The following is a 70284-nucleotide window of genomic DNA, read 5'->3' as shown; positions in this document are numbered from 1 at the left end:
TCCAGGAAGGCCAAAACTGACACCCAGCACACGCCCCAGCACTCCTGCACTGATTTATCATGGAGATGAGCAGATCAGCTTCTCCTTTTCTTCCCTGTTGCACAACTCTACTCTAGGAGCCTACCAGCCCACAGCGGTGGTGCAATGTGAGTGACGACCCAGACAAGAGGCTTTAGCAAGTGTCACCTCGAGGCCTGTGTCCTGCCTTGGGGCCCCCCACCACATGGAACCAAGCCATGCCCCATGGCACAGTGGGACAGTGGGGAGAGGCTCATGAGGGATTGGCACTGCAGAGCCTGCAGGTTGGCTGGGATCACTGCCACACGGAGCCATGCCCCATGACACAGTGGGACAATGGGGACAGGCTCATGAGGGATTGGCTCTGCAGAGCCTGCAGGTTGGCTGCTGCTCTCACTCAAGCCAGGTGGGCACCAAGAACCCTCTTTACTCCTCCTTGCCAAGCCTGGGACCATTGTTATGAAGCAGGGTGGGGGTGAGGCAGGGAGTTAATACAACATATATAATTCACTATCTCAAGGCACGCCCCCACATAACTGCACACCAAAGCATTGCACTGAGAGCAGCTGGTGGAGTCAGCTGGGAAAAGGTCTGTCCCCAGAGAGAGAGCATCGCTGCCGGGTGAGGCAGGCTTGCCCCAGGCACGTTAGGAAGCATACAAGCTCTCCTCACCAGGGACACGGGAACCGTGACAACTCCTCCTCTCGGGAAGCCTTCTGCAACTGCCGTGAGGATGCTCAAGCCATGCCAAAGCCAGCCGAGAGACAAACGGCGCCCTGCAGCGCGGAGGAGCCTTGCCGCCAGGGCAGAGCACACTCTGCTCGGCTCAGGCCCTGTCAAGGAGTCACTACTGGCAGAATGCCACCAAAAGGAGCAGGAAACTCAGCCTGGAGCATCCTGGGCTTGCCAAAGCCTGGGGTCCTGACACTTGGTGTGGGGAAGGGTCCATGCGCACCGACCCTGGCCCGAGGCAGGAAAGTTGCCTTCTTCTGCCTCTTTCCTGCGCTGTTCTCTTTCCTCATCCCGACTCTGCAAGGTGGGGGGGAAGAAGGGGTTGTAACAGCCAAACAACTCAATATGAGCCAGCAGTGTGCCCAGGGAGCAAAGAAAGCCAATGGCATCCTGGCTTGTATTAGAAATGCTGTGTCCAGCAGGGATAGGGAGCTGATTTCCCCCTTCTACTCGGTTCTGGTGAGGTCAAACCTCAAGTAGTGTTCAGTTTGGGGCATCTCATTACAAGAAGGGTGTGGAGGTGCAGAGCAGGGCAAGGATGCTGAGGAAGAGCCTGGAGAATAAATCTTATGAGGAGCAACTGAAGGAGCTGGGGATGGTTAGCTTGAAAAAGAGAAGGCTGAGGGGAGACCTCACCACTGTCCACAGCTACCTGAAAGGATGCTATGGAGAGGCTGCTGCTGAACTCTTCTCACAGGTAAATGGTGATAGAACAAGAAGGGATGGCCTCAAGCTGTGACTGGGTAAGTTTAGACTGGACATTAGGACACATTTTTTCCCAGCAAGAGTGGTTAGGCATTGGAATGGGCTGCCCAGGGAGGTGGTTGAGTCACCAATCCTGGATGTGTTTCAAAGCGGTTTGGATGTGGTACTTGAGGATACAGTTTAAGGGTGAACTTTGTAGAGTAGGGATAACGTTTGGGCTCGATGATCCTGGGGGTCTGCTCCAACTGGAATGTTTCTGTGATTCTGTTTGGAGCACACCATCACAACCATGCTGCCCAGAGAGAAGAACCAGGCATCTGCCTTCCCATCTTCTCACAATCAGGCCACCACCAAAGCTGGGCAACAAGAGTCATGGAGGGGCCAAGCACTGTCAGCAGTGACCCAACCTAGGACATTTTCCTGTTCAACCCTGCAGAAATTATGTCCAGATCATGGCCGCATCCTGTGAGGAAGGGGATCTTGTGTCATCATCAAGAGAGAAAGCACCAAGGTTCAAAATGGGATGTGGGTTTGAGCAGTAACTTTCATCTCCTGAAGTATCCACACTGCAGTGATTCTAAGGTATGAATACAAACACTATCTTCAAACACTCACCAAGACGTCTCAATGCTTTTGGCTAAGCAATGTTGTACATCTCAAGCACAGGCACATTGACAATGCCACTGGGTGGCCTAGCCCTAGGGCTTCAGGGTGACCTGGATCCCCATATGGTCATTTCCTGAAAGGAAATTACCTTGGCATTTCCTTGCAGGAAATTGCAATTTAGGCTGTGTGCAGCATCCACACCTGACAGAAATGCTGGTACAGAGAGATCTCAGAAGACCCTGAGGGGCCACATCCCAGAGGCCTCATGAGGAGGGGACGAGCCAGGAGCTGAGGACACCCTAGCATGGGCCATACCTTCCCCAACAGGACACAATCTCATGGAGTCTCATGGCATTAGAGCCAAGGGTGGGACAGGATTCATCAGCAGTCCCAGACACAGCGAGGCAATGAACCACAACCAAGGTTCTTCTAGGAAATCCAATCTGGAGCAGGAGGAGGGAATGGAGACAAAGCTACAAGACAGGTCCAAGGCCCATGAAGCAGGCAGGTCAGGAGATGTGACATATGTAATCACAGAATGGTAGGGGTTGGAAGGGACCTCTTGAGGTTCGCCTCTGTCAGGTTGCACAGGATTGTGCCCAGGCAGGTTTTGAAAGTCTCCAGAGAAGGAGGCTCCACAGAGTCTCCCTGGGCAGCCTGCACCAGTGCTCCATCACCCTCACAGGGAAGAAGCCATTCCTTATGTTTAAGTGAAACCTCCTGTGTTACACTTTGTGTCCATTGCCCCTGATCCTGTCGCTGGCACTACCTAGGACAGCCAGATCCTCTTAGCTACTGATAATCATTGGGAAGATCCTCTCTCAGTCTCCTCCAGGCTAAGCAGCCCCAGCTCTTTCAGCCTTCCCTTGTCAGAGTGATGCTCTAATCCCCTCAGCATCCTTGTGGCTCTCTGCAGGACTCTATTAGTTCCCTGTCTCTTTTGAACTGAAGAGTCCAGATCTGGACATGATATTCCAAATGAAGCTTCACCAGGGTGGAATAAGAGGAGGAGGAGAACCTCCCTTCCACCTACTGGCCACACTTCTTAATGCAGCCCAGGATGCCATTGGCCTTCTTGGCCACAAGGACACATTGCTGGCTCATGGCGAACTTGTCCACCAGCGTTCTCAGGTCCTTCTCCACAGAGCTGCTTTCCAGCAGGCCAACCACTAACCTGGTGCAGGCTCAGACAGGAACAGGGGCCCCAAGATGAAGGTTCTGGGCCACAGGCAGAGCTGATGTGTAGGTCCCAGACCAAGTCAAAAAGCCAAAGGAAACTTGCGCTGCATTTCACAGCACTGTCTGGGCTCTTTGGTCCTTGTGGCAAAGCCTCTTTTTCTCACAAACCCTCAGACATGTAAGATGCCCTTCAAACAATGTCACAGGCTCCAAGAACATCCTGACTCACAGCTCTGTATCTCAGCTGTCCTCTGCAGCTGCTGGCACTGCTAAAGGAGTGCTACACTGAGCTGGCTGGCCCCAAATCTCTCCTTGAGCCCCAGAGACAGCAAGAAGTGTTGAGTTCATGAGTTGCAGCAGCAGCAAAGCTCTGACCTCACTACATTTGAGGAAGTGTGAGCCCAGAGTTGATCTATCCAATGCAAGCAACAAGAAACAAGAGACAAAGAAGAAACAAGCTCTTCCCTGGTCACTTGTTCATATCTGCCACCACAAGCTGAAGATGTCAGTCAGTGAATACAGCTAAAAATACAGCTGAGAGTTCAGCTGCCTGAGCCACCACCAGCTAGCCAAGCAGAAAGATCTGCCAAGAAAACTGCTCTTGGCAGGGGAACTTCCGACTAATGCACTTAGCCTGTCGCAAATGCAAAGTAAGGCAGCTCGCAGCGGGAGGCACTGAAATTAGGTCAAGGTCTTGTGGCGTTTGCTACACGTTGAGAGCAGGGACAGGGACAATCACCAAGGCTGACACTCAACAGCTTGTGAGGATGGGGCAGCTTGTGCTGTTCCCTTGTTCCTTTAGTCACAGAGTCATAGAATTGCTGTAGTTGAAGAAGACCTCTAAGATCATCAAGTCCAGATGTCAGTCTAATACCACCATGGCCACTAAACCATGTCCCAAAGTGCCATATCCACACATTTCTCCTTAGAGGCCTTTTCCAACTAAAACAATTCTATGATGTTATGATTCTATGAAATAAATGCAGCTGAAAAGGTAGAAATGCATGTTCAGGCCCATCTACATCCTGATTTCTTGCCTGGTCTCCATAGTAAGGGAAACCAGCACAGTTACCCAGTTCTCAGGACTCAAGGAAAGATGCTAAAAGTGAAACATAGGCAAACACATCAAAAGTATGATGTAGCCTCTTAACTACTGCTTGTACAATAGACCAGAAAACAGGGAATAAGCAGGAACAGGACTCCTGAGCTCAAGGATTAACATAGAGCGTGGCAGAACACTGGGTTCACTTTCTCCCTGAGGGATATTTACACCACAAGGAAGATGTTTACTTCAAAACATGGACCATCAAAGACACAAGGGCAAGTAAGAAATGCACTGTTAATGACTATACACAACAAGAAGCATCTCTATTGCTCACCTCAACACCTTCATCCACTTCTAAGACCTCCTTCTCTTGATCTCACATCTTCCTCTATCACTTGAAGAAAAGTTCTTTCAGGGGGATCCTGTTCCTTCCTTCCAGTTCTCCCCCAGGAGTAAAAACCAAAATACTCCAACTATGCCTGATCCCAAGCTCCAGTGTCACTTGCCTTTGGTCCAGGGAAGCTTCCTTGTTTCTGTTGCTTCAGCAATGTGCCATCACACTATAAGACATTATGGAGCAAAACTAGAAGTGGATAGATTCAGATTGGATGTTAGGAAGAAGTTCTTCACCATGAGGGTGGTGAGACACTGGAACATTTTGCTCAGGGAGGTGGTGGAAGCCAGGCTGGATGGAGCTCTGAGCAACCTGATCTCATGCGAGGTGCCCCTGCCCATGTCAGGGGGGTTGGAGCTAGATGATCCTTAGGGTCCCTTCCAGCCCTGAAAATTCTATCATTCAATTACAAAAACTATGGTGGTTTTGCCTAGCCCTGGAGCTGTCTTTCCCTGTGATGCTCACACCAACCACAGACATGATGCTGCACTTACTGAGGCCAGCAGCCGCATGCTGGACTGAAGTAAACACCTTGCCAGCCTCACCCATCAACTTGTGTCCAGCGTTGCTTCTGGGAACATTCACTCATGCACAACAAAGCCAGGCTTTCAGAATCACAGAATGGTAGGGGCTGGAAGGCACCTCTGGAGGTCACTGAGTCCAACTCCTCCGCCAAAGTAGGATCACCTGGGAAAGGTTGCAGAAGATTGTGCCCAGGCAGGTTTTGAAAGTCTCCAGAGGAGACTCCACAACCTCTCTGGGCAGCCTGCTCCAGTGTTCTGCCACTCTTACAGGAAAGCTTGTCATTATGTTTAAGTGAAACCCCCAACTGTGTTCCAGTTGGAGCCCTGATCCTGTGCCACTGGGCACCACTGAAAAGAGCCCAGCCACATCCTTTTCATCTCACAGTTGGACTCAATGGTCTTTTCCAACTTTAATGATTTTATGACCTCCACCCTTTAGCTATCAATAAGCATTGATCATCGCAGCCTTCTCTTCTCCAGGCTAAACAGCCTCTCCTCCAGTCCCCTGACCATCTTTGTGACCCTCCACTGGACTGTCTCCAGTAGTTCCCTGTCTTGTTTGAACTGGGGAGTCCAGATCTGGACACGATACTCCAGACCAAGCTTCACCAAGGCAGAGAGAACCTCCCTCAACCTGCTGGCCACACTCTTCTTAATGCAGCCCAGGATCCTGTTGGTTCTTGCCTATGAGGGCACAGTGCTGGTTTGTGTCTTGTGGCCAGCACCAGAACAAGAGGACGCAACCTCAGGCTGCGCCAGGGGAAATTTAGGCTTGAGGTGAGGAGAAAGTTCTTCACTGAGAGAGTCACTGGACACTGGAATGGGCTGCCCAGGGAGGTGGTGGAGTCGCCGTCCCTGGAGCTGTTCAAGGCAGGACTGGACGTGGCACTTGGTGCCATGGTCTAGCCTTGAGCTCTGTGGTAAAGGGTTGGACTTGATGATCTGTGAGGTCTCTTCCAACCTTGGTGATACTGATACAATATCCATCTGCTGTAAAACTACACTGCCTGATAATGCCTTTTTTTTTAACATTAGCCCACTTAACTCCAGTCACTAAATGTTGCATTGTTTTAGCACCAGGCAGTCCCCAGGCTATGGCCACCGGCACCAGCTGTTTTCCACACAGGCCCAGTGGTCCCGACTTCTCTGCAACACAAATTCATTAGTTGGATAGGAAACACCTCAGACAGTTTTCTGAAGAGGTCTTGGGTGCTGGTCTCCTCTGCCTGTAGATTTAAAGGTGTTTGCCCTTTCCAGACATGATTCCAGTTCCCCACAGGCGATGCACAGACAGAGAATACTTCAGTTGTTCTCTCTGCTCCAAGACAGGCATGCCACTGACTCACTCCAGGTATCAGGAATAGTGTGGCCAACAGGGCCAGGGCAATGATTTTCCTCCTGTACTCACAACAGGTCTGGTGAGGGGTGGCTGAGGCAACTAGAGATGGTTAGTCTGCAGAAGAGGAGGCTGAAGGGAGAATTGCTGGCTCTCTACAATTCCCTGAAAGGTTGGAGCCAAGTGGGTGTTAGTCTCTTCTCCCTAGACACAAGTGACAGGAAAAGAAGAAATGGTCTCAAGTTTCACCAGGGGAGGTTTAAGCTGGATATCTGAAAAGCTCCTTCCCTGAAACGGTTCTCAAACACTGGAAAAGGTTGGTGGCTGAAGCTGGTCGCTGGAGGTGTTGAAAAGACATAGAGATGTGGTACTGAGGGACATGGTTTAACATTAGACTTGGTACAGTTAGACTGGACTCAACGACCTTAAAGCTCCAACCAAAACAATCCTATGACTCTACTTCTGCACCTATCTCTGCTTGAAAGGAGAAGCTGCCATGATTCAGGCATGTGTTGTACAATGCATGCCAAAGTTGTTACTCAAGCTCTACATAGCTTAAAAATTAAGCAAGCCACACTCCTGCTTGGACTGAAAGGAGACAGTGACACAAGCTGCAAAGACTTGTGTCAGAGAGGAAGCAAGGGCTCCTAAAGCACCTTGAAGGAAGCACAGGAAGACACTGGTAATTCTTACAGCACATGAAAGCTTCATAGAATAGTTTGGAAGGAGCCTTAAATATCTTGTAGCTGCAACCCCCTTCCCACTATGGGCAGTGACGCTTCACCACAGATCAGTGTGGCAGCCAGGACCAGAAGCCATTGGTCTCGGTACAAGCTTGGACTGATCTTCTCAGGGACAAGTGTTGCATACTGCACTACTCTCAAAAGTAGAGTGCTTCTGCAGTGAAGAACACCTAAGGACTTGCTCAAGACCTGTACTGAAGCTGAAAGACAAGGAGGCACTATTCATCTGCTTTAACACAGAAGGGTTTGGGCTGGAAGCAATTTTAAGATCATATAGCTCCAACCCTCTGCCCTGGGCAGGAACATCTTCCACTAGATCAGACTTTTCAAGGGTCTGTCCAAGCCAGCCTTGACCACTTCCAGGGAGAAGGCATCCACAGCTTCCCTGGACAACCTGTTCCAGCATCTCACCACTCCACTGCAAAGAATTTCATCCTAATACCCAGCCTCAATCTTCCCTCTTCCAGTTTAAAGCCATTTCCTCTGACCCTATCACTACAATCCCTTGTCATGACCCCCATTCCTCAGGCATAAAAATTCACAAATCTAAGCAAGAAGAGCATAAGCTCAGAGAAAACTGTTACAGAGACTAAAATTTTACATTTGCAGTACTCCCTGAACAGGGATCCCAAGGGTTAGTTTGTTAGGTTTGGTTTTAAAGAACCAGATTCCTGCTGTTTGAGTTTCTTTATTGGGAATGCTGTAGGAAGACCAAACAAAACAGCTGCTCCAAAATGTAATCACCAAGACAGAGCTGAGATCTTACTGTGCTTAAAAAGTTACATAGTTTGCCTTGCATAGCACAAGCACACACAGGTAGTTAACAGGCATAGAAAGTGTTATTGCTTTTTTTTCAACCCTCTTAAAATCTGGGCAGCTGGTGGCTGGTCTTTGCCGGCACCAAGGCAGGCTCACTTGCACTCCCTCTGCAGCAGTTCAGTTTTGCCCAGCCAAGGAACAACATACACCACAAACTTACAGACGGTGTGCTGAGGAGAGAAACAAAAAGGCAGTTATCAAATTAAGAGCATAAAACTGTCATCAACCATTGTTCTACCTGGACCTACTACCCCACCCAATCCAGCCACTTCCCACAGCTCCCTAGATTTGCACTCCCCTGAGAAGTATTTTTGGAACACCACTCCTGATAGTACCTGCTAAGGATGAGTAAACACTGGCAGAGAAACTGAGCAGTCAGCACTTCTGAAGATCAGGTTACTGCCTTGACCCATTCAGAAGAAAGCTTCCTCCAAGGTAAGCTGTAAGGCACAGCTGGCCTGTATGTCTACATGTCAAACAATTGCTGCTGACAATGGTACACACAAGCTTCCAGCTGAGTGCTTTGTGGATCAGTCGTGTGCAGTTGCCCTTCTTGCACATGCAGACAGAAAGGGCATGTACACAGAGAAGCCAAGTCCCTTGCCGTGATTAGCAGAAGTAATTAAGTACATGGGGAAAACCCGAATCAAGTCAGATCAAGGCAGGCCTATTTGGTGCTCTCATCTGAAAAGCTGAAGTACCTATTGAAGATCATTGCTATTAGACAAAATGTCCATATAATAGCTTGGCGGGCACAAAGAGCAGGGGCAATCTGCCTCTTGTGAGCAGTGCTAAACCCAAAGCACTGTTCACCACAACGGAAGGGTCCCAGGAAAGTGTGTGTCAAGTAAAGCAAGCTTACAGTGCCATGGGATAAAAGACTCCAGACACTGAACTGGGTCAGGAGACCTACAGGCTTGGCAGAGTTGCCTCCGTATAGCCTTACGATCCAGAGCACAAGCACTTTATGAGGATTGAGTCCTCCATGCACTACAGCCTCAGATCACCAGTTACAAACCAGGTTAGAAAGCCCTGCCTTCTCTGCTGTCATCACCTGGGAAGACCAGTTCTGCAACCTTAATTCAAAGTATGAGGTCTCTGATCTCGACTGGGGCAGACAGGTGACAGTGCCCATACCTCCTACCAAGTCAGCCAGAGGAAAGGTGGTGGAAGCTTAACCCCAGGGGCCACTATGCCATGCTTTGGAGCCTACCTGAGACAGCTGGGGTGAATCAGGGAAAGCACAGTTCTGGGGATCAGCTGCTGGCTTTTCACAGGTTGTCCGGGCAATCTCAACTTCCATTATGTACTTGACTCCAGCCACAATCTGCAACAAGACAAGGAGGCAGAAGCACCTTTATTTGCAGCAGACAAGAAGGACCCTCTGAGGAGCAGAGCCTGACACAGAGGCAGGCAGTCTCCCGGTTACACCACGAACACCAGACTCCAGAAGTAGAGGGGAGTCTGTGTGGCAGCTGCTACAAAAAGGGAGTTGGCAGCCTGTCAAGAACAGGACACAAAATGCAAGTAAACAAGTCCCAGGGCAGCCTCCTCAGTCCCCAGAGAGCTAAGCCAGCAGCAGCACAGGGACATCAGCAGCTGCTTCAGACTCACGCAGCACACACACGCGTTTAGATCGCAGAACCACAGCGCTAGGCATCCAGGCAGCCCAGACAGACAGCAGCAGGATCCAGCAGAGGAACAACACCGAGGCAGCAGCAAAACAGGTTTTAGTCACTTGGGGGAGGAGGGGGGACCAAAACAGCTTCCTCTGGCTTGAGGCCTGTTCTCTTCCCAAGGAAATCCACAGGCCTAATGCTCAGCGGCTCCCTGCAGGCTGCCAGGCTCGGCCGCTCCCCACCCCCAGGCGGCCGCTACCCTCTCCAAGCCGGTGCCAGGCCAACGGGCCCCGGTACCCACCTGCTTCTTGGCGCTGATGACCCGCACCACCCGGCTGGAGTACAGGTCGTTGCTGGCCTCGTTGTACTTCTCCATGGCGAACCGCAGGGCCTGCTGCAGGCCCTCGTCGTTTTCGGCGTTGTCGATGGTCACCGGGGCCCCCACCATCCGCGGGGGGGACGCGGGGCGCTGCGCGGTGGCGCCGCACACCAAGGCCACAGCCAGCAGCGACAGACCAAGCCTAAGCCCTGCCATGGTGCGACCGTGCCCAGCGCTCGCCGCCGCCGCCCTTTTAAGGCCTCAGCGCGCACCGCCCCGGCCCGCCCCCGGCCCCGCACGGAGCCTGCCGGCAGCGCCAGCCTGCGCCGGCCCCGGCCAGCCTGGGCGGAGGGGGCTGCGGCGATGGGCGGCGCCAGGCGCTGGGACAGGCTAGGCGCTGGGACAGGCTGTGCGCCGAAGGAGAGCGGCAGGGGATCGGATCGACACGCCCGGGCGGGCTGCAGAGGTGAGCGGAGGAGAACCCCATGAGGTTCCGTGTGCCAAAGTGCAAGGTCCTGCACCTAGGCGGGGGCAATCCGCGGTGTGCATAGAGGTGACAGAATGGGGACAGCCCTGCGGAAAGGGACCTGGGGGCACTGCAGATGAGAAGCTGGACACGAGCCAGCAGCGAGCACTTGCAGCGCAGAAGGCCGATGGCATCCTGGGCTGCATCACAGGAGTGTGGCCAGCAGGCCGGGAAAGGGCATTCTGCCCCTCTGCTCTGCTCTGCTCCCCGCTGCTCTTCTCTGCTCCCCGCTGCTCTGCTCTGCTCCCCGCTGCTCTGCTCTGCGCTGCTCTGCTCTCCTCCTGCTCTGCTCTGCTCTGCTCTGCTCTGCTCTGCCCTCCTCTGCTCTGCTCTGCGCTGCGCTGCTCTGCTCTGCGCTGCGCTGCTCTGCGCGTCTCTGCTCTTCTCTGCTCTGCTCTGCGCTGCTCTGCTCTGCTCTGCGCTGCGCTGCTCTGCTCTTCTCTGCTCTGCTCCCCGCTGCTCTGCCCCTCTGCTCTGCCCCTCTGCTCTGCTCTGCGCTGCTCTGCTCTGCGCTGCTCTGCTCTGCACTGCTCTGCTCTGCTCCGGGGAGACCTCGGCTGCAGTGCTGTGCCCAGCTCTGAGCCCTCCACACAAGAGAGACATGGAGCTGCTGGAGCAGGTCTAGAGGAGGGCCACAAAGACGATCAGAGGCCTGGAGAACCTCTCCTGTGAAGACAGGCTGAAAGAATTGGGATTGTTCAGCCTGGAGAAGGCTCCAGGGAGGCCTTATAGATACATTGCAATATCAGAAGGGGACCTACAGGAAGGCTGGGGAGGGACTGTCTAGAAGGAGCTTCAGTGACAGGATGAGGGGTGATGGTTTGAAACTGGAGCAGGGGGACCTTGGACATAAGGAAGTAGTTCTTCGCAAAGAGTGACAAAAGTACTGGAAGAGGTTGTCCAGGGCTGTATGTGGTTGAGGAAACATTGAAGATCAGGCTTGACGTGGCTCTGGGTAGCCTGTTCTAGTCGGAGATGTCCTTGCTCACTGCAGGGCGGTTGGACAAGACTGCCTTTGAGGGGCCCTACCCGATGCAGTCTGTGAATATCTAATGGGTGAGTGCCAGGAGGCTGGAGCCAGACTCTTCCCAGTGGTGTCCAGGGACAGGACAAGGGCCAGTGGACACAAACTGGAGCACAGGACCTTCCACAGAAACAGAAGAAAAAAACTTTGTTCCTTTAGGTGTTTCAGAGACCTGGAGGAGGTTGCACAGAGAAGCTGTGGAGTCTCTCTCTCTGGAGGCATTCCAAGCCCAACTGGACACATTCCTGTGTTATTCACTCTAGGTGATTCTGCTCTAGCAGACAGCTTGGCCTGGATGATCTTCAGAGGTCCCTTCCTTTGTGTGATTGTGTGGGAGCACTCAGGGTGCCCTGGGGCAGGTGAGGTGCCTGACCAGAAGCTCCCCTCCAAAGTCCCTCCTGGTGCTGCTCTCTTTTCTCTTCAGAAAGGTCAGTGCTAGGAGGAGGAGGAGGTTTTCAAGTAGCCTCTGAAATGTCTCTGCACTGAGGAAGGGCCTGTGTCCTATAGCTGTCTTGCTGTGGAAATGCACCTGTGTGCCCTGTTCCTCGGGGGGGGACGTGGGGTAGGTGAGAAGATGGCACTGGCCTTTTGCTGCCCGTGCCCTTTTCTGGGCAGAGGGAGGATGTTTTCCTGCATGGGTCCGGGAAGTCGGAGACTTTTTCCCCGGGTCTGCCTCCTCACGGGTTATTCTAGCACCTATTTCCCTCTGCTGTAAAGGGAAAACAAAAACCACAGAACATTTTAAGCTACAAATGTGGTTCCTAGAACAAAAACACCATGTGCCATCTTGCCTCCACAGCACTACTGTTACCTCATCTACACTAATTGCTCTGCTGAAGGTCAGAAAAGCATCTGTGGCTGGGGTGGCTTCCCAGACAGATCACTTAACTTTCAGTCTCCTCTCATAACCACAAGTCTATCTTCCCTATTCCTTTGGGAATCTTAAGTTTGGAAAGACAGGACCTAATATAGCATCAGGGAGGTAGCTCCAGTAAGATTTAAGGCATGATGGAGCTGTCAGGCTAAAAGAGGGAGATGTTTTGCACCTGGGTATCCCTAGCACCTTACAGTGAAAAGGAAGGGGGGTGTGTACTGACTGGAAAGGCTGCCTGCCTGCCAGCAATATCCAGCATGAGAGTTGGCACTGGAAAAATCCCCCTGGTTGACAACAAGCTGTGCAACTAATTCAACAAGAGGGTGTTTGGGTAGCTTTTACAGCTAGGGAAAGGCACGAGCACCATCGAAAGAACCAGAGAGGGGACTGGGAGGTAGGTATTGGGGCACAAGCCACAGATGCCAGGGGTCTGTCTCCGTTTATCTTTCCCTAATTGGCCTTGGATCCAAAGCACATCAGCTTAAAATTCAAGGTATCTTTAAAGTTCTCTTTTGCACTGTCAGTGACTGCTGTCAGTGGAACCAGATGGCTCTGACCTAAAGTAGTCTGTGCACCTCCAATGTACCTGCCAGGTCTCTTCTCACGTTCTCAGGCTTCCATCAAGCAGCAATCCAGCTTCCAGCTTCAGGAGATGCTCACGCAGCGGGATCTCTGCCTCTCACTACAGCACAAAGGAAGCACTGCAAGAGGGGAAAACAGTACTTTTGGGATTCAGAGGTCTGACTTTGCAGGCAAACAAGCAAGCAATGGTTTAGCTCTGCTTGGGACATCTCACTGGACTTTGAGGTACCCAGTGTGGCTTAAAGTCCCAGTGGCAGCCAGGGAGTCAGCTCTGAGTATAGTCCTGGTGATCTGACAGTCACTCCTGCCAGTAGGCACTGTGTGCAAGGTGCAGGCTGACACAGCTGCATCCCCTCACACGCCTGCTCTGGCACCACAGCATGGCTCCCCCTGTTTGGCCTCAGAAGTCCAGGTGTTCAGTTTCTTCTCACACACCAGTCTGCTGCTGGCCCAGTAGATGACTGATGCCACAAAGCTCCTCTAGCAGACAAGACAGAGGAGGAAAAGAAGACTTGCTTCAGTGTACTGTTTAAACCACAACATTCAGTGATGTGAGGGGTGGTGACACCCTTGGGGATGACAAGTTGATCCCCTTCTCATGCAGGTAGTCATTCATATGATACAGAAGGGGGTCCACACATAGAAGAACCAGCCTCTCTGAGACAGGGACCATCTTGCCCCCAAAGAGGTGTCATCCTGGGCACATATGTGGAAGAGTTTTTGTCTTGAGTTTTATGAAGCTAAGCTTTCAGCCTGGGTTTCTCCTCTCCCTGAAAAGTGCCCTAGGTACTGGCTGCTCACAGGTGGGCAAGTACCTTTGCAGAGTTTCAATCCAAAGTTTCCTTCTCGACAAACCACTGCCTATAGCTTTCCCAAGCTGCAAGCTGAGGCAAGGGCACATTTTTCCATGCTTAACTCCCAACCCCTTCCCACACGCTGCAAACAGCCATGCCAGAAATGCTCTTTGCCCTCCTGCTCACACTTTGGGTGCTTTTAACCTAGAAATAAACTTTACACTCAGTTTGAGAGAGGGGGAGAGAGGTTTCAAAGATTGCAGCTCACTGGCCACAAGGACTGCACAACAGGGGAGAACCATTCCTGAAATGGCCTTAAATTGTGTCAGGGGAGGTTTAGGTTGATATGAGGAAAATTTTAACTCCTGAAAAAGTGGTCAGGCATTGGGACAGGCTGTCCAGGGAGGTGGTGGAGTCATCATCCTGGGAGGTGTTCAAGAATTGGGTGGACATGGCACTTTAGAACATGGTTTAAAGGCCATGGTGGTGTTGGTCTGACTGTTGGACTCAATGACCTTAGAAGTCTTTTCCAGCTGAAACAGTTCTATGGTTCTATGACATCCCATTACCAGTTGCAGCAGCAGTGCCAAATGTGCCACACTCTGCTTTTTTACCACCACCACCCCCCAAAAAAAATCGCACTGGGCACTTTGGCATTCCAGCACTGTGATCCTTAAAATCACTTAGATGTCCTCCTCAGGTACAAACCAACCCAAGCAAAGGAGTCTGCTGGATTTGTAACTCAGAAGAAGTCAGCTTGGCCTCTTTCTGCCAAGTGACTTAGGCAGGTGCCAGAGGTTCTGAGCATCAGTGTCAAAATTACCTGCCTCCACCCCTGGTCTTTCTGTGTTCCTGCTCCCATCCACAAGAGAAAAAAAAACACAACAAAACCTGGAGACCTGGTGGATGCCTGTCAGCTTTTTGAAATGTCTGGAAGGAGATGCACATGAGTCGGATGTCACAGTGTTCTCTTCCTCAGTCAGCATCACTTCTTCACTCAGTTGAACACAGCCAATGCTCACCAATGTCAGTCCCTGAAGGTGTTTCTGGTGCCAGGATTTCTCTTTATCTTCCCAACAGATACACCAACATCTGCTCTGAAAAAGAGTAGCTGACAGAGTCTATCATAGAAGTTCATAGAACCATAGAATTGTTGCAGTTGGAAAAGATCACTAAGATCATGAAGTCCAACCATCAGCCCAACATCACAACACCCATTAAACCATTTCTCAAAGTGCCACATCAATTTAATGCTATGCAGCCAGAGTGGCAGCCACCTTCTGCTTGTCCCATAGACATTCTACCTCTGGAAGAATGAATGCTGAGGCTCAAAGGAGAATAAAGTGAATAAATTCTGCTGATCTTTCAATGAAGCTGCTTCATATTCCTGAACTACTCATAAATTTGATGTCAGCTGAAGTGCTGTGTTGCTCCCACAAGGTCTGTGTAGAAGGAGATCAGACAGCTGGATGGGGAAGAAATAACATCTGGGGTGCTAAACAGGGGACAAGGCAACCCTTAATCATGGCCCTGAAGTCAGTGAATGACCAAGGCTGGAGGCCAAGAATGACCTTTGATGATGGCAAGGATCTCTTCCAACCTCAACAGTTCTGTACTTCTATGATCTCGCTCTTATCATAGAACCATAGAATGGTTTGGGTTGGAAGGGATCTTCAAGATCATCCAGTTCCAAGCCCCCCACCATGGAGAGGGTCACTTTCCTCTAAAGCAGGCTGCTCAAGGCCTTGTCCAACCTGGCCTTGAACACCTCCAGGGAGAAGGCATCCACAGCCTCCCTGGGCAACCCATTTCAGTGTCTCACAATTCAAAGGAGCAATAACAGCTAACTGAAAAGCTCTGGAATCTTCTGTTGTACCTTTCAAAGCATAATGAAACAAGGATGTTTGAAGAAGCTGCAGCTAATCCTTCTATAAAGTTTCTCCACAAAGCTGGACTCTGAGTGACCCTCAAGAAAAATATTTACTGCAGCAGAGACAGGAACAAAGAGAGAAGCATGACTGAACAGTAAGTGCCAGGTTTCATTTGCTCTTCACTGAGGGACAGCAGACTAAAGCTATGCCTTTGCATCCTGCTGAGTGAACCTAGAGCTGAAAAGTGTGAAGGGCTGATGTGGCTCCCCCTTGTCACAGAATCACAATGTTAGGGGCCAGAAGGGACCTCAAAAGCTCACCAGAGCAGGATCAGCTATACCAGATCACACAGGAACACATCTGGGTGGGTTTGACTAGCTGCAGAGAGGGAGACTCCACAGTGCCTCTGGGCAGCCTGTGCCAGTGCTCTGTCACCCTCGCAGTCAAAAATGTTTTCCTCATGTTTCCATGGAACTTTCTATGCCTCAAATTCCACCCACTGCCTCTTGTGCTGTCACTGGGCATCACCCAGCAGAGCCTGGCTCCAGCCTCCTGGCGCTCACCCTTTCCATTTTTATAACCACTGATGAGGTCCCCCCTCAGTCTCCTCTCCAAGCTAAAAAGCCTCAGCTGCCTCAGTCTCTCCTCATAAGATGTTCCACTCCATCATTTTTGTGTCTCTGCACCAGGCTCTCTCAGGCAGTTTCCCGAGGTCCTTCTTGATCTGAGGAGTGGAGAACTGGACACAATATTCCAGATGCAGCCTCACCAGGGCAGAGTAGAGGGGGAGGAGAACCTCTCTGGACCTACTAACCACAGCCCAGAATGGCATTGGCCTTCTTGGCCACAAGAGCACATTGCTGGCTTATGGTCAGCCTCCCATCCACTAGGACCCCCAGGTCCTTTTCCCCTTCACTTCTCTCCAGCAGGTCAGGCCCCAACCTATCCTGCAAGCCTCTTGAGCAAGGCAGTCTGCAGCTGATGAGGCTGAGTAATTCTACATCAAAGGCAAAGCTGTTTCACTGCTGGTGAAGAGTGCCCTCTGCTTATGGAAATGAACCCGTTCCAAACCAGCTTACTTTCAGCGGTGGTGGGAGAAACAGGGAGCCTTCCTTCCAGACTCGTGGCCACCTCTGTCCACTCTCCATGCTGGCATGCAGAGGCATGTTTTGTTCAGGAGCAGAATGGAGGCAATGCCATGATTTCCACGCAAGGAAAATCACAGAATCACAGACTGCCAGGTTGCAAGGGACCTGAAGGATCATCTGGTCCAACCTTTCTAGGTGATAGTGTAGTTGAAAGGAGATGGCCCAGCACCCTGTCAAGCTGAGTCTTAAAACTGACCCATGTAGGGGAATGCAGTGCTTCCCTTGGGAAATTATCCCAATGTCTAACTGTTCTCTTGGTGAAACATTTTCTTCTGGAGCCCAACTGGGACCTCTCCAGGAGCAACTTGTACCCATGACCCCTTGTCTTTTCCATAGGACTGCTTGTAAAAAGAGAGTCTCCATCCTCTTGGTATCTGCCCTTTAGGTACTGGTATGTGGTAGTAAGATCTCCCTTAACCCCTCTCTCCTCAAGGCTGAATAACCCCAGCTCTCAGCCTTTCCTCACATGGCAGGGCTTCCAGTCCTCTGATCATTCTTCTGGCCCTTCTCTGGACACCTCCCAGCTTGTCCACATCTTTTTTGTGTAGCAGGAATCAAATCAGGACCCTATCTTTGTCCTTGTTGTTTAAAAGGGAGGTGTCTGAAATCTAGGCAGCTGGTTTGAAGGAACCCAGGGCCATGGCACGGCATGGCATGTACACATGCTTTCACGTGCTGGCAAACTCTCGCCACAAGCAGGCAGGGTGGCTTTTCTGGATAGAAATTCTTCAGCTGGAAAACACTGTGTTCCAGGACAGTGGCACAAAAAAGCACAAAGAGATGTTCTGAATGTATTTCAGTCCTGGTTCACAACCAGGCTAGTGAAAACCCTTCCTTCAGTCCCTCCAAGACACGACCATCTTTTCTTTGCTCTTCACGGTAGCCTGGAAGGAGCTAATGACAGTCTGATTGTAAGTAAGCTTAGCACATAGTCCTGAGGGTACCTCTCAGGCAACTCAGTGGGAAGAGAGCTTTTAGGAAACATAGGGCTTCAGACTAGATGTTGAGTTCTCTTGAAAGCACAGCCCTTGACTGCTTGGGAAAAGCAAACAAAAAGTATGAAAAGCAAGTGCAGGTAGCACTGAGCCCTGTTCAGTCACTGCAGTCACAAGCCTCACTACAGGAAGGACATTGAGTTTCTGGACCATGGCCATAGAAGGGCAACAAAGTTCATGAGGGGTCTAGAGAACAGGTCCAGTATGGAGCAGCTGAGGGAACTGAGGTTGTTTAGTCTGGAGTAAGAGGAGGCTGATGAGAGAGCTTATTGCTCTCTACATCTCTCTGAAAGGAGGTTGGAATGAGGTAGGGTCAGTCTCTTTTCCCTAGTAGCAGGTGACTGGATGGAAGGAAATGGCCTGAAATTGTGCTAGGGGAGGTTCAGGTTGGATATGAGGAAAAATTTCTTTGCTGCAAGAGTGGTCAGGCATTGGAACAGGCTGCCCAGGGAGATGGTGGAGTCCTCATCCCTGGAGGTGTTCAAAAATGTGTGAACAGGGCACCTGGGGACATGGGTTAATGTCTGGGGTGGATTTAGGTTCACAGCTGGACTTGATGATCTTGGAGATCTTTTCCAACCCAAAACAATTCTACAACTCCATGATTCTAATTGAAAAGCCATGTAAAACCTCAAATCTTTCATTGGCTGAAGTGAACCCTTCTGCTATGCTCCCAAGCAGAGCCAAGGCAATTGGCAGCCAGATGTCACTCTGCCTTGGGTTGCACAGCACTGTGCAGACAGACCCAATGGACACAATGGGTTTGGGTGGGTTTTTCTGAAGAGAGAACTGTTGTGCTGTCAAATGAGTGCACTAATTTCTTGTTGGAAGACAAACCAGTGGTGCACAGCCTGGGTGTATTCACAATCCCCATCTATGTGCTAGGTATTGGAGTGGTTACAGTTTTCAGTTGCTCAGCATTTCAGAGTAGCAAATTCTGCCTGCTTCCAGATCTTTGGGATATAAGCAAGCAAAATTCTGGTCTATGAACTGAGTGCCCAGAACAACCTGTTCTCAAGGGGATGACTTGCCAGCATGATTTCTGGCTGCTTCTCATTAGAAAGGACTTGTTTCTACATTGTGTTTGTTGGATTTGAAGTGCTGGGAAAGGGCAGTGACATTTATTGTGGTTAACAACTGGGAGAGAGAAAATTCCAAGGAAGTCAGGGTAGCTTGCAAGCAAACCCAAGCATTCATTCTATACAAACTGGGATACGTGGCAGCTGGTTTTTTTCACTCAGGAGGGAAATGAAATTGTCATCAACCACCAAATCCACCCAGCCAAGTGATCACATGTGTACATTGAGCAGAAAGACCACCCCACACCCAGACATTAAAAGGTCTTCCAGAAGAGTGTATCTAGTTATATATATATATATAGTTATACATAAACACCCTATCTATAGCATTCATGAAACTGATACATAGAACGTCTCCACAGTTGATTCCTGGGTCATGCTGCAGCCCACATTTACATCCAGACAGCCTTTGGTTTCAGCAAGCTCAAGACTCACTGTCAGAGCAGAAGTGTTGCTCAAAGAAGCTGTCTGCAATTACCTGAAGGGACATTGTAGCCAGGTGGGGGGTGGCCTCTTCTCCCAGGCAAGCAGCAACAGAACAAGGGGACACAGTCTCAAGTTGTGCCAGGGTAGGTATAGGCTGGCTGTTAGGAGGAAGTTGTTGGCAGAGAGAGTGATTGGCATTGGAATGGGCTGCCCAGGGAGGTGGTGGAGACACTGTCCCTTGAGATATTCAAGAAAGACTGAATGAGGGACTTGGTGCCATGGTCTGGTTGACTGGCTAGGGCTGGGTGCTAGGTTGGACTGGATGAGCTTGGAGGTCTCTTCCAACCTGGTTGATTCTATGATTCTACATGGTCATTTGTGAGGGAGCAAGACTGCTTCAGATCCAGTAGCTGGCAATCAGTTTGCTCCAGTTCAACAGTTTTAGCCATCCAGGCAGGGAAACAGAAAGCCAGATCACAGCAGACAATGCAGCTGTAATATGCCACCAGCACCAACCATAAAGAGAAACACTTAGGAGGGGTGCAGGCAATATCAAAGAATGGGGCTCAGTGCATAGGAGGTAAACCCTTACCTGTGAAGCTGCCCAGAAACAAACACTTGCACAACCTTTTCACAGGAATCTGTGTGACACACACTGGTAAAAAAGGGACCAAAGGCACTTGGCTGCCCAGCTAACAAGGAAAGAATTCAATTGTCTGAACATGAGGAGAAGAAATTAATTTGTGTGAGTGGATCTAGACAAGGGGATTGAAGCACCCTCAGTAAGTTTGGAGATGACACTAAGCTGGGAAGCGTTGTTGACTTGCTGGAGGGTAGGAGACTCTACAAAGGGACCTGTACAAGTTGGATTGAAGGGCTGAGTCTAATGGGATGGGATTCAACATGGCCAAATGGCTGGGTCCTGCACTTGGGTCTCAACCACCCTATGAACATTCTAGGGTTGAGGCAGAGTGGCTGGAAAATGCCCATCAGAGAAAGACCTGGAGATGCTGGGTTTTGGCTGTCTGAACATGACCCACTACGTGCCCAGGTGGCCAAGAAGGCCACCAGAATCCTGGCCTGGATCAGGAATAGTGTGGTCAGCAGGAGTAAGGAAGTGATCATGCCCCTGTATACAGTCCTAGTGAGGCTGCACCTTGAGTACTGGATTCAGTTTTGGAGCCCTTATTTCAAGGACATCGAGGTGTGGGAGAAGGTCCAGAGAATGGCAAAGAAGCTGGTGCAAGGTCTGGAGAACAGATCTGGTGAGGAGTGACTGAGAGAACTGGGGTTATGTAGTCTGGAGAAAGGGGGGCTAAGGAGAGACATTCTCACTCTCTACAAGTCCCTGAAAAGAGGCTGGAGCAAGGTGGGCTTTGGTCTCTTCTCCCAAGTGATAGGAGAAGAGCAAATGGCCTCAAGTTGCACCTGGGGAGATTTAGGTTGAAAACTTTTTCACTGAAAGGGTTCTCAAAGACTGGAACAGGCTGCCCAGGGAGGTGGCTGAATCCTCATCCCTGGAGGTGCTTCAAAGAGGCAGAGATGTGGTGCTGAGGGACTTGGTTTAACACCAGCCTTGGGAAGAGTTAAGCAGAGATTGTACTCAATGATCTTCAAGGTTTTTGCAAGCAGAAGGATTCTATGATTCTGTCCTTTCTCAGATTGCCAGCTGGAAAATAAGTAGGCTTTTGTGAACATGACAACATGGCAGGGACAAAGAAGCTTTAGTTTCACTGCAGTTTATTAGAGGGTGAAGTACCAGGCCCTTCACTTCACATCTTAAGTCAGTGACCATGCTGTAGTGTCGGTGGGCCCTGGCTGGACCTCAGCTGGGGATTTTGGCCTCCTCACAAACCTCACTGTGCAGACCTGACAGTGCTGCAGTTGTTTGTTCAGCAAATGCCCTCTGACAACATAATTAAGATCAGGATCAGCTTTGTTGCAAGGAAACGTGCAGAGCCCCACTGCAGGATCTCCTCTGTCAGCTCTGGCATGCTGCTGAGCTTATGCCCATTAAGTCTTTCACAAGCAATTAGTAATACATTAGGTAACATTTTCTTCATTCCCTACCACTTAGAAATTGCACTTCTCAAATGTGAAAGTTCTGTTTTTACAAACCTAGCTGTTAGAATATATTCTTACTTACAGAGAATCCTTCAAGTGAATGTCCCTTACCCTGCAGCCCGAGGCTCCTGCCATCTGCACAGGCACAGAGAACCCTGTGAAATGCATTCAGCCAGACCATGTTCCAGTTAGTGGCAGGGGTAGCCAGACCATTTCCCTATTAGTTACATCATGGAAATGTTTTGATTGGATGAGATGTCTAAGATTGACTCCAAACATCAACCCACTACCACAGACACTAAACCTTGTCCCAAAGTGCTGTGTCCATACCTTTCTTGAACACCTGCAGGGATGGTGACCACATCACCTCCCTGGGCAGCCTGTTCCAATGCCTGACCACTCGCAGGAAAGAAATTGTTCCTAATATCCTCCCCTAGCACAAGTTCAGGTCATTTCCTCCTGTTCTGTCATCTATCACTAGGGAGAAGAAATTGACCCCCACATCACTCCAACCTCACTTGAGGGAGTTGTGGAGAGCAGTGAGGTTTGCCCTCAGCCTCCTCCTCTCCAGACCAAACGACCCCAGTTCCTTCAGCTGTTCCTCATCAGATCTGAGCTGTGCTGCCCTTCCCTGGACATGCTCCAGCACTTCAATGTCTTTCTTGTAGTGAGTGCTCCAAAACTGAAGCCAGTCCTTAAGGTGTGGCTCCTCCAGTGCCAAGGACAGGGCACAATTGCTTCCCTGCTCCTGCTGACCACACTATAGTGCAGGTCCTGGCCAGAACTGTAGTGAGGGTCCCAAAACTGAACACATTCCCATTCTCTCCATTCACTCACACTGTTATGTCTCTGAGCCAAGAATTGTCTTATGAAGTTGAGAGCTATGTAATCACCCTCATTTTATGGACTGTGTCCCCAAATGCCCACATGGCCTGGGACTCTTTTCTGTTCCTGAGTTGCTTTACTTCTGCCTCTTTCCTGCTATAGTGAGTGCTCCAAAACTGAAGCCAGTCCTTAAGGTGTGGCTCCTCCAGTGCCAAAGACAGGGGCACGATCACTTCCCTGGTCCTGCTGACCACACTATTGATGATCCAGGCCAGGATGCTCATGTCCTTCTTGGCCACCTGGGCACACACTGCTGGCTCATGTTCAGATGGATGTTAATCAGTATTCTCAGATCATTTTCTGCCAGGCAGAACTATGGGTAGCTGTGTCTCAGCTGGACTGAAAGATAAAACCCCCAGTTTAACTCTAAGGTAGGAGTTTGTAGTGTGAGCTTTCAAAGACATGGACAGTAGAAGTCGGCAAGTGAAGGTGTGATGGTGCACATCAGCAGGCTGCTATGGGCCATCTTCCCAAGTGTGCCTTGCTGTTATGAAAGCACAGGGACACATGCTCTTTGCAAAATACTGTGGGTGTCACAAGTTCTGTCCTTGGCTCTCCTGGTTTGGCCATTCCTCACACGCATACAGAGCTCTACTCTGGGCACAGAGTTTCAGAGCTTGGCTGCACTTCCTGGAAAAGTATTCCCATTCTTGCAGTCCTTTGCATCTTATCATAGAACTTCCACTCCAGGCCTGCTATCTGCGTTTCTCTGAAGGTAATTGCACTTACCACGGCCTCTTGCCAGTTTCTGTAGGTGGGGAATGCACCTTTCAAAGCCCTAATCTCTGCGCAGCACTCAGGCCCAGGAAATCAGGGCCTGCAAGAGAGCCATCAATTTTTGCTGTCACCAAGCCACAAGATATCAAACCTCAGATGACAAACTCTGAGGAACCACACTGCCTGAAAAATAGGAGATTAACTCTGAAATATCTCAAACCCAATACAATCCAAACAGTTATAGGGTATTTATAATCTGCTTTCTGATTCCTTTTTTCAGTGTTATCAGTCATAAATCACCAGTAGATTTCTCAGTTTTCCTCTGCCAAACTGGCAGCCAGAACCAAAGGCAGTCTAATGAATAACCTTTGCACACCTGCATGTGAGACCTGGATAAACAAACTGGAAATCATTATGCAACCTGAGATGGAACTGGGAAGAGAAGAAAGCTCTGAGAGGAAAGCTGGTGAAGGCTCTGGAGAACAGGACTCCTGACTAATGGCTGAGGGAACTGGGATTGTTTAGTCTGCAGAAGAGGAGGCTGAGGGGCGACCTCATTGCTCTCTACATCATGGAGTGAGGCAGGGTTGGACTCTTCTCTCTAGCATCAGGTGATAGAACCACAGGAAACAGCCTGAAGTTGTGCCTGGGGAGGTTTAGATTGGATATTAGGAAAATTTCTTTCCTGAAAAAAATTCTTTCCTTCTTTCCTGAGTCAGTCCAGTGGAGACCACAAAGATGCTGATGGGACTGGAACATCTGCTGTATGAGGAGAGGCTGAGAGAGCTGGGATTCTTTAGCCTGAAGAAGAGGAGACTGAGGGGAGATCTTTCCAAGGCTGATCAATATCTAAAGGGTAGGAGGCAGGAGGATGGGGCCAGGCTCTTCTCAGTGGTGTCCAGTGACAGGACAAGGGGCAACAGACACACACTGGAACATGGCAGATTCCACAGAAACAGGAGGAAAACTTTGTCCCTTACAGGGTGGCAGAGAACTGGACCACACTGCCCAGAGAGTCTCCATTTCTGGAGGCATTCCAAGCCCACCTGCACATGTTCCTGTGTGATTTACTCTGGGGGACCCTGCTCTAGCAGGATGGGTAGGACTAGATGGTCCTCAGAGATCCTTCCCCACCCCTACCATTCTGTGAGAGTAGAAAGGGAATAAAAAACGACACCTAAGCCTCTTGGTTTTGAAAGCTAAATCACCTCTCAGATGTTTGAACTGTTAATTTCCTCACCAGGCAAGGCTGGCCCATTTGGAGAAGGCACTGACATTATGCATTCAACTCCTTTCTCTTTTCAAATGCCAGGGAGATGTAACATCAGCAGGGACAGAGTAAAGGTGAGTTAGGCAGCTGGATGTGGAATTAATTAACCACAGCGGTGCTTGGTCTTTCCTTTGTGAAAGAATTTGTGTGAGGTCAAAATGTTCCACTAGGCACTTAGACACTGGCTGCTAAACCTCAGGACTCCACCTGCTGCTTTTTACATCCACCAGGGAAACACTCAAAACCAGAACTACCTTATTTACCATCGCTGTATCCCACTATGAAATGGTTTGGGTTGGAAGGGACCTTAAAGATCATCCAGTTCTAACCACCCTGCCATGGGCAGGGACACTTTCCACCAGAACAGGTTGCTCAAGGCCTCACTCAACCCAGCCTTGAACACCTCCGGGGAGGGGACATCCACAACCTCCCTGGGTAACCTGTTCCAGTGTCTCACCACCCTCAATGGAAAGAATTTCTTTCTGACATCCAGTCTGAATCTCTCCTCTTCCAGCTCAAAGCCATACTCCCTAATTCTAACACTACAAGCCCTGGTAAAAAGTCCCTTCACAGCTTTCTTGTAGGCCCCACTTCAGGTTCTGGAAGGCCACTGAGATATCTGCAGAACTTTCTCTTTTCCAGCCTGAACTGCCCCAACTCTCACAGCGTGTCCCCATGGGGGAAGCACTCCAGATCTCTGATCATTTCCTTGGCTTCTTCTGGACCTGCTCCAACAGTCTGATGTCCTTCTTGTATTGGGGACCACAGAACTAGACACAGTTCTCCAGGTAAGGTCTCATGAGAGCAGAGCAGAGGGAGAGAATTAGCTCCCTTGTCCTACTGGTCACACTTCTTTTGATGCAGCCCCAAACACATGGTAAATCAAAGCTGTGAGTGGGAAGAGATGCTTCCTTCTGCTCTACTGGCACAGACCACTGTAGCACCTACTACAATACCACACCTCGTTTGGAGTTCATTGACTTGAGGTTAGCTTGCCCTGGGGTGAAGACCTGCCGTGTGTGATCTTTCTTATGATCAGATCTTTCCCAGAGAAGTAAACTCTGAATTGAAGGAGCTGTCAATATAGCTGCTAATTGAACTTCTAATACAACTGATGGCCTGCAAAACCAGCACAAGCAAGAACACACACCACAGCTGGAGGCAAGTCATTTGGAGTTCACTGAACTGGAGACAGCTTGCTGTGAGGTGAAGAGCACACACAACGTAGCTGAAGACAACACATGAGATTTGAATCGATGCCCAGAAACAGGCGAAGGAGATTGAAAACATGCCTCAGACCTCTTCATTGAGTTGAATGACTCTTCTGTTCTTTCCTCAGCAAGTTTTCTTTCACCCATAGGGAAAAAGTCCCTCCAGGAGGTCACTGTTAATAAAGGAAAAGGCACTCCTTCAGCTTCTGACTGATTAACGTTAATGAGTCCTTGCATGCCACACAGTAATCCCCCCTCACACGTAATTAACAACGTCTACCTTAATAATGTCAGTAACAGCTTCTCTGCCTCTCACCCTAAAGAATTTCAGCTCTAAAAGACCCCACCATTTCAAGGTCACTGCAGCAGGCTCAGTTTTGGGTGGCTCTAACTTAGATCAAATTCAGGGCATCCTCTCCCCACTGCCAGATGAAGGTGTCTGCTAGGGCCTTAGTTTCCAGAATCATGAGATACAGTAAACCAGCCTCACCTTTCCTGTTATGAATGCTAGTTTGTAGGGGAGGAAAAGAAGGTTGCAGACCTCTTACCATGACAGATGCTATGGTAAGCAGCCTGCTGATGTGCACCATCACACCTTCACCTGCCAACTTCTACTGTCCATGTCTTTGAAAGCTCACACTACAAACTCCTACCTTAGAGTTAAACTGGGGGTTTTATCTTTCAGTCCAGCTGAGACACAGCTACCCATAGTTCTGCCTGGCAGAAAATGATCTGAGAACACTGATTAACATCCATCTGAACATGAGCCAGCAGTGTGTGCCCAGGTGGCCAAGAAGGACATGAGCATCCTGGCCTGGATCATCAGTAGTGTGGTCAGCAGGACCGGGGAAGTGATCATGCCCCTGTCTTTGGCACTGGAGGAGCCACACCTTAAGGACTGGCTTCAGTTTTGGAGCACTCACTATAGCAGGAAAGAGGCAGAAGTAAAGCAACTCAGGAACAGAAAAGAGTCCCAGGCCATGTGGGCATTTGGGGACACAGCCCATAAGATGAGGGTGATTACATAGCTCTCAACTTCATAAGACAATTCTTGGCTCAGAGACATAACAGTGTGAGTGAATGGAGAGAATGGGAATGTGTTCAGTTTTGGGACCCTCACTACAGTTGTGGCCTGGACCTGCACTATAGTGTGGTCAGCAGGAGCAGGGAAGCAATTGTGCCCTGTCCTTGGCACTGGAGGAGCCACACCTTAAGGACTGGCTTCAGCTTTGGAGCACTCACTACAAGAAAGACATTGAAGTGCTGCAGCACATCCAGAGAAGGGCAGCAAAGCTGGTGAAGAGTCTGAAGAACAGGTCTGGTGAGGAACAGTTGAGGGAACTGGGGTTGTTTGGTCTGGAGAGGAGGAGGCTGAGGGGAAACCTCATTGTTACAACTCCCTGAAAGGAGGTTGGAGTGAGGTGGGGGTTGGCTTCTTCTCCCTAGTGTCAGGTGAAAGAATGAGAGGAAATGGCCTGAAATTGTGCCAGGTGGGGTTTAGGTTGGAGATTAGGAAAAAGATTACTAAAAAAGTGGTCAGGCATTGGAACAGGCTGCCCAGGGAGGTGGTGGAGTCACCATCCCTGGAGGTGTTTGAGAAATGTGTGGACATGGCAGTTCAGGATATGGTTTAATGGCCATGGTGGTCTTAGGTTGATAATTGGACTCAATGGCCTTAGAGGTCTTTTCCAAGTGAAACAATTCTATGGTGCTATGATTTGTCTAGGGCTTTCAGGCTCTAGCAGAGCTGAGACCTGGCATCCAACTGTTGAATGTCAGCCTCATGCATTTCATGGTTGTGATAAACAAGTGGCACTTGCTTCTACAGCTGCTGCTTCCAGGCTAGAAGCAGTTCTCATGTCTCTCTCCCCGTGTGTCTATTCCCATTAATATCAACCTAAAAAGAACCTCACTGCTATTTATTGACATCCTCACTGCCAGCCACACAGCAGTTAACAGAAGAGATAAGAGGACTGAGCTGTGGTTACAGCTTTGCCTGTTTTTCAGTGAAATCATCCCATGAAGACTGACACAGCTGAGCACCTGCCCTGGTCACAACCATGCCAGTTGTCTCAGTGGGAGTTTTAAGAGGGAAAATATTAAATTGCATATCTCTAACAGGCTGAAGGCTCAGAGGTAGGCACTGCCAGTAATACTCCAGCAAAATGACATCCAAACCTACAGGCACCAACTTCCATGGGGGCATAATATCTTCTGAAGAGTCACCTTGCCCTTCAAGGTCCTTCAAGAACATTGCCCAAATCTAACCACTGTCCTTACAACAGTCAACAAAGCCTGACAAGCCACTGAAACAAAGCAGTACCTTCCACAAGCTCTGCTTCACATGTAGGACTACTGCACTTTGAGCAGACAAAGAGAAGAAGTGAGGGTGCAGGCTTGGACTAGATGATCTTTGGAGGTCATTCCCAACACATACCATTCTGTTACTCTGTCTGATTCTATGTGTACAGAACCAGACATGTATTTCATCCCCTTTATTCTTTAGCTTCTCTGTGATACCTGTAGAACCAGACCAGCCCTATAAACTTTGCTTGCAGCACATCCTCAATACAACCTGGCAAGTCCCTCCTTTACCTGTCCTTCTGAAGCCAGGCAAACACACTGGCTAACCTCCCTGCCTTCAGACATGGAATCACACAGAACAGTCCTGTCACTAGGTACCACTGAAAAGAACCCAGGCCCATGCTCTTGACCTGCATCTTTTAGATATTGGTCAACATTGATCAGATCCCCTCTCAGCCTTCTCCAGGCTAAACAGCCCCAGCTCTCTCAAACTCTCCTCATAAGACAGATGCTCCAGTCCCTTCAGTATCTTTGTGGCCCACTGTCGGACTCTCTCCAGCAGTTTCTTGCCTCTCTTGAACTGGGGAATCCAGATCTGAACACAGTACTCCAGATGTGGCCTCACCAGAGCAGAGCTGGCAATGTCTTAGCCATGTGTGTTTATTATAGGACAGGAAGGAATCTCCTAGCCTTAGAAAGGAGAGGGCTAAGCTTCTCTCTTTTGGCACTTGCAAAAACTAGAGCTTGCAAAAGTAATCCAGACAAGGATTGGGGAATAAGGGTAAATTTTACCACTATTAAATATATAATGACTTTTCACCTGGGCATCCTTGCCACCCTGACAAATAACTCTGTAACACTCCCTAAACATTCTCTTATCGCATTCCTAGGCCAGACTTTTTCCCAGCTCATTAGGACAGAGGTGTAGTGCCCCAAAGAACAACTGCTTACAAACCCAACAATTCTAGGAATGCAAAGAGCAGAGGCCAGCACCCTGAGTCAGTCACACCACAGGGATTTGAAATACAGTGAATCAGAATCTGTGGAAATGTTTCAGTTGGAAAGGACCTCTAAGATCCTTGAGTCCAACCACCCAACCAACACCACCATGGTCATTAAACCATATCCCCAAGTGTCGTGTTCACACATCTCCTGAACACCTCCAAGGGATGGTGACTCCACCACCTCCCTGGGCAGCCTGCTCCAATGCCTGAGCACCCTTGCAGGTTTTCCTCATATCCAACCTAAACCTCCCCTAGCACAATTTCAGGCCATTTCCTCTTGTTCTGTCATTTGATGCTAGGGTGAAGAGACCAAGCCCCAGCTCACTGCAGTCTCCTTTCAGGGAGTTGTAGAGAGCAATGAGGCCTCCCCTCAACCTCCTCCATTCCAGACTGAACAATCCCGGTTCCTGCAGCTACTCCTCACAAGATCTGTCCTCTAGACCCTTCACCAGCTTTACTGCCCTTCTCTGGACATGATCACTTTATTCAGGAGTGAATTCATGCCATTCATCACGCAGTGAAAACAACAGTTCCAAATTCACAGTATCACAGTATCACCAAGGTTGGAAGAGACCTCATAGATCATCAAGTCCAACCCTTTACCACAGAGCTCAAGGCCAGACCATGGCACCAAGTGCCACATCCAGTCCTGCCTTGAACAGCCCCAGGGACGGCGACTCCACCACCTCCCCGGGCAGCCCATTCCAGTGTCCAATGACTCTCTCAGGGAAGAACTTTCTCCTCACCTCCAGCCTAAACTTCCCCTGGCGTAGCTTGAGGCTGTTCAGCCAAGAGGTTAAGAGGCAAAGGTGAGTGGAAGGTAAGGTTAGGGAGCTGCAGCTCAGTCAGAAGCCCGAGACAGAGTGCGACAAAATGGTGAGAGTGTTATCTAATGTTTTTCATTTCTCTGAGGGAAGCAGACATCACCATTGTTTCCCCTTCACAGCCTATGATCTAGTTCTTCTCACCAAAACATTCTAGCTAGCTTCAAACTAGCACACAGATCTACAACAGCTCATGAGTTTGGACTCTGATGGTCAAATTCCAATGCCCTCAGGAGAGGCTGAGAATCTGTGTTAAAAAAAAAAGCTGTGTTTTTCCACTCATTCTGCTACTGCTTCTTGCTACAGCCAGCATGCCAAGGCCCACAAGCCCTGTTTGAAGGCCATGCTTTCTGCAGTCAGTCCTCACTCAGGCACTTTAAGTAGCCTTTCACAACTGAGTATTGTGAGATGGGAGTTACCAGTTGCTTTGGAGACACGCCAGCGCCACAGGACCTTCAGAGAACTGGTTGTGCCACTGCTAACTTTCTCTATCTCTGTTTGCCCACTCAAGTGCTTCTACTCACTAGATGCCATCCAACAGCTTCCTCTGAAATGTGAGTACACACCACTTCTTAAAGCCTGGCAAACACAGATAAGTTAGTTCTTGCTCTGAAGTGTGACCTGGTGTGTGGCTCAAAGGAATGCTTCTCCACACTTCATTCCTCCCAGCTATGCCACTCTTGCTTTTATTTGTTCCCCTTTACCTCAGGGCCTCCTTGGCAGCAGGACACAGGCACTGGTTCTGTTACAGGTTTTCCAGGTGATCTCCAGGCAGTCCTCTGCAATATAATGCTGCTTGGCAGGGATTGGAAGGGACCTTCAAACATTATCAAGTCCAATCCTCCTGCCAAACCAGGATCATCTAGGGCAGGTCACACAGGCAGGTTTTGAAAGTCTCCAGAGAAGGAGACACCACAACCTCTCTGGACAGCCTGTGCCAGTGGTCCATTATCCTCACAGTAAGAAAAGTTTCTCCCCATTGAGATGGAACCTTCTGTGTTCCAGTTTGTGTTCATTGTTCCTCATCTTATCACAGGTGATCCTGCTTTGTCAGAAGCGTTGGACTCAATGATCTCCAGAGGTCCCTTCCAATCCCTACCATACTATGATTCTATGACAAGGACTCTATAAAGCCTGTCCATGGTGAAGACATTTATATCTCATATACAATGCTCAGAGCCACAGTTCTCATTCTAACCTTAACAAAGTCATGAAAGACACCTGGAAAAGAAAGTTCACACCAGGGATGGTACTGTGTCTCATCCTAAACACTAGATGATCCAGGTTTGAAAATCAGCATTTCATTTTGGTGAAATTTGCCTGGGGAGAAATGGCCCAAATGCTGGGAGCCTGAGTGCAGGAAAAGCTGAGATGTTGGTCTGCATGGGCTGTTGTAGAGCTCAGTACTGCGTGGAACATGACATAAAATCTGGAGTCAGTTGGGTCAAAAAAGAGAATTCTTCTGGAAGACAAAGGGCAGGGTTAAGGCCTGGGATATGACAGGATTTCTGCCCTTATTGCTGGCTGCTAGCTTAGAGCCTGAAATATTCATGCTGGAAGCTCAGGCTAGCTGTTGTGGATGGGACTGTGCCAAATCCTGTCAACTCCTAAGAGCAAGATCGTAAGTCAACAAGAAGTATGTTTAGATCTCCATCTTCCAGCTTGTAGAAAGCACCACAGTTTGGGCCAGCCCAGCATCTGAGCTTCAGTTAGCTCCAGGAGTGAAATGAAAGCACAAAACAGTCTGAAAACTGCAGAGTGGATGAAGACACACAATCATCACTGCCATCTCACCCAACCTGAGGATAGGAGAGAGAAGGATCTCTTTGTTTTACATCCTACAACTTCTCTCGCATCACCCAACAGCTTCACCAGCAGTCTGGTCACAAACTTTGCCACTGTAGACCCTCCTGACCAGTTCTGGTTGGAGAACTGCAATTGCCTCTTCATGAGCTCCTGCACTGTGTAGGTCTTTCACCAAAACCTCAGCCATCTCCTCTGGAAAAATAAACAAGCCAACGACTTCCCTAGTCACAAGAAGATGAGCTCAAATCAGCCACACAGAAACATCACACACTCAAGACAACAAAAGGTATCATTCAGGGGCAACATCGCCCACCACCTGAGGTGGAATTTTCCAGTAATGGTTAAAAACAAAGCTGGAAAGCAATGAACAGGGTGAAGAAACCAAAATGAGGAAAGGATGGAAACACCAGATCTGAAGTCAACATGAAAACAAACCAAAGAGAAATCTCCACATAGAAATGTTAAAGTCACAGAATCTCAGAATGGTGGGCTTGGAAGGGACCACCTAGTCCAAACCCCACCCTGCTCCAGCAGGTTCACACACAGAAGGCTGCAAGTCAAGAGGAAAAGAAGCATGAACCAAAAGAAATTCAGGATTAAATTCTTAACTCAGAACAAACCAAAATGAGTTGCAAAGCAAAGCAAAACAAAACAAAGCAAAGAGATAAAATGAGACTCAAGCAATGCTCCAGAAAACTGAATAAAAGAAGCGTTCTCACCAGAGAGATCAGCACTGCCTAACCAAGAAGAGACTAAACTCTGATCCCAAAATCACACAAGGCTTCATGCCAGCAGTGAGGCCCCAGAAGCTGTTGATACATTTCCACCCTGCAGCATTTCTAAGGCTGTCTAAAGGCTTTTATTATTTGCTGTCTGAATTTTAAAGCTATGAAACCATGTTTTCCACTGTGTTTGGGTTTGATTTCAACATCCTATCTGGAAGATTCAGCTTGTGGTTTCCATGTTTGTTTTTCTAAGCAACTAGGAGGCTTAGAAACTTACTTCTTCTTTTCTTTAAATGTATTTTATCAGAAAATGAAGACTATTATGCAATATCTTCCTCCAGCAGCTGGAATTTTAATTTAAAAACAAAAAGCTACATAGAACATTCTGAAAGTGATGACAAAATCATTTAAAAAGCCTTTTAGATGTGGTGCTGGTGGATACGGCTTAGTGGTGGACTTAGTAGAGAAGGATTAAAGGTTGGACTAGATGATGTTAAAGGTCTTTTCCAACCTAAATGATTCTATGATCCCCCACAGTACGTAACTCTCTTATTATATAATTTGTAGAATCATAGAATCATTTTGGTTGGAAAAGACCTCTAAGATCATTGAGTCCAACTACCAAACTACAACCACCACGGCCAGTAAATCACGTCCCAGAGTGCCATGTGCACACCTTTCCTGAATGCCTCCAGGGATGGTGACTTCACCACCTCCCTGGACAGCCTGTTCCAGTGCCTCACCACTCTTGCAGGAAATAATTTTTTTCCTAATACTCAACCTAAAACTCCCCAGCCACAGTTTGAGGCCATTTCCTCTCATTGTGATTATCACCTGATACTATGGGGAAGAGACCAACTGGCCACCTCATTCCAGTATCTTTCCAGCAAGTTGTAGAGAGCAATTAGATCTCTCCTCAGCCACCTCTTCCTCAGACTGAACAATTCCAGTTCCCTCAGCTGTTCTTATAAGACCTGTTCTCCAGAGCCTTCACTGGCTTTGTTGCCCTCCTCTGGTCATGCTCCAGCACCTCCATGTCTTTCCTGTAGTGAAAGGCCCAAAACGGAACTCAGGACTCAAGGTGTAGCCTCACCAGTGCCCAGTACAGGGACACAATCACTTCCCTACTCCTGATGGCCACATTATTCCTGATCCAGGCCAGGATGCTGAGCACACCACTGGTTCACACACAGACAGCTGTCAAGCAACACCCTCAGGTCCTGTTTTTGCCAGGCAATTTTCCATCCACTTTGCCCCAAGCCTGGAGTGTTCATGGGGTTGCTGTGACCCAAATGCAGGACCTGGCACTTGGTTTTATTACACTTCATAGAACTGACTTGGGTCCATCAATCCAGCCTGTCCAGGTCTCTCTGCAAAGCCTTCCTCCAGATGAAGACTCACACCCAATTTAGCATAATCTGCAAACTTTACTGAGGGTGCACTCAATCCCCTTGTCCAGCCTCTCAATCAAAGAACTTGCTGCAGTGTTTACTGAACCAGGGCACTAAAATTTACTCTTTGGAATTCTCTTGAAAGAATTTCCATTAAAGCCTGACTTGGATGCCTCAAGAAGCAAATATCATTGATGCAGCATCTGTTATAAACAAACAACATCTGTGCTTGGATCAGATCAAGACACTGTTACATAGAGAAGCAATGCTCCCAAAACCATCCCTGTTCCGCAGAGTGCCTGTAAGTTCCAGGTTTTATGTTGACATCTCAAAGTATACTCCAAGAAGTGGAAAATCACAAGGAGATAGTCAAGCCCCTTAATCATTTCATCAACAGCTTAGAGTCCTGCACTGTATTTACTCTGGCAAATGCATGAAATAGCTAAGCCCCAGGACAATCCAAGTGTTGAAGCATGTAAATAAATGAAGCAAGTTCTCCCACTCTAGAAGAGCCCTGGCTCTTTTTTTTGCCTGTGGATGTTGACACAGAGATGCACACTAGCTGACTAGTTGTGCACACTAGCTGACTAGTTGGGTCACAACAACCCCAAGCAATACTACAGGCTTGAGGCAGTGTGGCTGGAGAGCTGCCTGGCAGAAGGGGATCTGGGGGTTGTAATAGACAAGCAGATGAATATGAGCCAGCAGTGTGGCCAGGCAGCCAAAAAGGCCAATGGCATCCTGCCTTGTATTAAAAATGCTGTGGCTAGCAGGGATAGGGAGCTGATTTTCCCCTTGTGCTCGGCTTTGGTGAGGCCACACCTTGAGTATTGTGTTCAGTTTTGGGCACCACAATACAAGAGAGGTGTGGAGGTGCTGGAGTAGGTCCACAGGAGGGCAACAAAGCTGAGGAAGAGCCTGGAGAATGGGATATGGGTTTAGGTGAATCTTGTAGAGTAGGGTTATAGGTTGGACTTGGTGATCACAAAGGGCTTTTCTAACCTGGATGTTTCTGTGATCTTCCAATAACTTCTGCAACATAGCCCCTGACTTGCATCAAGTTTACAACTGCAGGTGTCTTGCTGCTTTGAAGCACCTTCCAGGTCAGCCAGCCTTCCAGGATATACATCTCCAGCCCAAGCTTTGGTGCTGTGACACAGTTGTGTTGTGGCTCTGTTCCACAAACAAGATCCCTCTGGGCTAAGAAACTGTTCTGATGCTCACTGAAGGCACACATTCTTTAGAGCCACTAAGATGCTGAGGCGACTGCAACATCTACCCTACAAGGAGAGGCTAAGGGGTCTGGGGCTGTTTAGCCTGGAGAAGAGGACACTGAGGGTGCATCACACTCACGTTGATCAGTGTCTAAAGGGAGAGTGTCAGGAGGATGGTGCCAGACTCTTCTTGGTGGTGTCCAGTGACAGGACAAAGGGCAGTGGACACAAACTGGAACACAGGAAGTTCCACATAAACATATGGAAAAATTTCTTCACTTTGGGGATGGCAGAGCTGTGGATCAGGCTGCCCAGAGAGTTTGTGGAGTCTCCATCTCTGGAGACATTCCAAACCCACCTGGACACATTTCTTTGTAATATACCCTGGACTAGATGCTCTTCAGAGTTCCCTTCCAACCCCTACTATTATGTGATGTTTGGTGACCTATTACTGCCCAGTGCAGCCAGAGCTGGTCATGACCAGAAAAGGGATAACATTACAGAACAAGTTTCTCTCCCTCGGCTAGGGCAATACTTCTGGACCTCTAACTAGAGCCAGTGTCAGAAGGAAATCATGACTGTCATCAGGAAGCCAGCGATGTGGAAGCTTGCCAAGGCAGGTTTCTGGAGGTGTGCTTCCACTCCTCTGTCTATGCTGCAGAAACTTTTGCTGAGGAGGTCCTTTGCTCTAACAGACCAGCTGTAGGCATCGACAGAAGTTACACCACTCTTGACCCTCCAAGAAAGGACTTTCATTCCTCCCTCAAGTAATATGGTCCACTGGTTTGCAGTCCTCCCCCTTGGAAACATTTTTCTGATCCCAAATGCTGGTGCCCCTTGCTGTGACCCAACACCGATACAGCTCAACTTCAGCTAGCAGCAACACAAAACATTACTTTTCCACAGCTGACCTCATATATGTTTGGAGATTACTATAACCTCTTAAGTCCTCTATTTCTTAAACTAAGCAATCTTCCAAATCCCTGTTATCCCCTAAAGATCATGCTTTTGAGACTAACATAATTCACCTATGGCCACATTTCCCCTAACTTAGAAGCACTGAATCATTTTGTTTGAGAAAGGCCTTTAACATCACTGAGTCCAACCACTGTCTAACTCCATCAAGGCTGGTGCTAAACCATATCCTTCAGAACCACATCTCTGCATCTTGGAAACACCTCCACAGATGGAGATTCAACCACCTCCCTGGGGAGACTGTTTCAGTGCTTAAGAACCTTTGCAAGGAAGAAATTTCTTCCAATGTCCAACCTAAGCCTCCCCTGGTGCCACCTGAGGCCATTTCCTCCCATCCTAGGGAGAAGAGACCAACACTTACCCGGCTCCAACTTCCTTTCAGAGAGATGTAGAGAGCCAGAAGGTTTCCCCTGAGCTTCCTTTTCTTCAGATTAAACAATCCCCCTGTATAGGGTTAACACTCCTGGGGGAGTGACCCTGAACCTGACCCTAGGGGTCTTGGCCCCTCCCCAGGGGTGGGCCACACTCCAGGTGATGGTTAGCCCACTCCCCACACTTCCTGTGGTATAAAAGAGACAGGAGTTTCCTGTCTCACCCTCTCTTTTACCTGTGTTCACTCATGATCACACACACTCACACTGCATACCAGCACACCACGTGGCAGCCACGAGGCAGAGACACCATCACACTACTCGGGTTGTATCCATCCCTGTTTGTATTTTGCTGTTTCCCCTTCCTTATCCTTTGTAAACTCCCCTACCTTCAATACCCTTTTCTAAGTTATTGTTAAACTTTTCCTTTTTAACTTCCAAATCGAGTGAGATTGATTTATTTGGGTGTCCCTACCTTTCTCTCTCTGCCTGTCTTTTGGGAAAAGGAGGGGGAAGAGGGGAGGGCACTCTATAAATTCTATAAATTGTCATTGGGTCTACTAAATTTATAAGAGTCTCTGGGAACCTGCATTTGAACCCAAGACACCCCCTTGCTCCAATCTGCTTTCAGAGAGTTGTAGAGAGTGAGAAGGTCTTTCCTCAACCTCCTCTTCTCCAGTCTGAACAACTCCAGTTCCCTTAGCCACTCCTGAGAACCCTAACCAGCTTTGTTTCTGTATTTTGGAGAGCTTACAGTACCTCAGTGTCCTGAGGCATTTGACTGTTTTGCCTCCATTGCCTTACAGTCCCCAACCCTTAGTACTTTCAGGATTTCTGTTAGGTATAGGGTACCCCAGAAAAGAGATGTCTAAACAAAATGGAAGAGACCAAGCAAACTAAGAGCAGCTGCAAGAATGGGCCCTTCAATACCTACTGGAGCCGGGAGCAGAGACTATTAGCTTGCATATTCATCTCCACCACAGGAGTGTCCCCAAAGGGAAGAACTGCTCCTTGGCTGATGTCACAAACTCCAGGGAAGCCAGAGCTTCTTCAAGCTCTCAACATGGGTAAAGGGCAGGAAGGAGAGGCACAGAAGGAAGGCAATGCATCACAATCAGCCCCCCCAAAAAGCTATGGCAGATATTTTTCCAAGCTCACTGTCATGTGGAGACTGCTCATCCAGGGCTAACTTGTCGACTTTCCATCTCAGGTATTCAGGGAACTAAATCAGTCACCCCTCTTCCTCTCCACGTGTGGAAGACTCCTCAGCAAAGCAGAAAGGTGGGAGAAGGAATACGAGTTTGTGGAAGTGGTAAGAATAGGGTAAGAAAGGAACCAGTCTTTGGGAAGGAGTGGATGGAAAAGGCCAGAATTCCATCCTTCTGGGGAGTTAATGCTTCAACCCTGTAACTAAACAGGAGCAGTGATATCAACACTGACTGTAAACGCAGACTAGCGCAAACCTAAACCTACTGCATGTGTCAACACTTTCTAGAACCATAAGTTACAGACGCAAGCAGAAGTAAAGAATCATAGAACTGCTGAGGTTGGAAGTGACCTTTGAGATCAAACTCACCTATGCCGCGACGAAGAGACGGGGAGACAGCTTGATGCAAGCTAAGTTCCGCTCTTATCAGGCAACGTACAGGACTTATATACTTTGTCAGAAGGCATCAGAAGGCTTAACATTTTTACATAGTGATTAGTCATTTTATCACATGCAAAATCGTCTTTTCTTCCAATCTAAATTCTGTCTGCCACATCTGGTTCCCGGGGAGCAACAGTCTTAGCATATTCATCAGATAACAAAGTCCTGTTTCCTTGCTTCTTTTGATCAGATCACTCTGACTCAGTCAGTTTGTGCCCAAGGCTTGTGTTGCAGCTGGTCCACGATGGACCACTGTTCTTCATTAATGATGTGTCATCCTACACACCTAGAGCTCACAGCCCCACCATTGCTGCTAAGCCACTACCACTAAACCAGGTCCCTCAGCACCATATCCACACATCTTTTAAATACCTCCAGGGATGATTACTTCACCACCTCCCTGGGCAGTCTGTTCCAACACCTGAGAACCCTTTCTATGAAGAAATTATTCCAAATACCCTACCTGAACCTCCCTTGGAATAACCTGACGCTGTTTCCTCTTGTCCTGTCACTTGTTACACATAAGAAGAGACAGAACCCCCACTACCTTCTTCTGCAGGATTACTAGCAGCAAGGACAATGCTTCAAGCAGATTCTCTCAAGTCCCGCTTGGAATCATCAGCAAAACTGGCCAAATCACAGAAGAAGGGAAACTCTCTTGCTGCCACCAGATTTCCAGCTGCTCCCTGTGTGTTTTCAGATTAGTCAGCCTCAATTATTCTCAGCCTCAGTATTCCCAGCCTCAGTGTTCCATCTTGCCTAAGAAGCTGGCAATGAAGGGGTAGAAATCCTCCAAGCACTAATGTGAAGGGGTACATATCCTCCAAGCACTAATGTGAAGGGGTACAAATCCTCCAAGCACTAATGTGAAGGGGTACAAATCCTCCAAGCACTAATGTGAAGGGGTACATATCCTCCAAGCACTAATGTGAAGGGGTACAAATCCTCCAAGCACTAATGTGAAGGGGTACATATCCTCCAAGCACTAATGGGAAGGGGTACAAATCCTCCAAGCACTAATGTGAAGGGGTACATATCCTCCAAGCACTAATATGAAGGGGTAGAAATCCTCCAAGCACTAATGTGAAGGGGTACATATCCTCCAAGCACTAATGTGAAGGAGTACAAATCTTCCAAGCACTAATAGAGTAATTGGGTGATTTTTTAGAAGGCAGAGCAAGTATCACAGAATCTTGTTCTTATACTAAAAGCTAGGATGCAGTGGAGACTGAGGTTTTGGGGTTTTTTTTGTCCTGTTGGCTATTAATTCCTCACCCTTGGACTGGGGGGAAGGATCACAGAATCCTAGAGTTGTTTCAGTTGGAAACAATCTCCGACATCATCAAATCCAACCTTCAGACTAAAACCACCGTGGCCATTAAACCATGTCCTCAAGTGCCATGTCCACAAGTTCATTGAATACTGTTGGGGAGGGGAAATTAATTGATGCAAGATGATTGTTTCCAAAATTAATATTGTTTATTAATGTTGATACCCAGAACTCTGCCACCTCCCACCACTCACTTTAATAGTATTTTGGCTCTTACACGGTCATGGAAACATTCTATGGATAATCTCTACAGCTACTAGAAACAGCAAAATACACAAACATGAATTGAACTGGAAGAGAAGGTTCCCGCAGTCAAACACCACCTGGGGTCAATATGCCACTTGCCCAGCAGCTGGGCCCAAGCTCTGTCTGCTCTGTGGCAGAAGGCAGTAGAGAATCACAAAGAGGCATTGAAGCATTTACTCACAGATCATTATTACCCTCACAGGGGTAGCCACACTCCAGACAGTGCCCAAATGCTTCCAGGGGACTCTGTCTTGTTGGATGTTGAGGCTTGAATCTTCCTGGCTCCTGGGGACAGGACGCAGACAATCTCTGCCCTTGTCTGCTGGCTGCTTCTGGACCATCTGTGTGTATGTCCAGGGGTTCTAGGCAGGGCCTTCAGGGGCAGAGGCAGATGTGGTGCAGTCTCAGCACGGTGTCACACTGGCCACACAGGCTGATCACCTGCAGGCACCCAGGGTCTGCTCCTGGTAACTGGCGGCAGTGGAGTTTAGCAGGCAGCAATGAGGCAGTGTGCAATGGCAGCAGGGCTGGGCACAGCAGAGAGAGCAGGCACAGAGCAAGGGAGCAGAGCAGGGAAGCAGAGGCAGGTTGTTCACCTGCACATCTCCTTTTATCAGTGTGGGCTGAGATTCATTGCCCTTTGGACACAGAATAGCCAATCAGGATGGCAGCCAAACCAAACCATGTCAGGCAAAGCCACAGGCTCACTTTTCCCCAATTTGGGCACAGCACAGGCCTTGTGCTAGGCAGGCACAAGCCAAGTGTGTGCCTTACACCACAGGGCCCTGGGCAGGCCAGACTCAGTGGCTCCAGGTTCTTTTGTGTCTGTTTCCCACACTTGCCTCTCTGGTGGAGCAGACAAACCTGCCTAGGCAAGGCAGGACCTGTGTAAGCCTATTTTGGGCCTGTCAGGCCTAGCACAACAAATACCTCCAGGGACAGTGCCTCCACTATCTCCCTAGGCAACACACCCCAGTGCCTGACCGTGGGAGCCCTCTGCTGGCAAGGTGTGAATTTGCAAGGGGGAAGCTTCAGCGACACTGCTGCTTCTCCTTGCTTCTCTGGAAGGCACAAGAGCACCACAGAAACCCAGTCCTGTGCTGCCCTCTCCTAGAGCACTGAGAGCCATAAAGCCTAACCACAGCACAAGATGACTTTTAGTGCAGAGGTGGTCTGTTTCAGATTGTGGCACAGCTTCTGCTCACTGCCTTTGTCCATCCTTCTCTGGGCATCTGCTCCCAGAAAGAAAATTCTAGGCTAGGTGGACCTCTGATATGGCCTTGGCCAGCTGTAAAGGGAGTGGTTCTGCCACACTGCAGGCCCCAGCAGAGCCTGCCCACGGGCGATTCACTCTGCCGCTCCGTCATGCCCTTCAAGTCTGGGGCAATACCACAGTGCAGGTCATTGAATCATTGAATCAGCCAGGTTGGAAGAGACCTCCAAGCTCATCCAGTCCAACCTAGCACCCAGCCCTATCCAATCAACCAGACCATGGCACTAAGTGCCTCAGCCAGGCTTTTCTTGAAGACCCCCAGGGACGGTGCCTCCACCACCTCCCTGGGCAGCCCATTCCAATGCCAATCACTCTCTCTGTGAAGAACTTCTTCCTAACATCCAGCCTAGACCTACCCTGGCACAACTTGAGACTGTGTCCCCTTGCTCTATTGCTGGTTGCCTGGGAGAAGAGGCCAACCCCACCTGGCTACAATGCCCCTTCAGGTAGTTGTAGACAGTAATAAGATCACCCCTGAGCCTCCTCTTCTCCAGGCTAAACAGGCCCAGCTCCCTCAGCCTCTCCTCATAGGATTTGTGTTCCAGGCCCCTCACCAGCTTTGTTGCCCTTCTCTGGACATGCTCCAGCACCTCAGCATCTCTCTTGAATTGAGGAGCCCAGAACTGGACACAGCACTCAAGGTGTGGCCTGAGCAGTGCTGAGTACAGGGGCAGAATAACCTCCCTTGTCCTGCTGGCCACACTGTTCCTGATGCAGGCCAGGATGCCATTGGCTCTCTTGGCCACCTGGGCACACTGCTGCCTCATCTTCAGCTTACTATCTATCAGTACCCCCAGGTCCCTTTCCTCCTGACTGCTCTCCAGCCACTCAGTCCCCAGCCTATAGCACTGCTTGGGGTTGTTGTGGCCAAAGTGCAGAACCCTGCACTTGGCCTTGTTAAATCTCATCCCATTGGCCTCTGCCCACCCATCCAGCCTGTCCAGGTCCCTCTGCAGGGCTCTGCTACCTGGAGCTGGCCAGGCTTGTCATCCTCAGCCTCTCTGCAGAGGGTGGGGAGAAACAAGAGCACTGGGCAGCTACGGAGAGCCAGGAAGGTGGCTGAGTCCCCATCCCTGGAGGTGCTGAAAAGGTGCAGAGATTCGGTGCTGCGGGGCACGGTTTGGCACCAGCCTAGGCAGAGCTAGGAAATGGCTGGACTTGAACTTAAAAGTCCTCTCCGAAGCATGAGCTGATTCTGTAATTCTCCTCTTGTAGTGCCAGTGAAAACCACTGGTGCGTGCCTGGCTGGGAAGCCAGCGGCGCTGCCAGGCGAGCAGCCCAACGCCCTTCCCGCCGCCAGATGGCGCCCTGCGGCCAGCCTCCGAGCAGGCAGCTGGCCTGGCAGCCACCCGCTGCTCCCCCCGGCTGGGTCCTCTCCTCGGCACTGCAGGGAGAGGAAGACACCAGCCCTGGGGCCCAGCCTCCCCAGCAAGCCACTCTCACAGCTGCAGGGCCACTTCCACCTTGGACCGGCTAAGGCAGACTCTGAATCTGGGACTGAGCAGCAGAGGAGCCAGCAGAGAAAGGTAACTCAACCACCTGCCTCGAAGCGAGCCCCTGGAGATGGAGTGCAGGTCAGAAGGAGCATCTGTAACATTGCAAGAGCAATCATCCTATGTTGGGAGCAATACTTCTGTGTCAGGAGATCTGATGCAGTGAAGCACTGGCCAGGAGTTATGTTTTCACTACATCCAAGCCATTTTGAGCCAGCAGACATGTCAGAGCTGTGGAGAAGGAATGCAGGACAGCCTGCACAAGGAAGAAGTCGCTCTGGCAGGCCAGATTCAGCCCATACACCATCAACTGGCTGGCCTCCTTCAGAAACACAGCTCAGTCACGTCCCTTGCCAGCAGTCAGTACAGCCTGATGGGTGATTGTCCATCAAGAGACTTGACCTCCACTACTCAGGCAATGAAGCAGCTCAGAAAGACATCATGGAATACTGAAAACTGAAAACAGACAGGATCACCACACTGGTTCATCCCACCAGAATCACAGAATCAGCCAGGTTGGAAGAGACCTGCAACATCATCCAGGCCAACCTAGCACCCAGCCCTAGCCAGTCAACCAGACCATGGCACTAAGTGCCTCAGCCAGGCTTGGCTTCAACACCTCCAGGGACGGTGACTCCACCACCTCCCTGGGCAGCCCATTCCAATGCCAATCACTCTCTCTGACAACAACTCCCTCCTAACATCCACCCTAGACCTTCCCCTGGCACAACTTGAGACTGTGTCCCCTTGTTCTGTTGCTGCTTGCCTGGGAGAAGAGCCCAACCCCACCTGACTACAACCTCCCTTCAAGCAGTTGTAGACAGCAATGAGGTCTGCCCTGAGCCTCCTCTTCTGCAGGCTGCACACCCCCAGCTCCCTCAGCCTCTCCTCACAGGGCTGTGCTCCAGGCCTCTCACCAGCTTCATTGCCCTTCTCTGGACATGCTTCAGTATCTCAACATCTCTCCTGAACTGAGGAGCCCAGAACTGGACACAGTACTGAAAGTGTGGCCTAAGCACTGCTGAATACAGACCAGCTAGCCTTTCTCTAGTCAGTGTGCCAGAGAACAGCCAGCAGGCACTGAACAGAGGGTGGTGGGAAAGGGCTGTTTCACTTAAAATACTCTGTTGGTGAGTGGATTCTTCCCCACAGCCACTTGCTTGAACAAGACCAACTACAACATGAAAATATTGGTCACCGTGGCCCAGCTTTAAGCCACTCTTGACCCCATTCTTGATTTATGCATAAAGACCACATCCTGCTGTGACCACACCCACGACACTGCCAGGAGAAAGATCAGAGATGGTTTCAGAGGTTGTTAGCCATGGCAGTGCTGCCTGACTGCACACAGGATTGCCCCTTCCTGGAGCCGTTTAAGGCCAGGTTGGACAAGGCTCTGAGCAACTTGGTCTAGTGGACTAACCCCCCATAGCAGGAGGGTTGGAACTAGATGATCTTTAACATCTCTTCCAACCCAAACCTTTCTATGATTCTATGAAACACAGTGTATGGAAGCATGTTCACCAGGAAAGCCATATCCTTGTTTATGCCAGTTGATACATCACAGAAGTTGATTGGAAAAGACCTCTAAGATCATTGAGTCAAACCATTCCCTAACTCTCCCAAGGCTGGTGCTAAACCATGTCCCTCAGCACCACATCTCTAAGTCTCTGAAACACCTCCAGGGATGGGGATTCAACTACCTCCAAAGGCAGCCTGTTCCAGTGCTTAAGAACTGGAACAAAGAAGAAGTTTCTGCTAATCTCCAATCCAAAACTCCTCTGGTGTAACTTTAAGGCATCTCCTTTTGTTCCATCCCCTGATACTAGGGAGAAGAGTGACCCCTCGCTTCATTCCAACCTCCTTTCAGGGAGTTGTAGAGAGAAATAAGGTCTCTTCTCAGTCTTCTCCAGACCAAACAACCCCAGTTCCCTCAGCTGCTCCTCACCAGACCTGTTCTCCAGACCCTTTGCCAGCTTCACTGCCCCTGTGTGGACAGCACATCAATGTCTTTCTTGTAGTGAGGGTATTGGAAGAGAGATAAGCAAGCACATCCTGGTGTGCTTCCTCTCCCTAGCACCCAGTCATCGCCCCCCTCTTCCATTCTACTCTCACAGAACCATCCAGTCACAGGGTGTGGGCAGATTTGTCCTGCTGCCTTTCCCAGTTGTGCTCTGCAGACACAGTGCTGTGCAGTCTGTGGCTTCCCAAAAGTGTCACAGGAAATGAGCAGCCAACCTCTCCACAGCTGACTGCAGTTACTCAGAACACCACCCTCACACACCGCCACAGGATCACACAACTGTGGCGGCTGGAAAAGACCTCCAAGATCATCAGGTCCAACTGTCAACCTACAACCACCATGGCCCTTAAACCATGTCCTAGAGCGTCATGTCCACGTGTTTCTCATTCCAAGAAATCACATTCAGTGCTACTCCAATATTTTTGGACAGTTCTGAAGGGGCTTTCTTACCCTTCAGCAAATGGCTTCCTGGCTCTCAGACTGCCCTCGGTGAACACCTCTCCTGCTGACTCATATGGTCTCCCTGATTCCTCTTCCATGGCCCCATGTGTTTCTTGTCTTATGGTTAGCCAGTAAGTAGATTATGGTGGGGGTTTTCCAGTCTCTGCCTGTATAGCACCTTGCATGGTGATACGTGTGGCATGGCTAACTCAGATGCCAGCTAATCTTGCCCTAAACAGGTCTCCTTATAATCCCATTTTATAACCAGTAACAAGAGTTGGCCTCCCCTCATAGAATCATAGAATGATTTGAGTTGGAAGAGATCCTAAAAGATCATCTAGTTCCAAGCCCCCTGCCATGGGTAGGGACACCTTCCACTAGACCAGGCTGACAAGGCCCCATCCAACCTAGCCCTGAACACTTCCAGGAAGGGGGCATTCAAAACCTCCCTGGGCAACCTGTTCCAGTGGCTTGCCACCCTCACTGGAAAGAATTTCTTCCTAATAGTCAGTCTAAATCAACCCTCCTCAAGCTTCAATCCATTCCCACTCATTCTGCCATGACAAGCCCTTGTAAAAAGTTCCTTCCTGGGACTCCCATTCCTAACAGCTAAACCTAGACAGGTTCAACAAGTGGTCACAGCCCTGACAAACACCATCAATCAGGCCTGCAGCTCTCAATCCAGAAGAAAGAGCTACCCTGTAGAAGCAACACACTGCCAAGCCATTTATTCCTGATTCTGATGCAGCTAACAGCAAACCCTATCACAAAAACCCCAACCTATAACAACAGCCTTCTGTCTGAGGAGAAGTGGGAGAGCAGTGGGGCTTCATTTAATCAGGAAATAAAAACAACCATTAATGGCACTGCAGACAGACCTCAGCAGCAACCACCTCCACACCTGGAGCAAAGCCCACATAAGCCACAACATGCTTATTCTCTGCACCGGGGAAGGACGTGGATGCCCCCTCCCTGAAAGTGTTCAAGGCCAAGGTGGACAGGGCCTTGAGCAATCTGATCGAATGGAAGGTGTCCCTAACCATGGCAGGGGCCTGGAACTAGATGATCCTTAGGGTCCCTCCCAAGCCAAACCATTCTATGGTTCTATGAAATGCATGCAGCCCTGCCACATCCGATGCTGCAGCATTATCATCCTCTGCACACACAAAAGAGATGGCCTAAAGGTTAGGGCGTTCCCCTGTAAAGGCAGCAAAGACTTCTCATCAAGCTTACCACAGATTTCCTGCCCCAGGCTGGGAGTCAGGCAGCCTCTCTTGCTTCAGCCCTTCCCCTTTTTCAAAAGGGGCTGCACACACAGCCTTGTTTCACAACAAAAGCTCAAGAGCAACCACATTGAACAGTGCAAAGCATTCAGCTAAGACAGGCAGAAGCGCTGCTGAAGGTTTTACCCACTCACCAAGAGTCGGCCAAGGTATCAGTGTGCTCAACATGAGCCACAGACTGATGGGGATTTAAGGTCCAATTTACATGCCTGCAGGGAAAGCAACACACGAAGGGTTTACATCGATGATGGGACTTGATGATCTTAACAAAACAATGCTATGATTCTATGATCATTGTAAGCTTTGCTTGCTGACTGTTTGGGGGATTTAAGTCAGAGTTGAGAGTGGCTTAAACTTAGTCCTTAAACTGATTCTGGGGCAGGATGTGTTTCTTTCTCACAGAAGAATCACATAATTGTTTCAGTTGGAAAAGACCTCTGAGATCATCAAGTCTAACCATCAATCTAAGACCACCGAGGCCACTAAACCATGTCCCACAGTGCTGTGCCCACCTTTCTTGAACAACTCCAGGGAAGGTAACTCCACCACCTCCCTGGGCAACCTATTCCAATGTCTGACCACTCAGACAACCACTTTAATGCCAACAAAAGTGAAGGGAAAAAAACAAACAAGCCAGGCAGGAGAGCAGCTTGAATGATGGTTCTGCATATTTAAATGGACATGGGGCTGTTGCATGCCTGAGCTGCCTTCTCATTTGATTGCCTCATTGGTCCTTCTAGTGGTGAAAACGCCTCAGGGATTATGGAGCATCCCACTGCTTCCTCTGGGCACTCACTCCAGAACAGTTCTGGAGCATCCCACTGCTTCCTCTGGGCACTCACTCCAGAACAGTTCTGGAGCATCCCACTGCTTCCTCGTGGCACTCAATCCAGAACAGTTCTGGAGCATCCCACTGCTTCCTCGTGGCACTCAATCCAGAACAGTTCTGGAGCATCCCACTGCTTCCTCCAGGCACTCCAGAACAGTTCTGGAGCATCCCACTGCTTCCTCGTGGCACTCAATCCAGAACAGCTCTGGAGCATCCCACTGCTTCCTCGTGGCACCCACTCAAGAACAGTTCTGGAGCATCCCACTGCTTTCTCCGGGCACTCAATCCAGAACAGTTCTGGAGCATCCCACTGCTTCCTCATGGCACCCACTCAAGAACAGTTCTGGAGCATCCCACTGCTTTCTCCGGGCACTCAATCCAGAACAGTTCTGGAGCATCCCACTGCTTCCTCGGGCACTCCAGAACAGTTCTGGAGCATCCCACTGCTTCCTCTGGGCACTCAATCCCGAACAGTTCTGGAGCATCCCACTGCTTCCTCTGGGCACTCACTCCAGAACAGTTCAGGAGCATCCCACTGCTTCCTCTGGGCACTCACTCCAAAACAGTTCTGGAGCATCCCACTGCTTCCTCGTGGCACTCAATCCAGAACAGTTCTGGTAGGGCTGATAAAATTCGCTGAGTTTTGTAGTAGCAAGCAGGGTCAGATTTTTGGTCCAGTTGTTCACAGCCTGCAAACTTTTACCATATGGAAATCAAAAGGACTGCAACCTGCAGCAGTTGCAGAAAGTTGAGAGGAAATGAAAAAGAACAGGATTTATGCCACTCATAGAATCAGAGTCTTCACTGGAAAAGACCCTTAAGATTATCAAGTCCAACCATTCTCCAACTGCCAAGTCTGGTGCTAAACCATGTCCTTCAGCACCACATCTCTGAGTCCTTGAAACACCTCCACAGATGGGGATTCAACAACCTCAACAACCTCCCTGGACAGCCTGTTCCAGTCTTTTAAAACCCTTTCCCTCAAGAAGTTTCTTCTTATTTCCAACCTCAAGCTCCTCTGGTGCAACCTGAGTTCATTTCCTCTCATCCATCACTCGTTATTAGGGAAGAAGAGACCAATACCCACCTGGATCCATCTTCCTTTCAGGGAGTTGTGGAGAGCAATGAGATCTGACCCTCAGCCTCCTCTTCTCCAGATAACCTCAGTTCCCTCAGCTGCTCCTCACCAGAGCTGTTTGCCAGACCTTTCCCCAGCTTTGTTACTCTCCTCTGGCCCCGCTCCAGCCCCTAAATGTTTTTCTTACAGTGAGGGCCCCAAAACCGAACTCAAGGTGTGGTTATCCATATAGTAATTTAGGACAGGCCTTTCATTACTGTAAAAATAGCACCTATTTATAAGCAACACCCAGCTCCCATCTCCACTAATTTCAGCTTGCATCATAGAGAAGGCAGCAACAATGTTAACACCTTGAGAAACTAAGGTGAAGAGCTGCAAGGTGTCGTCCAGGCTCACCTCAAAGGCTAAGACGAGTTGAAGCCAGACTCCAAGCTCTTGGCTCCTGCATGCTGCCTGGCTTTGCCACACTGCCTCCTGAGAAAAAAATAGAGCATCACAGCAGTTTCTGGCAATCATCTTTAACTTCTCCTCTCTCAAATTTCCCTTTAAATTTATACTCCAGCGAATTTCCTAAGCAAAACCTTTCAGCAATGCATTTCTTGTGGCTTTGTTTCTGCCAGGGAAATAGCTACGACTGCAAGGTTTACACAGAGACTTTCTGTTCTAGCTAAAATTATCTTTGCTGAGCCTTGTGATGCCAAGAGCATGGAGCCAATATTCCATAAGCCCCAAGTGAAATGGACAACATTTCAGGCACATTAGTCTGGTTGCAGCAGCATCCATCAGCCACCACCAAAGGGCTGGAGCAAATCTCCTATGGGGACAGGCTCACAGTTGGGATTGTTCAGTCTGGAGGAGAGAAAGTTTGAGGGACACCTAACAGCAGCCTTCCAGTACCTGATGGGGACCTACAAGAAAGGAGAGGAGGGACTTTTTACAAAGACTTGTAGTGATAGGATGAGGAGAATTGGCTTCAAGCTTGAAGAGGGTAGATTTAGACTGGATATTAGGAAAAAATTCTTTCCAGTGGGGGTGGTGAGACCCTGGAACAGGTTGCCCAAGGAGGATGTGTGGGCCCCCTCCCTGGAAGTGTTCAAGGCCAGGTTGAGTGAGGCCTTGAGCAACCTGGCCTAGTGGAAAGTGTCCCTGCCCATGGCAGGGGGGTTGGAACCTGATGATCTTTAAGGTCCCTTCCAACCCAAAGCATTCCATAATTCTACAAAATCTCTGAATCAGGGCCACTACCACATCAGGGTCTCACACAAGGGGACACTACCTGTTTCTTTGCTGCTTCAGACAGCAGATAAAGGTAGCACATGATCCTGCCAACTGAATGCCCTGATACCCCTGCTCAAATTGTGAGATTGGGGTGAAAGGACATGAAAAGACAGCAGGTGGGTGCAGACAGATGGGGGAAGCAGGAGATGACAAGGAGACAACAGCAATCAGCAGAAGCAGCAGCAGTCTCAGATAGCCAGCTGCAATGCTGCTTGTCTGACTCCCCCATTTCCAACAGCCAAGAAGCAATCTGCCCAAGAGCACACACAATCAGAAACTAAGAGCTGTCCCTCAGAGCTGAAAACATTGCAGGGGGGAAAATAAAACTATTTGCACAGTACAAAAGCAAGGCTTGCAGGGCTGTCATGGAGGAGCTTTGCCTAAGTAAGGCATGGAGCAGGCAGCTCAAAACAGCCACCAAATACTTCAGAGCGAAAGGGCTAAAAAAGGAAGGTTTGAGAGGAGGAAATGAGTCAGTAGCTAGGAGGACGGGAGGGGGAGTTCAAATAGCTGAGGCATAAAAAGTAAGCAAGCAGTCACCATCTCAAGGGCTACAAAGCCAGTGAGGTAGATCTACTGAACTTTGCCTTCTGGTGATGCAGGCTCCCATTCACAAGCAGGAGTCTGCAGATGACTTCTGAGTTACCACACTGGGTCCTGAAGTGATCCTTCACTAGGCAGAAGGCCTACACCTGATCCAGTGCAAGCACAAACACAGGCTGGGGGAGCACTGGCTTGAGAGTGGTCTGGAGAAGAAGGACTTTGGAATGTCCGTTGATGAAGAACTCAGCAAGAATCAGCAATGTGCACTTGCAGCCCACAAGGCTGCAAGCCCTGTCCTGAGCTGCATCCAAAAAAAAGATATGTGACTAGCAGGACAAGGGAGGTGATTCTGCTCCTTTGCTCTGCTCTCATGAGAGCCCACCTGGAGTACTGTGTCCAGTTCTAGTGCCCCAAATACAAGAAGGATGTGGATCTGTAAGAGAGGGTCCAGAGGAAGCCACAAAAATTAGAGCACCTCCCCTGTGAGGACAGGCTGAGAGAGCTGGGGCTGTTGAGCCTGGAGTACAGAAGGCTCCAGGGAGACCTTATAGCAGCCTTTCAGTACATGAAAGGGCCCTAAAAGAAAGGTGTGGAGGGACTTTTCCCTAGGGCTTGTAGCGATAGGATGAGGGGGAGTGGCTTTAAGCTGGAAGACAGGAGATGCAGACTGGAGATTAAGAAAACATTCTTTCCAGTGAGGGTGGTGAGATACTGGAACAGGTTCCCAGGGAGGCTGTGGATGTCCCCTCCCTGGACCTGTTCAAGGCCAGGTTAGATGGCACCTCGAACAACCTGGTCTAGTGGAAGGTGTCCCAGCCCGTGGTGGGGTGGTTTGAGCGAGATGACATTCAAGGTTCTTTCCATAATTGCTGGCTGTAATTCACACTGACATTTCAGACTAATGGTCACCACTGGCCACAGGACTGCTGAAATTTCTTGGGCTCACTCATGACTGAGAGATGGACTGGAACACAGGGACATGGGGTCTGGGCTAACTGCAAATGCCATTTGCCTTATAAGAAGGAAGGAGATTCACCTTTTGAGATGGTTCATCAAAATATCCAGTTTGAGAGCTTTCAGCGTCGCTTATTTATAACACCAACATTAGGAAAAAAGGACAAACTGTTTTCCTTATTCAGCGTGGACTAACAGCAGAGGTAATAAAAAGTCCTTCACCTCCATAACGCTGTAGGAACCCACAGCATTCATTTCTTTCTTCATAACTATGTTGTACTCTATTGAAACATGGGGGGCAAAGGACGGAGTCCCACTCTGCAAAGCCTTTAACCTTGCTCACTGGTACACCACTACAGCAGCCGGCCCTAACACAGTGTGCAGAAGGAGAACAGTAAGCCATGAGAGGGTTTGTGTCAGTGTGGCAATAAACCACAAGGCACAACTTCCTCACCTCTGCCCCAGGTCCCTGTCCCATGAATAGGGCAGGACTGATGGGCAGGGAGCTGGTAAGAACACCCAACACACCCCCTGCCCTACTCAAAACGGGAGCTTCTCCTTAGTTCAGTCACCCAGATGACAACTATATAGCTGCTACATGAGGAACCTGCCGCAAGGCTGCTTCCAAGGGAAAAGGCGGCACTGCACACAGCTGGGGTGATTCTTAAGGTCACAGGCACATGAGGAGCAGGCTGCCGAGTCAGGGAGCAGCACAGGGCTGGAATAAGATTCCACTCCCTCTGTACATGCAGCAGTTTCTGAGTCAGAAACAAGTGAGAGAAATAACCCTCGCTCTGCTAGTGAAGGGCTCCCATCCTTGTCGGGTTCCTTTAACTAGTTAGATACCTTCTCAAGCCACTGCAGTGTTTCCAAAAACACAAGACCTCTTGAAACAGGCTGAGCCAACAGGCCAGTTCCAACTCATTTTGCCTTATAAGTATGCAATATGAAACAGCTTCAGCCCTGTTCTCATGGCCTTACATCATCTCTTCCCCTCCTCCCCGGATGTCTTACTTCTGTACCCCTCTTTCATAACAAAGCTGACTGTGAAGAGCAAGCTTGGAACAGTAATGAACAAACTGCTCCTATCAGTTTAGGACTGCTGAGCACAGCTGCCCCAGAACTCTGAACAGAAATGGAGGTCTCCTCTAGCACTATGCATCACCAAGCAGCACTCACCTTGAATTCTCTCGTGCCACCAGACTAACCATCACAGCAAAAACCCAGGACCAGAGCAAGCTGTGTGGAAAACCAGATCTCTATGACCAAAACTCTACTATTTTATCTGACTCATTTTAGAATTATATTTTAAAAAATAAAACTTAAAAAAAGGCAAAAAATCCCAAACCAAAACATGCTCCTACTCAATTCTTGTTATTACTTCCAACATCAGTTATGACTTTGGTCCAAATTTAGGCATTCCTTGATTAAGCACATCAGAAAAGAGCCTAGAGAAGAGCTACCCACCTACCCTCCATTTAAGTCCAAATTGTGCTGGCAGGTCTTTTGCTACTTTCACCACAAATGTGGTGTAAATGCTCTTGCAAAAGAGACCCCTGACCAGTGCAAGCCACACAGCACAAAAGCCTAGCTCAACAGGACTCCTTTTTCAATACGTATCTTCAGTGTGGGGTCTTTCAGCAGCTCTAACAGCAGCACTTAAAAGGGGTATGCCACAAGAAGGGGAGGAAATACCAAAACGAAACACTCTGAATTAGAATAGCAATATGGATGGAAACTGTAACGTACAGCTCACACCTTCAGTATTGAAGCTACAAGCCGGTATGAAGTACTGCTGCGTCATCCCCCAGCCCTGAAAACACACAATGGTGTCTTGGGCTGCTTTCTGCATGCAAGCAGGCACACGGACACCAAAAAAAAGCCTTGGTGTGGGCAGCTTTGCGCTCAACGATTCAAGCCAGGAACATCGTTACGGTCAAGTAATGAAACCTAACTGTCTACATGTTTGAACATTATCAGATGCTTCTGTAATCTGATGACAAAAGGCTGCAGCTTCACTGCCCAGAAGCATGAAGGAAACCAGCCATTTCGTAGCATTTCAGAATGGGCAGTACTGCAACCAAACATGGAGCAGGAGCAGCCGCAGCTTCTCCCAGCCCCTCGGTCTCAGCAGCAGCGCTTTCTCGGCTTTGTCCCGAAGACAAACCGTTCTTTCTGTCAGCCACCTGAAATCGATGTCGCTGTGATTGGGTGCGGAAAACGCGGCTGCGGGGCGCTCCGCCTGCGGGGACGCTGCTGCTGCAGCTGCTGCTGGGAGGATCTGCGCAGGGTTTCCTGCAACACGCAGCCAGCACAAGGGGCCTGAGCCAATCAGGAGTGCCTGACTGAGATCGCACCAAAGTAGGTATTAAAAAAAATCCTCGGGGAGGGGAAAAAAAAAAAAAAGGCAAGCCAGAAAGAGGAAAAAAAGGGCGCACGGCACACTTCTGCGCCGGCTCCCGCAGCGCACCCCGGCGCTCCCCCCCGCCGGCCGCCTGCCTGTCCTCCAGCCGGCACCCTGGCTGCCCCCGACACTGTCCTGCTGCCCTTACCGACTGCCTCGGGCCCTTCCCTCACCGTTTTGGTTCTTGGGTTGTTTGTTGTTTGGTTTTGTTCGGTTTTCTTCTTCCCCACGGCGAATAGTGTGGCCAGCCGGACCAGGGCAGCGATTGTCCGTCTGTACTTGGTACTGGTGAGCCCACACCTTGAGGGCCGAGTTCGGTTTTGAGGCCCTGCTACAAGGAGGACGTTGAGGTGTTGGAGCATGTCCTCAACAGGGCAAGAGAGCTGGTGAAGGGTCTGGAGAACAGCTGTGGTGAGGAGCAGCTGAAGGAGCTCTGGTTGTTTAGTCGGGAGGAGATATTATTGCTCTATATAGCACCTTGAAAAGCGGCTGGAGAAAGGTGAAGTTCCATCTCTTCCCCGGAGTAGCAAGTGACAGGACAAGAGGAAATAGCTTGAAAGTGCATCAGGGAAAGTTTAGGTTGGACATTAGATAAAACTTCTTCCCTGAAAGGGTTTTTAAGCACTGCAATAGGATCTCCAGAAAGGTAGTTGACTCCCCATCGCTGGAATTGTTGAAGACAGGCAGAGATGTGGAGCTGAATGACATAGTTCAGTAACAGCCTTGGTAGAGTTAGAAAATGGTTGGAGTCAATGATCTTAAAAGGTCTTTTCCAAGCAAGACAAGTCTATGTTCTTGTGAAAGTAAAGGGATCACCTGCAGCTTACTGCCTTTGTGTATTATGGGTGGACCAGATGAACTTCTCTTCCAAACCCACTACTTCCAATACTGCGATAATTCTGTCCCAAACCCGCTCTTAAATCACGGCTTTCCCCGCACCCCCCCGCCCCCGCCATCTCTACCTTCAGTGCCTCCCCGCCACACCTAGGGGAAGCTGGCCCCGCCCCTCCCCGCAGAGAGGACGCAGCTATTGGCCGGTTGGCTCATGACCGCCGTCAATCAACCTGCGAGCCCACTGAGATTGGGCAAACCCGCCCCCGTCGGCCAGAGGGAGGGAAGGGGGCGGGACAGGGTCTAAAGGCGTTGCCACGCAGGGCCCTCCACCATAGCAACCGCTTCCTCCTCCGGGCACGGCCGGCGTGACGTCGGCAGCGTTTCCGCCTGGCTCGCGCCCTCGCCGCTTCCCTTCCTGTCTGCCCGAGCCCGCGCCGCGCCCAGCATCCGAGGGGAAGCAGCCGCCTGCCGCCACACCGAGCTCCGCCGCTGCCGTGTGCTGCCGACACCATGGTAGGGAGCCCGGAGCCGCTGGGGGAGCGGGCTGCTAGGCTTATCTTCTCTTCCCCCTTCATCCGCGGGGAAGGGAGTGTGTGTAGGGGCTGATGCCGCCCGCCCGCCGCCTCTTGGCCTGCGCTCCGCCTGAACGACGGTATCGCGGCCGCCTTTTCTGTCTCCTTACTTTCACTCGGCCCTTTGCCTTTGGACCCGAGGCGGCGGATCCATTCTCCTCCCTTCCCCCCCACCCCTCTCCCGCCCCCATCCCGCCATGAGGCGGCGGAAGGTTACTCCCCCGCTTTGAGGCTTTGGAACTGTCCTCTCCCCGTCTTCTTCTCCCCGCAGTGAGGCGATGGTACGTTCCATGCCGCACACTGGCGCTAGGGGCAGGCGCGTCCATTTCGCGGCGGGGGAGGGGTGATGTGGTGGTGAGGAGCTGGGGGGGAGGGGGTTGGTGGTGGGCGGCAGGGAGAGCGAGCGAGGCGGGAACAGCCATGGCGGGGGGGGGGGGGCAGGGAGGGGGCCGGACGGCCCGCGGGACGGTGGCTGCTGCGGGGTGATGCGCGGCCCCTCCCTGTGCCGCAGGGCGCGGCCGGGAGGGGGTGGTGTCGGTGGCTCGCACATTCCGCTCTCCACGCCGTAGATTGCCTGGGGATGGGGTCGCAGCCCAGCAGGGTGGCGATGGGAGCCTCCTGCGGGGGGCTGCTGCCGTACTGGGGAGGAAGCGCGGCCTCAACCATATCCGCTCAGATGGCCGACCCCTGTCGGGAGCCATTTTCCCCCAAAGCCATGGGGTTTCGGGCCTGGCCTAAAAAAAGACGGCGGCGGCTCCTTGGCGGAGAGAGGCGGCTGAGGCGAGCACCTCCCGTCAGCCCCGGGCCCCGCTTCGCCGTCCCCAGTGCGCAGCCTCTCGGGGCCAAGCCGCCCTTAATCAGGCGCAGCTGGAGTCAGCAGTCCTGTGAGCAGACAAAAGAGGGGAAGCAAAACTGGCGGAAGGAAAATGCTGGTTCTTACAAACACGGGGCTTTTTTTTGCAGCGCTCTCTTGAAGAAACGAACGTTTTAAGGTAGTTGAGAGATTTTTGTCTTGTTTCTCTGCACAAAGAAGATAAAACCTTTCCAGTATTACACACAAGAGAGAATGCCAGAAAAAGAGCATTATCAAATGCAGAGGAAACACAGAAATGTGTTAAACATGCACACTGATTTGCTTGTTTTCTCTGGCTTTCAATAAAATCCCTGGCGACTCCTTTTGTAAAGGGAGCAGAATAGAGCAAACAGCTGTTAAGCTTTTGATGGTACTTCATTTTCTGTTCCTCTACCTATACATAAAAGTTTGTATCCCTGTTTAACTTGGGCTGCTGAGACCCTCATGGAGTCATAGAATGGTTTGGGTTGGAAGGGACCTTAAAGATCATTAGTCCCAGTCCCCCTGCCATGGGCAGGAACACCTTCCACTAGGCAAGCTTGCTCTAGGCCCCATCCAACCTAGCCTTGAACAGTTCCAGGGAGAGGGCATCCACAGTCTCCCTGAGCAGCCTGTTCCAATGTCTTGCCACTCCCACGGTAAAGAATTTCTTTCTAATGCCGAAATATAATTAATTGATGTGATCATACAATTCTTGAATTACTGTCCTGTTTTTGCTTGAGTCATACACAAACACGTGTCTAGCAACAAACATTTGTGTGTTTTGACATGTGTCCCTTTAGTCAAGGGGAAGCCTTCCCATAGTATTTACCATTGGTTTCTTGGAATGTGTGGTGCATCCAGTAGGTAGATTTATATTTTGTATAGACCCAGGCAGACAGAATGTGCTACTCATCTCCCTTGCTTCCTCTAACACTGAAGTGTCTATGTCTGATCTGCACCATGAAACAGAGCTAATGGGAGTTGCAGATGAAGCTGCAAAGTCTGATGAGACTTGCAGCTCTTGTTTAAAATAGACTTGTCTGAACAAGCTAGCTACCACCTCTGCAGTATGCAAACCAAGTTTAGAATGACTACTCAGTGTGTCAGGCTTCTGAATTGGAGAACTCCCAAGTCACTCAAATCCTAGTATTCCTTATAGTAATTTTTTTCTCTTGGAATATGGTCTTTTTGTTTTGGCCTTTTAAAGATACCACTTTCCAGTTGCTGCAAATGAACTTGCTTTTGGGCAAAGAGTGCAGGCCTTCTGGCAAAGTACAGTAATGCCAGCAGGAGGGCATCCCTTGGTATCAAAAGAGCACTGGATTTTCTGTGGTTTTTTTGTCTTGCCACAAGGTTCAGCTTCTTTGCTGCTGGATTAAATGAATCCATGGTCTCTGGAGTACCGTGCAAATTATTTTTCTTGCTTGTTAGTCAGTGCTGTTCCCAAATCTCTGTAATTACAAGGTACATATGCCTCATATACAAGATGACAGCCTCATGACAATTGGTGGTGTGGGTGTCTGGCATGTTCCTACTTGCCTTGTCAGATATCACTATCAAGAGGCTCCTGCTGGGAGCAAGGACTGACCTAAGCAATCTCATGTGGAGGAGCCTGCAGACAAAACTTGCATTTAAAAGCTGTTCAGAGCCTTTGACTTGCTTGACTGTTCAGTATTCACAACAGTCTCCAGAAGGATACCTTGGTAACCAGCATCAGGGATGACCAGAGCAGGCCTTCAAAGCCTGTTTTCAAGAGTGTGGTTTAAGCTGTAAGTTGCCCTAGGTGCCTGGAGGGTGCCAGGAAATTTCTTACATACTCTTGGTCTGAGTGTAGCTGATTTCTGTGCTGAATGCATTTCTGAGGAGCTTTGCTTTCTTTAAAGATTTCTGACACGTACCAGTATATACATGCATTACCTTAAAAACATGCCTTTTGACGTGGAATACTTCTGCCCTGCCACTGGCTACCACAGTTCCTGTTTTTCAGCAGTGTTGCTGGGCTTGCCTTTTGTGGGTATTGCTTCTTCCACCTATCTTGGTAATTATCTCATTATACATCATGGTAGCTTGGTGGGCAGTGACTTCTTTGACTGAAAGCTGAGGAAGTGACCTCCATAAATTGGAGGAAACTTTTTTTTACCCCTTTTGTACTTGATTTCTTGCTTGTCTCTCCTTATCTTGTCAATAACCTTTCTTATTGGCAGGGGAAAAGTTGGATAGAGTTTTGATTCCTTTCCCTACAACTTCTCTCTGATGAAAAAAAAAAAAAAAAAGACCAAATAATGCAAAATAGAAAACTTCAGCTGGCAAGATCTGCCTACAACTGATATGCAAATAGCTGTGTACTTCTTGCTGGTTTATGGTGTGCAAATAATGGCCTCTTACACAACAGCAGTAAAAAGGCAGTTAGTTGTATTTCCTATCATGCTTCAGATCTGAGTTGCAGCTTTGGACTTTCAGATATATAGGCTGCCACACATCTGTCCAGCTGTAGGTAGCAAGGACATGGGCCTGTTGGGGCTTGGGAAGTTGCTGGTATTCCCACATTGGTGAAGTTAAACAAGACACTCCATGCATTTTCTCCTTTCCTGCTCAGTAGAGTGGGGGTGGTAATATCAGATGGCTTTTCTTGATTGCTGAAATAACAAAAGCAAAGCAGTATCTTTTTTTAATCACCTTTTTGGTCAGGTTGTTTGCCATTGCTGACACCTTTGCAGAGGCCTCCTTTGGCTGTGTCTTCCGTCTATCATAGATTTGTTTCAGCTGGAAAAGACCTCTAAGGTCACTCAGTCCAACCATCAGCCTACATCTGTTAAACCATGTCCCAGAGTGCTCTGTGTGTTTCTTTAACACCTCCGGGGGCAGTGACTCCGCCACCTCTCTGGGCAGCCTGTTTAGTTTGCTGCCCCTCTGTCAACCAGAGAGTAAGGGTCTTACACAGTGGGGAATTCAGCAACCCTCCCTTTCTTACAATCAACTTGGTGTAATTTTCCCTTCAAGCTCTGGGTGCTGGTGATGTCACAGGATATTGTGTGGCAGTGTAAGGGCCAGCTTTATGAAGGCTGCTGTCTTATAACAGCCAAATGGTAATAGGTTTACTTGAAAAAAATATTTGTCACAGGGATACAATCTATGACACCTTCCTGAGTCAGACAGAAATGCCACATTAGTAGGGCATTTTGAAGGTAGGAAGGAGGGATGACATGCCAAACATAGAGGAGACAAGGTGCTTGCTGAAGAAACTGAGAACCAAATATATGGCAGCAATGTGACTGGCAAACGTGGGAGCATAGCCTTCTCAACTCTACCTTTGTGATTAAACAAGGTATACTCTAAGTTCTTGGTGTCAAATTCTCCAAAAACTGATGACATTTTTCCAAGAAGCAAGAATTTCTACTTGAGTAGCTATGGATAATCTGTGCTGGGATATACAATGTGTGTGTATGGTCCCCAAACTGAAATGGCAATGGCAGTATAGATAACACACGCACCAATACAGAGGGCTCTTGAGTTCTGTTCACAGGAAAGAAAACCCATGCTCTAAAATTGTCAGTGCTTAACCCCAAATTTAGTCCTTCAAACTTAAGGCAAGCTAAGACATTAGTTTTAAGTCTTCTTGACTGTCTTACAGTTGAGGAGGGAACAAAGACTTCTCTTAGATAAATGATTTAATATTCAAGGAGATCAGTTCTTCCTAATAAAAGAGAAGGCACATTTCATTGTTTCAAAGCTGTGTTTCATTGCAGACTTGTTACAAATCCGGTTTATCAGGCATCTGATGTGTGTGTCAAATCTAAAAGTGCCTTTCTGTATCTGAAACTTTCATTAAGGAAGCTTTGGATTATTCTTTATTCTTCCCCTATTTAGTTTCAGCTGTGGAGTACTGGGCAGTGGAAGCAAAAGGTTGAAAGCTGTTAGCGGAGGCAGCTGAAGACAGCAGCTTGGAAGCCTGCTAGGTGGAAGATTCTCTGAGCTACCCTGTGTAGGGCTGGCATTCTGCTCTTGCAAGACTTCTGCAGCGCTTTGCACTTGAGGCAGGAATGATGGCTTTGTGTAGGGAATAAGAGCCACTGTGTTACTGCAGCACATGCTGACAAGGCATTTAATGTAACCATTACCTCATGTGCCTGCAGCAGTCTGCGTGAAAGTACAATGGAGATACTGGTGCAAATGCTCCAGAGTCGTGTACAAGGCAATGCTGCCTGCAAGACAACACTGCCTTTGCAATAGCTGCATGGACTTAGTGAGAGAGAGCTCAGCTCCTTTTGTGGCTCCCTCAGAGAAACTTGGTCTGTCCATTCTTGCCTGTCTCCCTGAGTATGCTGTCCTGCCATAATTTTCCCATGAGATAAATTTTTTTTGGTCAGGCATTGGAATAGGTTGCCTAGGAAGGGGGCGGAGTCACTGTCCCTGAAGACATTGAAGAAATGTGTGGACATGGCACTTTGGGAGATGGTTTAATGGCCGTGGTGGTTTTAGGTTGAAGCTTGGACTCTGTGATTGTAGAGGTCTTTTCCAGCTGAAGCGTTCCATGATTCTATGAACTGGATGTCTTGCATCCTTGGCTGCTGCCTTTCAGTGAGCTTAACAGGCAGTTAAGGTCCTCAACACCTATAAAAGCAGGCTGGGTACTGGTCTGTTTTCTGCATTTGTGCCCTGAGAATCATTTTAAGTTGATGTTGTCTGTCTGCATGTTTGATCTGTCCCCTTCAACAGAATGTCAGATGCTGACTGTCACATATCCCACACCTTGATCGGCAGCTGGCTGAACATGAGCCAGCAGTGTGCTTAGGTGGCTGAGAAGGCCAACAGCAGCCCGACCTGGATCAGCAGTAGTGTGGCCAGCAAGAATTAGCAAAGTGATAGTCCCCCTGTGCTCAGGCTTGCCACACCTCAAATACTGGGGCTGTCATACTGGAAAGACTGGAGCATGTCCAGAGAAGGATAACAAAGCTGGTGAAGAGTCTGGAGACCCTTGTGAGGAGTGGCTGAGGGGGAACTGGGGTTGTTTAGTCTGAAGAAGAGGAGGCTGAAGGGAGACCTCAGTGCTCTCTGAAACTCTGAGAGAAGGTTATAGTGAGGTGGGGACCTTCTCACTTTATACAACTTCCTGAAAGGAGGTTGGAGCCAGGTAGGTGTTGGTTTCTCCTCCATAATAAGAAGTGATGAGACAAGAGGAAACATACTCAAGTTGCACCAGAGAAGTTTTAGGTTGGATATTAGAAGAAACAACTTTGCTGAAAGGGTTCTCAAAGACTGGAACAGGCTTTTCAGGAAGGTTGTTGAATCCCCATCCATGGGGGTGTTTCAGAAACACAGATGTGTTGTTGAGGAATGTGGTTTAGCACCAATTCTGGTAAAGTTACATAATGGTTGGACTCAATGATCTTAAAGGTCTTTTCCAACCAAAAGTATTTCATGCTTCCATGAAGTCCCTGCAATATGTACTGCTCAGTGAATAGCCACCCACTTTCTAAACCATAGTTGAGTAACTGCTTTCCTACTGGAAAAGGAACAAACCCAGGCTGATTATTGTAGTCATGCAGTGTTCAAGACAGAATCCACAAAATAACAATGTGCTGTATTGAATCCTTTAAGCCAAAGAGAGAAAATCCAGACTAACAAATTAACTTCTCTTCTTTCATGAGTGGTAAAAAACTTCTTTCATGAGTGGTTGAAAACTTCTCAACAGGTTTTCTTCTGGACAAATTGGCAAAGACAGTCAAAGTGTTGATGGAGGACATATGAGTTTGGCATTTCTTCTTGTTCCAGTGCTCTTAACCATCATACTGTTGCTGCCCTGCACAGAATGGTTGCAGCTACCTTAAAAAAAGCTGCTTAGGGTTTGGGTTGGCTTTTTTCGTGTGTTCTGTTTGGGTTTTTTATAGTGTCTTTACCAAGCCAATTATAGCAAGTACAAGGCTAGGGTTGAGTGGGGAGTCCTACAGTTACAACAGTAGATCTTTCTGAAAGTAATAGGAGCATCAGGAGTTTACGGGTTCATTTCAACCCATGCTGTGACTCAGCTACAGGCTTCTCTGTAATAGGGGAAAAATTGCCTAGCAATATAATGGCTGCTAATGTCAGCATTGCTTGTGTAGCAGCTGTGGAAAGGAGCAGCACCAACTGCTAACAGACTTTTGCTCTGCAACACTTTGGAAAAAAAAAATCCCAGTTTTACTGTTGTCCCTTCAGTTTCTGCCTAGTCCCTCTTACCAGTTGCAGTTTGTCAATTTTGAGTTTCCAGACTTAAATACTCCCAACATTTTTGGAATCTGAATTGACTTGCCAGCAGTGCACAGTTTCTTTATAAGGAAACCTCCTGTCTCCTGACTTGGAGACATGTTTGTGGCTGTGCAGAAGTACAAGCTCTTGACTGCACAGTTTGCATCAGCGTGCATGCTTCTGGCTCTCTTGCTAGAATGCCCTGATACATCAGGGCCTCTTTTGTCACAGTTAACCTCTTAACAATGGGAATTGGTACAGGGTAGTTTGTGATCTCGAAGAATCGATCAAGAATTGCCCAAGGTGGAGCCAAGTGGTTGCTAGTTTAGGCTTTCTGAGCACTTTCTACTTAGATTTTTGAGGCATTTGTGACTAAAAACTGAGTATTGACCCCTATTGCCAGATACTGAGATGCCATATTAGAAGACAGACCTCTTGGATGGGAGGGAGAAGGTTTATCTTGAGTTCCCTGTGGGTTTGCCCTTAGTGAATGATGCCATGGCAGTTGCTGTACTATTTACTTTATTAGGACAACCTTATTCAGAGCCTTTCCAAAGTTCTCTTGCCTGTACCAACCAGATGGAGGAAGACAAGGAACTTTATTCCTCACTAGTTCTCAGTGGTACTCTGACAAAGTGCAGTCTCTCTGTATGGAGGAGGTGACATAGAAATGAGTCACTTAGAGCTGATGTTTGCACTTTTGCTCAAACTTGTCCTGCAATAGATTTTCTCTGCTTACTTTCCTTGCTTTAGTGGAGATTTGCAGAAGGGTGGCTGCCTGCCAGGCAGCTGAGACACAGTGCCTTGCTCCCTGTCCTGCTTTCCCAAAGTAACTGCAAGGGCTTGTGGATAGACAGGCCCATGCATTGTAAATCCAGAGGGAGGTCCCCCTGTCTTTGAGTAAACCCCTAAAGAGACTGTTCTACACACTAGAGAGAGATTCTGTCAGATGTGCTGCTGTATGAATTGTAGAATTGTTTCATTTGGAAAAGATATCTAAGATAGAGTTTCAGCCATCAGCATAACACCACCATGGCCATTAAGTCTAGAAGTGCCTTGTCCACAACATTTCTTGAACATTTGCAGGGACAGTGACTCCACCACCTCCCTGGGCAGCCTGTTCCAATGCCTGACCCTCTCAGAGGAAAGAATTTTTCCTAATACCTGACATAAACCTCCCTGACACAACTTGAAGCCGTTTCCTCCTAATTCTGTCATTTGATACTAGGGAGAAAAGACCAATCCTCACCTCACTCCAGCCTCTTTTCAGGGAGTTGTAGAGAGACGGAAGCAGAAGGTCTCCCCTCAGCCTCCTCCTTAGTCTAAACAATCCCAGTTCTCTCAGCTGCTCCTCGCCAGACCTGTTCTCTAGACCCTTTGCCAGCTTTGTTGCCCTTCTCTGGACACACTCCAGCACCTCATTGTCTTTCTTGTAGTGAGATTGTCCTGCTTTTGCATGACTAGCTTTTGAAAGATCTAGACTACCAAACTCTATGGTAATAGTTTCTGCCAGCTGTGCCACCTCTCTTTATTGGGTAAGCAAATCTGTGCCAGCCAGGAGAATTTACAGGAGAGATGTTAAAGGAAGAGGGAAATCTGGCTTCATCTGAGGTCCTATGTGGTAGACATTGATCGAGACTTCATTAATATGTATGTGAAGTAGTTGTCCAGTCAGTAACTACCTCTCAGGGACTGCTTGTCTGAAAGTGTAGCACTAAGCAGTTCCCTTTTGCCAGTGATCTCCCTGGTCTGGCCTCTGAACTTTGCTGTTCCTTTAGAGTGCTTGCACTTTGAGGTACAGTGTTCCCCACAACATGAATCCACCAAGCACAAGTGTTGGAGCTGAGCTGAAGGAAGGCAGGAACAAAATTTAAGAACAACCTTTAGTCTTTTTCCGTTGTCATATCTCGCACAGCACCGTAGCTGATAGGGTGGTACTGCTGACTGTACTGGTGACATGGGGCAGTTTACACAGAGGGAGGAGGGTGAATTTTATAGCTGAGGATATCACTGAATCGTCACAGAATGGTAGGGTTTGGAAAGGACTGCTGAAGATGTAGTCCAGCCCTCCTGCTACAGCAGGAGAGCCCAGAGTATATCACACAGGAACGTATCCAGGTGGATTTGGAACGCCTCCAGAGAAGGAGGCTCCACAAACTCAAGGCTGCCTGGTCCAGTGCTCTGTCACCCTCAAAGAGGGCCTTGTTCACGTGGAACCTCCTGTGTTCTTGTGTCCATTACTCCTTGTGCTCTCCCTGGACACCACTGAGATGAGTTATCATTTGAATTGGAAGGCTAAAAGTCAACATGGAAAGGAGCAGTATTAGAAAGGAATTGCACTGTTTACACCACATGCAACATTTGGAACAGAGAGATGAGTGTTGGACAAGCTTCAGTTTGATCTTCACTGCTCTGGCCATGATATCCTTCTAGCAGTGTCTCTGCTGGCCAGTGTGGATTCTTGTATTTGCAATTGCACAGCTGCTTTTAAGCTCTCCAACTTTGCTGTGCTTGCTCTGGGAACAAAACTCAGATACAGCTGCCTCTACACTGCCACCTCTTTTTCTCTCTTTGTTTTTGTGTTTCATTCCCCCTCAAAAAAAAAGCAGCAGGACTGAAAATACAGTTCAGCCTCTTGTCTTTTTTACTAGTTTTTGTCCTCTTTATTCTGTGCAGCTGCCTTTAATGTTAGGTGGATGATGTTGCATCTGTATCTGTGCAGCTAGCACAGGGGGTTACTGCTGAGTAACTAGAATGTCCCACTCAAGGTGGGGTGAGGGCGGAAAGTTGAAAAGATGTGGAGGAATTTCTGTGAAGGAGACACTATTACTGTTAGACCTGCAGACTGTCCCTTTAAAACACAGAATTCAGAGCAGCTTAGAAATGTTGGCTTGTCCAGGTAAAAGCTTCCACCAGTGTCAGTGCCCTGCCACATCTCTAAATGAAGTCCAGGTGACAAGTGTAGAATCTGGCTACTAAAGCTCTGCTAGCAAGCTTCGTAGGAACCTTGGAACAGAAGATGCTCAAGGAGTTCAGTGTCCAGCGGCTAACAAAGTGAAGCTGCTGTAATGGCGAAGGATGTGTGCATCTGAATCTCTGAGGACAAGGGTTGGACACCTGTGTCAGACTGCCCCAAAACCATGTTCTAATCTTAAGTAGAATTGTGCCTTCTGTGGAATAGTTTTGGTTTGGCAGCTGACTGTGGGCAGTGTTGAGACTGCAGATTCTTTTCCTTGGCTTGAAAAACAGAGGCCTGTGGCCTCCTCTGCTGAAACTCTCAGGCTGCTGGTGACTTGCGGGCGTTGGCTGCAGCTCAGGTTTAAAGCAGTTGTAGCATTAAAGGGCTTTGCTCTTGTCTCTGCAGGCATCTGGAGTACAAGTCGCCGATGAGGTGTGCCGCATCTTCTACGACATGAAAGTGCGGAAGTGCTCTACGCCTGAAGAAATCAAGAAGAGGAAGAAGGCTGTCATCTTCTGCCTCAGTCCAGACAAAAAGTGCATTATTGTGGAAGAAGGCAAAGAGATTCTGGTGGGAGATGTCGGTGTGACAGTTACCGACCCCTTCAAGCACTTTGTGCAGATGCTTCCTGAGAAGGATTGCCGCTATGCCTTGTATGATGCAAGCTTCGAGACCAAGGAGTCCAAAAAAGAAGAGCTGATGTTTTTCTTGTGGTAAGCCATCTTCCCAACCCACTCAGTCCTAACTTGCAGCCCCAGGCACTGGGGGTGAGGTCATGGGAGCATTTGTATTGTCCAAGCTGGCAAGATGGCTGAGCGAGCAGCCCCATGCCTGTATTCTCAGCCATGAGCTGTTCCGTTTGTTCATAACCAGGAGAATCCTCTTCTGTCCATGCTGGATAATAAATATCACTTAATTGCACTCTTTTTGGTGTATCCTACTAGGGCACCAGAACAAGCACCTCTCAAAAGTAAGATGATCTACGCAAGCTCCAAGGATGCAATCAAAAAGAAGTTTCAAGGTAAGTAATTCAGCCAGTAATCCTGCCTGTGCCCTGCACCTGGAATGCCTCCACAGCAAGGCTTAACCCTTGGCTAATGGTTTGAGTTATTCGTTCTGGTCGGGTACTAGTTAGAGATGAGAACTTCCTGGGTGAAATATCCAGCACAACTGTACCAGACGGACTATTAACCGTGACACACCTAAGGCAGAGCTGCCTCTGTGGCTGAAGTCCTCCAGCCCTGTGTCAAAATACACAGTCCATACCCTTGTAAGAGTGCTGCAGTAGTAGTAATTAACAATTGGCTTTATCTTAGAGATGCAGTTGTGATTGCTTAATTCACAAGGCAGTGCATCGCCAAGTGGGGAACCAAAGTTCTGTCCAGCCTGCCAGGCACCGTCAACCAAGGAGATGGTTGATGATCACCAGCCTTGATGATGGTTGCTACCCTTGCTGCAGCAGCATTCAGGACATTCACGCAGAGTGGGTAGCTTAGCACTGTCCCCAGCTTCAGTTCTTCGTGCTGCACTTCAGCCAGAAATCTTGCAGCATGCAAGACTGCAGGATCATTGTGCAGCAGTACCACCAGCAGCCCTCACAGGACAACCTGCTTAGTGGACTGATGCCACGTGTGCACGTTCACTAAAGGAAAAAAAGGAATCCTGAAGAAAGTCTGCTCTTCTCTAAGACAGGTTTGGATTTGCCTCCCTGCCCTCCAAAACCCAAAAACCCAAACCAGCCACTCTTGGTTTAGATCAGCAAAGTCTTCCTGGTCTCTGCAGCTCAGGTTGTCCCTCTTGACTATTCAAGCCACCCCTCCAGAGCTGAGCCAGCCATCCTAGTGTGTTTATGTGCAGCTGCCATATCCAGAGTGGCACTAGAAATGAGAGACTGACAGTGAAAGGGCTAATAGCCTGAGCAGTGAACTGGAGAAAGCTTCCTCCACAGTGTTTCTGTGTTGATAGCTGGTGTGGACCCAGAGGTCTCCTTTGACCTCTTGGGAAAACCATCCAAATGCCTAAATTAAGGCAAGGCCTCCCTGCTTGAGTGACTGGATTGCCTCTTCTAATATGACTACCAAGTGTGTTTGTTTTGATGACTAGCATGTCGAAATGCTGCTTTATTGAGTGTTTTGCCTCTTTTTCTAGGCATAAAGCATGAATGCCAAGCAAATGGGCCAGAGGACCTCAACCGAGCTTGCATTGCTGAGAAGCTAGGAGGCTCCCTAGTTGTAGCTTTTGAAGGGAGTCCCGTGTAGGTGTCATACAGTGCCACAACTCTACAAGCATTCCATGTTTTAATATATCAGTCATGTAAAACAACCATTCTAGGCAAGGGTTTCACTAACTTGTAGGGAAGCTGTCTTGTAGAATAAAAGTAGATTTTGGAGATGTAGCTCGTTATGTACAAATGACCCTAAATAAATCAAATCTAAGGATTTATCTTGGTGTATTAATATTTGCATTGGTTGTCCAGCCCCATGTTGTCCCTGTTGGATTAACACTAGAGGTCTTCAAAAATAACATTTGGCCCAACGCAGCAGTGTTACCCTGGGATGAAAGGTGGGGGGAAGGTAAGAACAACCTGCTTCCCAGGTTTTATTTTAGTCTAAATTGTAACAATCAATCTCTCAAAGGCTGCTGGCCTCAAACTGCCAAACTCCTAAAACTTCCCTGCCCTCTATCTGTTTTAAATCCAAAAACTTTGAAAACCTTGTAGTTAAAGCTAGGCTTAAAGCAACCTGTTGGCACCAAAACTAGGTTTTAAATTCTTAGTGCTTGCAGTTGCAGAGCAGTACTAATAAAGGCTGATTCTGAAGTTAGAGATAAAATAGACAACACTTTTCTGGAGAAATAGTCCTAAATCCACTCTTCTATTGTAAACTTCACCGTGCAGTAATAATATTTAAAGGATCACTTGTTCCATAGGTTCCATTTTTATTGTTGGGTTGGTTGTTTTTTTTTCTTGTTATGGAGTGTCTTGAGGTCACTTCCAGCCTGAGTGATTCTATTAAAGATTGCTTTTCTGTTGACATTAGCTTTCATTTAGAATTGCCTTTAGTTTTTCTCTAGTGGATGGGATGCTTCTGAGGCTTTTACAAACGCAGATGCTTGTATCGGAGCTCTCCAGTCATGGGTTAGTACAGCGAGAAGTCAACCACAGCTTAAAAAGTGGTGTTCTTGGCCCCCAGTCTATGGTCACTTGGTCCATTTGTCCATACTTCCTGTTGATTTAACTTAGTAGAACCAACCAGCCTGACTAATACGGCTTCATCTGGGCTTTTTCTCTTCCTTCCTTCCTTCCTTCCTTCCTTCCTTCCTTCCTTCCTTCCTTCCTTCCTTCCTTCCTTCCTTCCTTCCTTCCTTCCTTCCTTCCTTCCTTCCTTCCTTCCTTCCTTCCTTCCTTCCTTCCTTCCGTCTGTTGGCTTCTTTAATTCTGTAGAAATGCATGGAAATAATTCACCTACTAGAAAATTTGACCTAAAATGCCTTTTGTATGGGTGGGCTGTGGGGAGGGGGGGTTAGAAAACATTCCTGTGCCAGCTACGGAGATCTTAACAAAACAAAAAGCTTCCATGTTTCACCAGTGGTTGATTAAAGCTCTTTCCTTTGTGTAATGTGTACATGGGAGTTGCATAGAGTTTTCCTGTATGTCTGTAGAGAAAAATAAGAAAAAAAAAAGAAAAAAAAATCAACCAACAACAAACCCTTAGCCTCCAGTGCATTACTGTGATCTGTTCTGTGCGTGCCAAAGGCAAACAGCCTCAATAAATGGGGTTTCCCTCCCCTGGTTCACTGACTGGTTCCTCTCCCAGCCCTCCTGTTAGGAGGAGGGTGGGTGCTGCTGGCTGGGGGTGCTTGGGGAGCTGCAACACCTCCCACAGCTAGGGAGAAGAAAAAATTTGGGAGGGGGTGGGGGGAAGTGAAACAGGCTGGAAGGAAGACCTGGTCGGACAGCTGTGTGCCCTCCTTGGCTCTGCAGAACAACTGCCAGCCCTGCTGCTGCTTGGCCCTGGCTCCCTCACAGCACCTCCTCTCTTGTAGCCTTGTAGGTTTTGGACCCACATTTCCAGGGGGTGGAAGAGCTTCCTCAGAATCACAAATAGTTTTGGTTAGAAGGGACCTTAAAGTCATCTAGTTCCACCCTCCCATTCCCTCCTGACCAGCTTGCTCAAGGCCTTGTCCAGCCTGCTTTTGAATACTTCCAGGGAGGGAGCATCCACAGGCTCCTTGGGCAACCTGTGCCAGTGTCTCATCACCTTCACTGAAAAGAATATCATCCTAATCTCCAGTCTAAGTCTCCCCTCTTCCACGTTAAGTCCATCTCCCCTCGTCCTATCACTACAAGCCCTTGTGAAAAATCTCCTCCCCGGCTTTCTTGTAGGCCCCCTTCAGGTACTGGAAGGCTGCTATAAGGTCTCCTTGGAGCCTTCTCTTTTCCAGGCTGAACAGCCCCAGCTCTCGTAAGCCCAGCATCTCTTTGAGCAGGAGAAAGGCAGCAGACATTAGTGCTGTGGTCCCCGTGAGCACTGGGAGCTTTTTCTGGCAGCTCTTTGAAGCCCAGGCAGGGACAGACTGCCCCTTCATCAAAGCTCTTGCTGTCCTGTGCCTCCTGGGTGGGGAAAGAATGCCCAGTTACCTAACGCAGCCTGTGCCCTCTCTGCCCATTTAAAACCTTTAATTAAAGGCAGGCATTGGCTCCTTGCTCCAACTTGGCACCCACACAGGTCACAGGGTTGGGAGCACAAGGGGTTTTCTGAGCAGAGATCCACCAGGGCGAAGCTTTCTGCTTTGACACAAGCAAAGTGGCCTGGTTTCTGTGAGGGCTTTTTGCCTGTGTTGCAAGTGACTCTTGAGCTGGCCCAAGTTGGATGATCATGCTACAACAAAGGGTAAAAAAGAGGACTCTAGCAACTACTGTCCATCAGCCTCACCTCTGTGCCTGGAGCGATCACGGCACAGATCTTCCTGGAAGCTGTACTGGAGCACCTGGAGGACAGGAAGGTGATTTGAGCCAGCCAGCATGGTGCCACCAAGGGCAAGTCCTGCCTGGCCAACCTGCTGGCTTTCTATGATGGTGTAACTGCATCGGTGGACAAGGACAGACCAACAGATGCCATCTGTCTGGACTTGTGTAAAGCCCTTGGCAGAGTCCCCCACAGCATCCTTCTAAGCTGGAGAGACACAGACTGGATGGGTGGACTGGCCAGTGGATAAGGGAGTGGTCAACAGCTCAATGTCCAGATGGAGATGTGTGGCAAGAGCTGTCCCTCAAGGGTCTGTTTAATGGCTTCATCCACAACAGTGAGATTGAGTGACTGTCAGCAAGTTTTCTGATGACATCAAGCTGAGTGGTGTGGTCAGTAAGTCTGAAGGACAGGATGTCATCCAGAGGGACACGGACAGGTTGGAGAGGTGGGCTGATGAGACCCTTAAGAGGTTCGGTGATGCGAAGTGCCAGGTCCTGCACCTAGGTTTGGGCAAGTCCCAGTATCAATACAGGCTGGGGGTTGATGAGACTGAGGGCAGCACTGCAGGAAAGGATCTGGGGAGGGATGGGGACAACTGGTGAGTGAGAAGCTGGACATGAGCCAGCAAGGTGCACTTGCAGCCCAGAAGGCAAATGGCATCCTGGGCTGCATCGGAAGCAGCATGACCAGCAGATCAAGAGAGGCAGTTCTCTCACTCTGCTCTGGTGAGACCTCACCTGGAGTACTGTATCCAGCTCTGGTGCCCTCAATACAGAAAGGACCTGGAGCTGATGGAGCAGGTCCAGAGGAGGGCTACAAAAAAATGATCAGGGGGTTGGAGCACCTCTGCTATGAGGACAGGCTGAGGGAGCTGGGATTGTTCAGGCTGGGGAAGAGAAGGCTCTGGGGAGACCTAATAGCAACCTTCCTGTACCTGAAGGGAGGCT

The 70284-nt window shown here is 49.0% G+C and overlaps 2 protein-coding genes and 1 long non-coding RNA gene across 4 annotated transcripts; 2 read left to right on the top strand and 1 right to left on the bottom strand.

The window, feature by feature from the left end:
• Window positions 1-7954: 7954 nt before the first annotated feature.
• Window positions 7955-10309, bottom strand: LOC135186686 (cystatin-like). The gene is made up of 3 exons (XM_064164639.1): window positions 10022-10309; window positions 9315-9428; window positions 7955-8271 (listed from the first exon to the last, which is right to left on the bottom strand). The coding sequence occupies exons 1-3, from the start codon at window positions 10253-10255 to the stop codon at window positions 8194-8196; spliced, it is 426 nt and encodes a 141-aa protein (XP_064020709.1). The 5' UTR covers window positions 10256-10309; the 3' UTR covers window positions 7955-8193.
• A 58-nt stretch (window positions 10310-10367) lies between these two features.
• On the top strand, window positions 10368-25707 carry LOC135186687 (uncharacterized). 2 transcript variants are annotated; one of them, XR_010307076.1, is made up of 3 exons: window positions 10368-10505; window positions 15135-15864; window positions 24937-25707. It is a non-coding gene; the product is annotated as an uncharacterized LOC135186687 (long non-coding RNA). The 2 variants fall into 2 exon arrangements; XR_010307077.1 differs by lacking the exons at window positions 10368-10505; window positions 15135-15864 and adding an exon at window positions 23893-24368.
• Window positions 25708-54131: 28424 nt separating this feature from the next.
• DSTN (destrin, actin depolymerizing factor) lies at window positions 54132-66809 on the top strand. The gene is made up of 4 exons (XM_064164638.1): window positions 54132-54289; window positions 64773-65080; window positions 65312-65388; window positions 66516-66809. The coding sequence occupies exons 1-4, from the start codon at window positions 54287-54289 to the stop codon at window positions 66623-66625; spliced, it is 498 nt and encodes a 165-aa protein (XP_064020708.1). The 5' UTR covers window positions 54132-54286; the 3' UTR covers window positions 66626-66809.
• Window positions 66810-70284: the final 3475 nt, after the last annotated feature.

This window comes from Pogoniulus pusillus, chromosome 25 (assembly GCF_015220805.1).
Source record: "Pogoniulus pusillus isolate bPogPus1 chromosome 25, bPogPus1.pri, whole genome shotgun sequence".
NCBI classification, from domain to species: Eukaryota; Metazoa; Chordata; class Aves; order Piciformes; family Lybiidae; genus Pogoniulus; species Pogoniulus pusillus.
The sequence above is the reverse complement of the archived record's forward strand: the minus strand, read 5'-3'. Positions and strand labels throughout refer to the sequence as shown.

What these genes read in the sequence shown, in the direction of transcription:
- LOC135186686 (XM_064164639.1), bottom strand. Translation starts at nt 10,255, where the DNA reads ATGGCAGGGCTTAGGCTTGGTCTGTCGCTGCTGGCTGTGGCCTTGGTG. An exon ending in TCATCAGCGCCAAGAAGCAG is followed by an intron (nt 9,429 to 10,021) that starts GTGGGTACCGGG and finishes GTCTTGTTGCAG; the next exon opens with ATTGTGGCTGGAGTCAAGTA. An exon ending in ATTCACCCCAGCTGTCTCAG is followed by an intron (nt 8,272 to 9,314) that starts GTAGGCTCCAAA and finishes TTCTCTCCTCAG; the next exon opens with CACACCGTCTGTAAGTTTGT.
- DSTN (XM_064164638.1), top strand. An exon ending in GAGCTGATGTTTTTCTTGTG is followed by an intron (nt 65,081 to 65,311) that starts GTAAGCCATCTT and finishes GTATCCTACTAG; the next exon opens with GGCACCAGAACAAGCACCTC. An exon ending in AATCAAAAAGAAGTTTCAAG is followed by an intron (nt 65,389 to 66,515) that starts GTAAGTAATTCA and finishes CTCTTTTTCTAG; the next exon opens with GCATAAAGCATGAATGCCAA.